Source organism: Sus scrofa, chromosome 17, assembly GCF_000003025.6.
Source record: "Sus scrofa isolate TJ Tabasco breed Duroc chromosome 17, Sscrofa11.1, whole genome shotgun sequence".
Lineage (NCBI taxonomy): Eukaryota > Metazoa > Chordata > Mammalia > Artiodactyla > Suidae > Sus > Sus scrofa.
Window position 1 is genome coordinate 9,027,268 of NC_010459.5, and position 61,167 is coordinate 9,088,434.

The following is a 61,167-nucleotide window of genomic DNA, read 5'->3' on the forward strand; positions in this document are numbered from 1 at the left end:
CTAGAATCAAAATAAAACCTATTGAGAAACATGAAACGTCTGGAGGATGAGCTGGTTGTGGAGGAAATATTATGATTTCTATTTAGAAATACTTTTTAATCTCAAAAAAATATCCAGAACTCCTTCTGCTAAAATAATGTTGAGTATTATTAATGACACAATGTTATAGTTGTATTAAAATATAATTGCCGCTGTGCTTTTCGTATAGACTGATAAAAGCGGATAAGGATTTTGAGACACACTTCCATTTTTGACTTAATTTCACTCTCCATACCAGCAGATCAATGTAAGGTAAAATGCAAGTTTGCATTGAGTGCTACACTGGTACTTATTAGAATTCTAGAATTCTATTGATACAGAAATAGTAGTAAAAGAATAATTTTTGGTACTCCAGTATTTTTGGAGTAGAGGATAAAATTATGTTGAAAAGTAAATTGTAAGCATCCTTGCTGAAGTCAGTGTGGGTTTTTTTTTTTTTTTTTTCTTTGCATGTCCTAATATATAAAATGCTCACATAGGAAGTATGCCAGGACCTGAGAGGACAGGGAGGAGACAGAAGCTCAGAAAGGAGCCTGGGAGACACAGCCTAGCACAATGACTGCCCCCAACTCTAGCAGCCAAGTCATTCATTGTATAAAAGGTCAGCTTAGCCCCAGTTCCAGCCGTTTCTGAGATCTAAGGGTGTCCAACTGTTAAGCAAGGCAGCAGTAGAGCAGAAAGTTTTTGTGTCATCTCATACTAAAAAGAACAAGCGAGCAAAGGTGTCCTTTTGGATTATTTATTCCATGGCAGAAATAGAGCCAGTGGGAGGAGGGAGGAGGTGAGGGTATTGGTGGGAAGGCTATAAAGGAGGCAGAGTTAGGTAGGGAAGCTTAAGGCAGATGAAGAGAGATTTTGGTCAGGGTTCAAGTCAAAGTTGGCAGGAGAGGTACTGAAATCTTAGCGGAGGAAATTGCAGACTAAGGTCCCTGAGATGAACTGGCCCAAGTGATCCTCTTGTTGTTAACAATAACCATAGAAATAATATCTGCTGTCGCCTAGTGGACACTTGGTATGTTATGGGCACGTTATGTGTATCGTCTCTTTCTTTTTTTAAAAAAAATTATTATAGTTAATATGTAATGCTCTGTCAATTTCTGCTGTACAACAAAGTGACCCAGTTATAATATCTTCCATCGTGTTCCATCACAAGTGATTGGATATAGTTCCCTGTGTGATACAGAAGGACCTCATTGCGTGTCCACTCCAAATGCAATAGTTTGCATCTACTAACCCCAAACTCCCAGTCCATCCCACTCCTCCCCCTTGGCAACCACAAGTCTGTTCTCTATATCTACGAGTTTGTTTCTGCTCTGTAGATAGGTTCATTTGTGCCGTGTTTTAGATTCCAGATATAAGCAATATCATATGGTATTTGTCTTTCTCTTTCTGACTTACTTCACTTAGTATGAGACTCTCTAGTTCCATCCATGTTTCAAAGGGATTTTTTTTTTATGGCTAAGTAGCATTCCTTTGTGTATATGTACCACATCTTCTTAATCCATTCATCTGTCAGATGGACACTTAGGCCATTTCCATGTTTTGGCTGTTGTGAGTAGTGCTGCAATGAACCTAGGGCATGCATCTTTTTAAATGAAAGCTCAGTTTTTACAACCACCCAGTGAGGTTGGTGTCACCACTTTTAGAGATGAAGAATGTGAAATATCGGGAGATTTGATAAGTTGAACAAAGTCACACAGTAATAAGCAGGGGTGGGATTTGAACACAAGCCTTCTGATTCCCATGATCTTGGCCACCGCCAAACACCACCAGATGTTAAATCCTCTGAAAACTCTCTGTGCTGCTTAGAATTTGATGAGAATTGGATGGCCTGAATCCACTGCTAGAGTTGCTGCAGATTTTATCAGAGGACTGCAAGACATTCTCTCTTTTTTTCCACACCACCACCTGCAGTGCATGACATTCAGTCAGTGAATATTCATTGTTTACTTGAATTGGTTGAAATCCACTTCAGGGAGATTAAGGATAAACAACAACAAAACTTTCTCCTCTGCTACCCCAGGATGAAAGTTTATGCTTCTTGAGAGGAAGGAATTTTCTTCTCCATAGGAAACAAGATTCAATACATATCCTCTCACAAATCATGAATCTTCAAGATCCCCCTGTACTCACCATTGATACAATTTTGAGCAATTGGCCAATTTTGTCAATTGACTCAACTTAATAAAAGTACACATCCCTTGAATTAGATGTCCATTGGTTAGCCAAATAAAGCAATTCCATTGGTCTACTCCTGGTGTCTCTACGCCCACATGGGTCTGGCATAGAGTAGGCACTCAGGAAAAGTTGGCTGCTCTTATCTGTGCTATTCCTATTATCACAAAGTTATCGATGTTACAGCTGCGAAGATTTTAGATGGAGAACACCCTACTAAAAGACTTCGGTGTTTCTGGTGGCCATTAACCAGGACATCATTAGAGACTTTGGAAGAGATTAGCTAATGAGTGGCTCGATTCATTAATGAGACAACTCAGCTGTGCTTTTTCTTCCTTTAATGGCAGATTCTCTTACTCTCTAAGGCACCATTTAAGCTATTAAAATAACTAATGAGATCATTACTGTTGTCAGAAAAGTTCTAGCCTGAACAGCTCTCTTCACTAGTAAATGTAAAGTGTTTTTGCCGCAGAACTTCTTACATGCTTAGTAACGCCAAAGAAACAGTGGGGAACGGCAGAGCAGAACCAGCTCCAGGACTTCTGGGTCCCAGCAACTGTAAGCGTATGTTAACCTAACATTACATTTTTTTTTTCCAGTCAATATGCAATGAAAGTCATTGCTTTGTGTAAAGACAATTTTAGGTTGAATTTTCTCTATAATTTTTCAAATGAACACAAAGGCCTTATTTGTCAATCAGACACACACACACACACACAAAAGACATTTCATAGCCGGCACAGTGTTATTGATGGTTATAAAATCTATGATAAAAGTAATAGCATGTGCAACATTAATATTAGGAATGTCCAGACCCATTATGCAGAGCTTGCTGAGGCCCCCAATCTGCCAGGGCAAGGTTTGGTTTCTGAAAGAGAAGTCTATGGGGGCTGCCACTGAGTTGAAGGGGTCTTGACGCTTATTTATCTTCCATATCATGTAGCTTTTTCTGGTTCCAATGTTTATTCTTCATCACAGCTGCAGCCCATACATTGCAGGTTTATTGACAAGAGATAGCCTATTCTAGACACATAAGGAATATCTTGCTAAAGGCATTTTTAGATGAGTAATTTTATACAACAACACTGAGAGACCCCGATTTAAAAGTCCATGTTTGCAGGGTGTACTGCTCGTGGCCAAGTTTGCTTCTGATGTAAATAAGGAGGGAAAAATGGTTACATGTTAATAACCCTTTCCTTCCTAAGAATAAAAAGAAGTCAACTGGAATGGCAAAAACATTTGAAAGCAGTCAACTGTTATTATCAGGCCATCAAGTGCTACCAAGGGTCAACCACTTAAGTTCCCACTTGTTTTAACCTAAGATCAGCAGCCTGTTAAAGTCACCATTGCTTGATACCATAGTGAATCAAAATTAAAGTACATTTAAATGTGGGGGAAGGAGAAAACTCCCTTTTACCCTGCTGTTTAGATCTTTTAAGAATCAGATTAAAAAGCCAAGGCAATAATATCCTTTATATGTGGAATCTAACTTATGGCACAAATGAACTTATCCACAGAACAGAAACAGACTCATAGACATGGAGAGCAGACTTGTGGTTGCCAAGGGGCAGGGGGAGGGAGTGGGATGGACTGGGAATTTGGGGTTGGTAGATGCAAACTATTACATTTAGAATGGATAAGCAATGAGGTCCTGCTGTACAGCCCAGGGAACTAGATCCAGTCATGTGTGATAGAACATGATAGAAGATAATATGAGAAGAATGTGTATGTGTGTATATACGTGTGTATACCCAAAATTGGGTCATTTTGCTGTATAGCAGAAGTTCCCAGAACATTTTATATCAACTGTAAGAATTTTCTTTTTAAAGCCATGGCAAATAAGCAATGAGAGAGGTCTCTGAACACTTTGGACTTCATTGGAAATATTAAAAACAATCACTGACCTGTGATTCATTTCTTTTTTATTTTTGTTTATTTTTTTGTCTTTTTAGGGCCTCGCCCAGGGCACATGGAGGTTCCCAAGCTAGGGGTCGAATCAGAGGGAAGCCGTATCTGTGACCTACACCACAGCTCATGGCAACGCTGGATCCTTAACCCACTGATCGAGGCCAGGGATTGAACCATCATCCCCATGAATGCTAGTCGGGTTTGTTAGCCGCTGAGCCACGACAGGAACTCCCTGTGATTCATTTCTTGACATTGATTTATCCTGACTTATTTTCGAATGAAAGCTCCCACTTTTGTGCTTATTTTTAATGAGCCAATTTGCTGGGCTAAGCACGTTTAAATTTATCCCAATCAAATCTACGACAGCATTGTGTGATAAGTAATTATGCCTAATTTGCAAAGAAGAAATTATTCTTCCGGAGGAAAGTGATTGTCAACCAAAACCCAAGGAGTGGTAGGCCAGAATGTGCTCTCATGCTTTTCTCATTCACATCTGCTGTGCTCACAGCTTCTACACCACAGTGTTCCCCCTGCTTGAAATGTTCCTGTTGTGCTCGTCCTGGAAAACTCCTACTCTTTTTTTTTTTTTGCCACCTGACTCAAATATAATTTCTTTGGTTGAGTTTTTCTTGAGTCTCAGGCAGAATTCATTCCTCTCTGTTATTGTCTGAGTGTTTTGTATATACCTCTTTCAAAGTACTTTTTAACACTCCTACAGCTGTCTGTCTGTCTCTTCCCAAAGACTCTGCGATTCTCTAAGGCGAGGACTCTGTCTCTTTCATGTTATTGGATTTCTAGTATCTCACAGAGTGTGCATGGAGTAAAAATCACATTAAATATTTGTTATTTCAAAGAATAAATGGTGGAAACTATTCCACAAGTTAGATAAGATAGAATCTGGGTTGTATATGCATGAAGTCAAAAATCAGAGAGAACCCAGGCAGGAGGGCTAATTAGGCTGCATTGGGCAAGTGGAGCTTTTCTCCAATGAGGCTGATAAATTATTCCAGATATGTTTTTGGCATTTAGAATGAGCTGCAGTTCACCTACTTTCCAAGTTTATATATTCCTGTGGGTGATGTTCCCAAAGATATTTGGGCCTCAACACGTGTGTTGTATTCGATAAAAGGTCGTATATAAACCAAGTTACATATGCGTAGATTGGATCATGTTCTTTCTGGTTTTAAGCAGTATACATAACCAAGGAGATGTGGGAAGAGCATTACCAAAATCTCAGCTGCTTCTGTACAAGGATGCCCAATAGAAACACGGAGACAGAGTTTGAGGAAACAGAAAAGGTGGCTTTAATTGCCAGGCAAAGAAGGGAACACAGCAGGCTAGTGCCTCAAGGACTGTGCCCTACTTGGAGGGGGTCGTGAGGAGTCTTCTATGTTTGAGGAGCAGGGTGTGATCAGCTCCTAATTGGTGGGCGGTGAGGTCATTGGGAGTCAGTGTCATCACCCTTCTGGTTCCAAAGGGTCTGGCATCTACGTGCTTGTGGGCAGCATGCAGTTGACATTACCACTGAGTTGCAAGGGGAACTCCGTGTTTTTCTTTTTAAAGAATTGTTTATTAGATGCTTTTAAATCAAATTGCTACTGCATTGGAAAAGTGATCATGGAAAAAAAACCTAGAACTTTATAGTCCTTCGTTACACTGTATAGGACACTGTTAAACTTACAGGGTGTGTGTGTGTGTGTGTGTGCTTGTGGGCAGCACGCAGTTGACTTCTTCAGCCCACTGGGGGCTTCAGCACCTGCAAAAACAGCTCCAAGGACATGGCTCAGAATAGTAGCTATAGTCTTTGAAGAAGAACTAACTAAAAGTCCTTGACTTTGCTGAATGGCTAAACTATCATTATTCCGTCTTGCTTGACTGTTTTCTCTGTTTTTGCTCACTTCTCTGATTAAGTTGATTCTTTGACAAAAATTTTTCTATAGATAAAAAAGGCAGGTGGAGGACATGAATGGGGGGGCCACTCTGGGAAGGCCTCCCAGGGTCCTGCTTGGTTATGCGGGGATGAATTGAACTCTTTGCTCCCCCAGTCTTCGATGAGTTCAATGCACCAAACATTTGCCAGCCTAAGAGGTTGCCATAGAGATGAATAAGGCACAGTTCTTCATGTCAAGGGTTGTGGGTGGCAGGAACTCTCAGGAAAAAACATTTGAGAGTTTTTTGCTCAAGGGCAGGTCCACATAAGCAAATGAGAGCAGAGGAAGGCTTGGAGCATAATCATAAATAACAGCATCGCTGCTCATTGCAAAGTCATGACTGCCACATGCAGACCTCCCTGGAGCTCAATAACCATTTGCAAGTTTATTCTTTCAGCAAAAGTAGGGATATAAACAAGACAAACTAGAAGTCACGTGAGCATTCATGCCATAAGCATTCCCCGGAGCATTGCTCTCCAGCTGAAATATCCCTATTTCACCACTCCTCAATTGTTAGATGTGTGGAAAACCAGAGGGGGCAGTGGCAGTGTCAAGGGATGGTTTAATCAGGGAGTTTCCATTGTGGTGCAGTGGTAAAGCACACAACTAGTATCCACGAGGACGCTGGCTCGATCCCTGGCCTTCCTCAGTGGGTTAAGGATCTGATATTGCTATGAGCTGTGGTGTGGGTCACAGATGCAGCTCAGATCTGGCATTGCTGTGGCTGTGGTGTAGGCTGGCAGCTATAGCTCTGATTCAACCCCTAACCCTGGGAATTTCTATATGCCATGGATGCAGCCCTAAAAACAAACAAACAAACAAACAAACAAACAAACAAAAACAGGTGGCTCAGTCACTGCCTACCTTAACTAAACATACCCTCCAAATAAAAAAGAGTGACTTTCAGCCACCTTATTGATCAGGATCGACATTCCTAAATTATTTTTTTGTAGAAATTGGGAGCCACGAATGATGCTAAGTGGCTTCCTAAGAGTTAACCTGGAGACACTTGTTTTTGGCAGAATGTCAGACTAGATATTCACTGGGAAACACCCATGCCCTGCATAAACATCTTTCAGAGCTACCAGTACTAAGTACTAGTCACATGATAGTCAAGTTCCTCTGAAGCCCAGGTGCCAGCACAGCAACCCAGAGCCAGGTGAGTGGGACCCTGGAGCTACAACTCCCTCAAAACAAAGCTGAAGTGGGTCTGGTCAGAAGCATTTTCTGGCTCCTGGTAGAAAAAAAAAATTTCATTTCCTCTCTAGGGAAGAATATTTCAACCATGCAGGCTCTTCAAATATTAAATTAAACCAAATATTTTTGCATTAAAATGATTGAATCTATGATCAAAATTCTTTGCACAGAAAAAAGAACAAGCCCAGATGGCTTGACAAGTAAAACTGACCACGAAAGCCAGGTGCTCGAAGTACATCTAGAGAAAGATATTTAAAAATAGTATAGAGAACACTTTAAAAAGCTGTGCTGAAAGACAATAGTAAAGACAGAAGCAACGAAGAGATTTGATATTCCAGGGTAGGAAAATGCAATAGTGTTCACTCTCCAGGTTAATCTAGATTCAACCCAATTCCAGTCAAACTCCTACAGTTTCTTTTTCTTTTCTTACTTTTTTTTTTTTTTTTTTTGTCTTTTCAGGGCTGCACCTGTGGCACATGGAGGTTCCCAGGCTAGGGGTCTGATCAGAGCTGTAGTGGCCATCCCACAGCCACTGCAATGTGGGATCCGAGCTGCATCTGCAACCTACACCACAGCTCACAGCAACGCCGGATCCTTAACCCACTGAGTGAGGCCAGGGATCGAACCCGCCACCTCATGGTTCTTAGTCAGATTAATTTCCACTGCTCCATGATGGGAACACCCCTTACAGTTTCTTTTCTTTCTTTTTTTCCTTTTTTCTTTCTTTCTTTCTTTCTTTCTTTCTTTCTTTCTTTCTTTCTTTCTTTCTTTCTTTCTTTCTTTCTTTCTTTCTTTTTCTTTCTTTCTTTCTTCCTTCCTTCCTTCCTTCCTTTCTGAAACTTGACACTATGATTACAAAATTAATATTGAGTAGCATATACATAAGAATAGACAAGATGCTGAAGAAGGAGAATTTGAGAAATCATTTCCTACCCAAGAGGAAGACATGCTGTAAAGCAATGATCGGTGAAGAAAATGTGGCCATGATATCAAAATCAACAAACTGAGAAGAGAAACACAATAAAGAGCCAGACCTAGACCAACACATCCATGAAAAACTGAAATAAGGAAGTGGTGGTGGCATTGCAGACAACTGAAGAAAGGATCAAGTTTTCAAAATGACGCCGGGACAACTGGTTATCCATGTGGGGAAACTGGATCCCTTCCACCATATCTCTAAATAAGCTCCCGATGGATGGAACACTTAAAATGTGACGCAAAAAAACACAGCTCTTTTAGAAGAAAATTACAACATCATTTTATAAACTTAATAGTGAAGAAGGTTTTTCAATAAGACCTAAAACTACGAATCATGAAAGAGTGGTAACTGGAATTTTTGTTTATTTGTTTTTTCTTGTGGCATATGAAAGTTCCAAGGCTAGGGGTTAAATCAGAGCTGCAGCTGCCAGCCTACGCCACAGCCACAGCAATGCCAGATTGGAGCTGGGTCTGCGACATACACCAAAGCTCATTGCAATGCCGGATTCTCAACCCACTGAACGAGGCCAGGGATCGAACCTGCATCCTCATGGATGCTATTTCGATTTTTAACCTGCTGAGCCACAACAGGAACTCTGACTGGTAACTAGAATTATATTAAATTGTTTACTTAAAATGCATCAAAAGACTTTATAAAGAGCATAAAAAAGACAACCCATAAACTTGGAGAAGATACGTGACAACACAAATAACTGAGAAAAGACCTGTTTAAAACTGCTGCCTGTTGAAAAGAAAGAAAGAAAAAAAACTCAAACAAGGAGAATAACAGGCAAGAGATGTGAAGAGTTATTCTGAAGATAAGGAAGCCAAAGTCTAAATAAGCACAAAATATATGACTTCATTTACTTGTCAGGAAATATGTCTTAAGATCTCAATGAAGCACAATTTTGTAAACATTAGGTGGGAAAAAAGAAAGATCTGATTGTTTAAATTATTGTAACAACTTACATAATTAATTTTTATAACAATGCATGTGACAGTATCTCATAAATTTGAATGCCTGCCTAGCTGACAAGCACAAAAATGTCATGGCATCATTGTCAATAATCCAATATCCACTGATAGAAAATGAATAAATAAGTGTATTGAGATGTTTCACATGGTAGAACATACTTTGGCAGTAAACAGATTTAGCTCCTGTTAGTTGAACTTGAAACAACTTGAAAAAATCTTGGAAGTATAATATTGAAGGAAATGAACAATTTTGTGAAGATTGGATACAGCCTGGGAAAAATTTTTAGGTCACTTAAAAACAAGCAAAACAAATTTTTTTTTTTTTTGATTTTGTGACAAATTTTTTTAAAGTATTTTTTTTTTAATTTTTAAAATTTTTTAACGAGATAAATGCTAAATACTCTCTAAGGGGGGGAAAGAGAAAGCAATAAAATGAAGAAACCTCACCCAAGTAGATTAAAGGTATTTGGGGGAGGAGGGAAATTCACAGATGTTCATTTTTGTTATTATGCTTCATGATAGGTAACATATAGCATATCAATGTTCTTTTGTCTTCAGCAAATACTACATAATATCTTTACTATTAAACAAATACTCAGCTGAACAAATACTTCGAAGCAAATGTTTTTACTACGTATTTACTGTAACGTAGAAGAAACAGCGAATGAGAGCAATGTCTGCACAGAAAAAAAGGATGATTATGGAACTTTGCGGAGATGCTCCAAAAAGAAAGAACAATGTTCTCGTTGTACTAATGTAAGTGTGTGGTCTTTAGGATTGTGAAAATATTTCCATCACTGGCGATCACCATGGCTGCAAGTACGAGCCCCTTACTGAGGTTTACATGTGTAGTTTAAATGCGACTTTATGACTTTGCGATCATAGGGAAATCATTTAATCTCTTGAGCCTCATATTCTGCATCTGTAAAGTGTAGCTGAATTTATGAGCCCTGATGTTTTCTCCAACTCTAATCTCTTAGCAACTTTCAAGTATAGACTATAGCATTCTTTTTTTTTTTTTTTTTTTTTTTTGCTTTTTAGGCCCACTCCTGCAGCATATGGAAGTTTCCAGAATAAGGGTTGAATCAGAGCTGCAGCTGCTGGCCTACACCACAGCTACAGCAACAGAGAATCCAAGCCATGTTTGTGATCTACATCACAGCTCACGGTAAAGCCAGATCCCTGGCTCACTGACCAAGGCCAGGGATTGAACACATATCCTTGTGGATACGAATCAGATTGATTTCTGTTGTGCCACAAAGGAAACTCTGACTACAGCATTCTTAACAGCAGTCACCAGGCTGTCCACTGGGTCCCCAGAACTTCTACTGCCTACAACTAGAAGTTTATAAACTTAGACCAACACCTCCCCACTTCCCCCAGCCCCTGGAAACCACCATTCTGCTCTCTGTTTCTATCAGTGTGGCTTTTTTGGGATTCCATATATAATGAGATCATTCGGTAATTGTCTTTCCCTGTCTGATTTATTTCACTTAGCATAATGCCTTCAAGGTTCATCCATGTTGTCACAAATTACATGATTTTTTCTTTTTGATGACTAAGTAATATTCCACCTTATATATAATATCTGTAGATTATATATGGAATATATATATCTATATACAATGGAAAATGTAGATCTATTCCACAGATGAATGACATGGTAGGTTGACTCCCTGCAGTGCATTGGGTATAGCAGAGGGACCACCAGGCCCTGCTGTTCTTTAACCCTGGGATCTTTCTGGGTTTTTTTTCTTACATGTATTGAATATTCTTTGTTTGAAATCAGTTTCCAAAGTGTCCTGGGAGTTTCTTAGCCTTTGTTCCGGGGACACATGGTGCTGGAGCTTCTGTTCCTGCCTCTCAGTTCTGTATCCATTTCAGTTTTATGACAGGCTTCCATGTAACATTGTTCTAAAAGAAAGTTTTTGCAGATTAAAAAAATCCATTTGAGAGAACAGAGATGGTTTTGAGAGTTTTGAGATTCTGGGAGACGATAAATGGACCTTTATATTATCCTCTCTAGAAATCACTTACATTTTTAATCAGCCACCTTGCATTCCATAACCCCCATGCAAGGAGGCATTTTCAGAGGGGAGTGTTTCTGGATCCCTCAGATCTCACTGCACAGCTTTCTGCTCTGCCCTGAGCTCTCTCAGTGCCAGCTTAGCCAGTGAGCACTGGCGCAGTAGGAGCAACTTTCTTTCTGCGTGTGTGTGTGTGTATGTGTGTGTGTGTGTCTCTCTTTAGGGCCGCTCCCATGCCATATGGAAGTTTCCAGGCTAGGGGTCAAATTAAGGTGCATCTTCAACCTACACCACAGCTACAGCAACATCGGGTCATTTGACCCACTGATAGAGCCCATGGATCAACCTGACTCCTCATGGATACTAGTTGGGTACATTACCACCAAGTCACAAGGGGAACTCCGTGTTTTTCTTTTTAAAGAATTGTTTATTAGATGACTTTAAATCAAATTGCTACTGCATTGGAATAGTGATCATGAAAAAAAACTAGAACTTTATAGCACTGTTACACTTTATAGGACACTGTTAAACTTACAGGGTGTGTGCGTGTGTGTGTGTGTGTGTGTGTATGTATTGCTGTGGGCTGAATTGTGAGCCGGTGCTTGGAGATGGAGCCTTTGGGAGATAATCAGGTTTAGATGAGGTCATGAGAGTAAGGTCCCCCTGAGAGGATGAGTGCCATTATAAAAAGGGAGCAAGACCAGACTTGCTCTCTCTCCAACATGGGAGGCTGAAGTAAGAAACGGGCCATCTGCAGACTTGGAAGAGGGCTCTCATCATGACCCGACCATGCTGACACCTTGATCTTGGCCTTCTCAACCTCAGGAACTATGAGGGGTAAATTTCTTTTGTTTGAGACACCCAGTCTAGGATATTTTATTATGGTAGCAGGTGCTGACTTTCATATGCATACATTTACATACAATTATACACATATAATAGAATGCTTATTATAGTTCTGGCTATAATAAACACATTTAGGCACATGCTAACTCCAGGTCAAAATAGTTTTAATTTGCAAGACAGGTCTTGGAGTTCAATGGAGTTTCCTGGTGGCCTAACGGTTAAGGATTTGTCATTGTTGCTTCTGTGGCTCGAGTTGGATCCCTGGCCTGGGCATTTCCTCCTGCCACAGGCATGGGCAAAAAAGGAAAAAAGAAAAGACCCGGTTCATTGCACTGCAAACATGTGCAGTCCAGGGAGGCTAGCACACATGGAGAGGACAGCCTAATACTCATTAATCTCTAGAGCTGTGCTGTTCAGTTCGTACCCTCTGGACACAAAAGGTTATTTCAACTTCAATTTTAGTTTAACTTAATTAAAACTCAGGTCTTCTGTTGTATTAGTCACATTTCACATGTTCAACAGCCTTGGGAGGCCAGCGATTGCTGCCCCGGAAATATTTCCATCTCTGCCAAAGTTTCTAGTGAGCAATGCCACTCTGGAGGGAATTAAAGCAATATTGGCTGAGATAAAATAAAGGGCCTAAAGCTGGTGCTGATGTCTAACCTATGGAGTGCCTCATAAATTTCTAGAAGCCATGAAATCAAAGGCCATCGAAGTTTACCAAAAAAAAAAAAGGTGATTTTATCTTACCAGGCTGCCTTGCTGATGTTTAGCTTCCTATGGGCCAGCTGAGGGTTCTTCTAATTCTCTCTGCCCATTAATTCCTGGGACATGTATATGCCTACCTTAATACACAAAACGGAGGGAGTTAATCGAAATTCAAGGGACATTGTTTTCCCTTGTTCTCAAAGCGGTGGGAAGACGGAAGCTAAAATGAGACTAAGAAAAACTTATTATACATCCATCCATCACTGGACACTTCAAAATAATCAAGCTCTTATTGTTTTAGTTGCACTAATATCTCCGTGCAAATTTTTTTTGTTGCCGTTGACCTTTTTAGGGCCGCACCTGAGGCATATGGAGGTTCCCAGGCTAAGGAATCAAATAAGAGCTATAGCCGCCAGCCTAGGCCACAGCCATAGCAATGCCGGATCCGAGCAGCATCTGCAACCTACACCACAGCTCACAGGAAAGCTGGATCCTTAACCCACTGGGCGAGGCCAGGGATCTAACTAACCCACATCCTCATGGATAGTAGTCGGGTTCATTACCACCGAGCCCCTTCTGGTTTTTAGAATTCGCAGATCTTTTTTCTTGCATGCAAGCTTGTATGCAATACCAGACAAACCTATTAAGTGTTTACTGGGAGCCAAACACTGTGAGCTTGTCTGTTTGCTTGTTTGTTTTTTATTTATTTATTTATATTAATGTATAGTTGATTTACAATGTCGTGCCCAATTCCTGCTATACAGCAAAGTGACTCAGTCATGCATTTATATACATTTAAAAAAAATTATTCATTTCCATCATGGTCTATCCCAGGGGATTGGACATAGCTCCCTGTGCTATGCAGTAGGATCTTGTTGTTCATCCATTCTGAATATAATAGTTTGCATCTACTAACCCCAAACTCCCAGTCTAACCAAGCACTGTTTGAAGCAGCACTGGGTGGAAGAGGGCACAATCCCTGTGCATAAGGAGCCCAGGAGTAGTGGGCACAAGCCTCTGCTTACAATGCAATTCAGTAAGTTCTAGATAGAGGTCTGCGCCAGGCAGGAACGCCAGGCAGCCTGCAGTACAAAGTAGGAGATGATCCTGAGAAAGCGCCTTTTTCGCTAAGGAGTCATACTGATCGGGTAAAAGCGTTTGGCTTTCCTTCCTTATTGTTTTCCCTTCAGCTCAGCACTTTGTAATATTAGGTCTAAAACATGAGTAAAAATGCATTGCAAAGGAAAAGACAGGCTAAGAGGGTAATTAAATAAATTCGGAGCTGCTTTCTTTTTACTTCTGCCTTGGACCAGGGATTGAGAGGAGGGCATAGGTCCAGGTCAAGGGGAGGGGGGCCTGGAGGAGACTCCAAGAGGGGAAACCAAGGCAAAGGTAGCACCTGTCTGCCTTCAGGGGAGAATTTTAGCAGCAACAGATTTTTTTCTCCGCCCCCTACCCACCCCCACCCCATCCCCCAAACAAAGGTTCTTGTATTTGCATGTTCATTGGCCTTATGCAAAAAAGCCTTGCTCGCCTTCTGGAGGAAAGTTCTTCAAATCATTTGAATTAGTTTCCTAATTGCTGCTCTAAGCAGATCACCGGAAACTTAGTGCCTGGAAACAACACCAGTTTATCATCTCACTTTTCTGGAGGTCTGCAGTCTCCATCAGTCTCACTGGACTGAAGTCAGCATGTTTGGCAAAATTTGGCTTAATACTTACTTTCTCTGTCACAAATCATCTTATAGGGGGCGAGTGGGAACAGCAGATGTATTATAATAACTTTCCTCTAATTATGGGGACTATTTACCAAAAGAACCTGATATTTACATCTGACAAGATGGTTTCTCTCACTTTTTATCCAAATCTGGATTCTTTTTTTTTGGTCTTTTTGTCTTTTTTGTCTTTTTTTTTTTTTTTAGGGCCCCACCGGTGACATAAGGATCCAATCTGAGCTGTAGCCGTTGGCCTGTACCACAACCACAGCAGCGGGGATCTGAGCTGCATCTCCGACCTACACCACAGCTCCAGGCAATGCCAGATCCTTAACCCACTGAGCAGAGGCCAGGGATCAAACCCACAACCTCACGGTTCCTAGTCAGATTCATTTCTGCCACGCCATGATGGGAACTCCAAAATCTGGATTCTTTGTGCTTGCGTTTCATGTTGGATTTTTTTCCATCCATTTTTAAAATATGACATTACTCCCTTTTAAGCTATGTTTGGGTTCTGAAAATATAAAGATGACAGGAAAAAATTGTCAGAATGTGGGCTGTGCATAGGAATCTTGGAGGTGATTCTTAGTATATCTCTGCATTTTGATGTATTTTACAAGTTTCTTCAAGCAGCATATCTTGTATTTACACTCAGAAAATACCATTGAAATTCCTAAATATTTAAAAGACTGTTTAAACGGTTATGCTTGATCATTTGAACATGAACATAGGCCCAAAGTTTCCATTAGATAGGAACAGAAAGCTTTTCAGCATTTAAACACATAAAATATTTTAAAATCCTTTTATATAATTTGATCCATTGACAGCAAGATAACCATAGTTTTAGATGTACATCAACCCCCAATTTTTTTTGAAGCTGACATTATTTAAAAATTTATGAATTAGTTATATTTGGATTCACCCATGACTTTTTAAAGAAAAAATTAAAATATCTGAAATATAATGGCACTTTAATAAGTTCTCCTAATGAAGCATCATTCAACATGTCTCATTTATATAATTAACAATTGTGTTTTAAAAGTTTCTTTCCCATCTCCTAGTCTCAGTAATAAAATATGACAGTTACAGGCCTCAAAATCAATTGTAATGATTATTCTTGTATGAACTGGATAATTGGCAACAGTGCATTTTGTTAGTCTCTAGGAGTCTTTTGGGTATTTTGGTAGTTACAACTTTGAGTCCTCTGCTTTTTAGCGATTATTGCTTGGGGGTAACCTTAGGAGGGACCTCTAGAGCAGAAATTCACTCTGAAATAATAATTGCATGTAAAATTTGCTCGGTTTTCTAACAGAGAATATAATTTCTTCCTTAGATAAACAACTTAAAGGCTTATGTTTGATTAAAATCTGACTTTAGAAGGCCTCAGTTCCCTCTAATGGGACCTCTCAAATAAATATCTGCCCAACGGGCCTCTCCTCCCAAGGCGCCGTCTTCCAGCCTCACTTTCTGAAGGGATCTATTATTTTTCTTCCACAGATGGTGATTTTAGTTGGATGGTGTAACGGTCAACAGGCAGAGGCGCTTTCAGCCCATTCCTGCAATGTCCAGGCATAGCTGGGGGGGGGGGGGGCAGAAGTTTCTAAAGAGCTTCGTGGGGGTCCTGAAACTTTTCAGGGACTGTGCACAGCAGGAACTCGGACAAGTTAGAGAACTTGGAGAACTCAGCTATCTCTGGCTGGTAAGGGTTGCAATTTTGTTACAGGATGCACAAGCTAAGACGGGACGCAGTAATTTTTGATATCTTGAGGCCTACAAATTGAAGACAGGCTAAGGTAGGACTGAGAAGGGAATGATATTTTAAAACGTCAAGAAACTTCTCCACTATAGATTCTGTTATCGTCTATTATAGTCGAGAATTAGCCTTCTGTTTACAGAATGACTGCACCCTCTGGTGGGCATACATGGAAACGCTGATGATTTCACAGTGTGCCCTTTCCGACTTATGCCCACTTCCCACTTCCCTGAACTTCCTTCCCACTAGTTTTTATATTTTTTCCAAGTCCCTAGCCGGCTGGCCAACTTATTAAACACCATCCACGAGTCATGGAATATTCATACCTGAGGATTTCTCTCTGTTCACATGTAGTGGACAAACCTCTATTCTGATGGATATTCTACCCCAAGAGGATTTCTTTGCCAAAGTCACTAAATAGCCTAAGCTTCAGCCCCAAGCCCACTAGTGTCTGTGAGCTGTGGGGCCAAGCAAACACACAGCCCATAGGAGCGACCCCCCCTCCCCTGGAGGAACTTGACTCATGGGATCTTGGACTAATTGTATGTTTATCCACTTCCAGATGTAGGATGTGTGTGTGTGTGTTTTGAGGGGAGGTCTATTTTTTCTATCATCAAGCTTTCAGAATTCAAAAGTTTTTGCTCTCTGCTTGTTTTAAATATTGCAACGTGATCTTTGCGACACTCAAGAGAGGAGGGCGTCTGTTCATACAGGGAGAAACATAGGCGTGGAGGAGAAGCAGGAGTGCCTAGATGGGGAAAAAGGTGGGAAGGGCTTCCACAGCTTAAAGGAAACCATAGCGAGATGGCTGAGCCATGCAACTCAGCCAGATGGCAAGTGACAACGGGGTTGGCTGGTGGAAGACAGGTAAGCTCTGCCTCTGTGGTCCTGCAGGTCTTAGGGAGCACACCTTGGTAACCAGGACCCAGGGTCACCCACTGCTGGGGCCTCCCATAGTCAGTCACTAAGGGAAAGTGAAGTCCCTAGAGCTGGGGAACTCCGGAGCATGTGGTTTAAAGGAGAAGCTACTGCCTGGGGACTAAATATTTACAACGATTATATTTGCAAAGTCAAGTGAATTTGAATTGAAATGGCTGATTTGATTTAATGTTTCCAGATATTATATACACATAGAATTTGTTTACATATATTATAAATTAAGTGCATTCTGTCCAGACGCTATGGTTTAAAGTGTGGGGAAAGGAGGTATCAAGGTGCCATCTAGAGGGCAAGTGGGGAACCGAGTGGAAAATACTTTCACGATGTTTTGTCTTTTTCCCCTGTAAAAGTGGTAACACGACATTATGTTATAATGGGAAGAATCATACATTATCTTGCACGGAGGTAACAAAGAGTATGAGGTATTAAAAGGAGTAAAGCACACAGCAGGTGCTCCCCAGGAGGTGCATAGTGTGATATTCTTACTTGCACTCTTTTTTTATTCTGCTTCATCAGATTGATAGTCCCATTATTATGAGCATTACTAATCACTAATAGGTGGGCCCCCTGAATTTTAAGTCTAGGACTATTCAGCCCATAACAAACTGTTCGCTTAACATGAGAATGTCCATTTTAAGTCATTTTGGATAGAACGAAATGATAATGATATACATGATATCCTTATGGTCACATGGGATTGTTTAAAAGGCCATTCAAGAAGCGCCTTCGACCTGTGCTATTCCCTGACATTGTACCAGAAGCTGCTGGAGTTTAGAGGAACGGGGGCAGGGGGAGGTGGGGTAGAACACACAGGTCCTGACTCTGAGGACAGTAGCTACGTTCAAGGTCAGGGCTCTGAGTGACACTCAACAGCAACCGAAGGTAAAAATGCTTGTTAAGTACTCAGGGTGGCATCTTAGAGAACATGCTTCTTCCAAATACGAACGTAGCAGCAAAGAAATACACACCCTGAAGGAGGGGCTGCTTATTCATCCACCCTACATTCCAACCTGCCTTCCCACTAAGCAGGCACCAGGAGAAGTAGGATGGTGGTTAGAAGCCCTGGACTTTCTAGGCTCAGCTCCCTCTCTAACTCGTGGGGTGAGCTGGGAGAGGTCCCCTTGCAGCCCCGCTTCCTTCCTGTGGCTATGACCACTGAAGCTTCTGTCCTCCTAACAGTTGTGGGTCCCCAAAATTCACATGCCAAACATCACTTCCATCTGGTCTCATGCAAGTGGAATGGCGCTTTGGTGAAGACAAAGAATCAAAAGGAACTGACTGAATAGATATTAGAGCAACTCCAACCTTGACATCCTGATCCTCCAGGGGGGCTGAGATGACTCTTTGCATGAGGTTGCTTGTGGCCGCCTCTGGGGCGTGTGGAAGTTCCAGGGTCAGGAATTGAACCCCTGCTGCAGCAGCGACCTGAGCCCCTGCAGTGACAATGCCAGACCCTTAACCTGCTGTGCCACAAGGAAACTCATACATGAGTTTAAATAAAGGGTGTGAACGGCTGCACATCATATCTCAGATTTCTCATTTTAGTTCTCATTTATTGAGTAGAATCTGAAGGAAGAGAAATTAACTTTCAAAGTCAGAAAAATCGTCCTATCTCCCTGCTGCCATCTGACAAACACATTGAATTACATGTGATGCAAAAATATCACTCGCAAACATCTTTATTAACCTTTCCCTTAACCAACGGATGCGATGATCTGAGAAATACATTGAGATTCATAAGTCACATATCGATTTTTTCCATGATGTAGATATTTCCAAGGAAAGAAAATTTTTGTCTTCATTTCTCTTTCCTGCTTCATCATCCTTATAATGAGGATAATAATAACAATAATACACCACAGCCACAGCAACACCTGATCTGAGCCACATCTGTGACCTACGCCACAGCTCACAGCAACACCGAATCCATAACCCACAGAGCAAGGCCAGGGATCGAATCCACATCCTCATGGATACAAGTCAGGTTCATAACCCACTGAGCCACAGTGGAAACTCCAGATAATGGTGTTAAATCGTGGCAGCCCGAACTTATTGGAAAAACTCTGTCTTTGTGTTTGATACTATTTTCTATGTAATGACAAGGGGTTTGTATTCTTTTTGAAGCTGCCTCCCAATCAAGGGCATGGGTGTTGCTTGCCTATTCTGATGATGTCCGAGCATGGATATAGCCACAGATCCTCCCAGCATAGAGACATTTCTGCCTGGACACCGCACAGTGACTGAAAGTCTCTTGTCTTTCTTGTCTCTTGTGGTTACAAAGTGTGCACACGTTCCCTGGGGTGTAGGGTGCAGTGGGGAAGCTGCCTCAGTCGATAAAAGATAAATGTTTTTTCGAGAGCAAACACAGACACCACAGTCAAAATTGCCATGTGGGAATCCCACCACATCACCACTACACCTGCCATAAAACTGTCTGATACCCGAGGTCAAAAAGGGAAGGCTGGAGTTCCCATCGTGGCGCAGTGGTTAACACATCCAACTAGGAACTATGAGGTTGCGGGTTTGGTCTCTGGCCTTGCTCAGTGGATTAAGGATCTGGCATTGCCATGAGCTATGTTGTAGGTTTTAGATGTGGCTCGGATCCCGCGTTGCTGTGGCTCTGGTGTAGGCAGGTGGTTACAGCTCGGATTCGACCCCTAGCCTGGGAACCTCCATGTGCCGTGGGAGCGGCCCAAGAAATGGCAAAAAGACAAAAAAAAAAAAAAGGGGGGGGGAGAGGCACTATCTCTAGAATATCAGTTTTGTGCCTATTGCTGTTGGGGGCACTTTGGATGTAATCTCCTCTTGGAAAGTTTGAATTAAATGGATAAGGACAATAATTTATATACTATGTGCAGTGCCTATTTTTATACAGTTCGGTGGGCACTTGATCCAATATGACGGCTGTCCTTCTATGAAGAGGGGGCCACAGGCAGGAAGACCGAGTGAAGACTGAGGCAGAAATCAGAGCAATGCTGTATAAACCAAGGAAGTCCTGAGGCCACCAGAGCTGAAAGAGGCAAGGAAGGACCCTCTCCTGGGGGCCTTGGAAGGAGCATGGCCCTGCTGACACCTGGATATCTGGCTTCGAACCTCCAGAGTGTGAGAAATACCACCTCTGTTGTTTGAACACTCTTGAGTTTGTGTCAATTTGTTGTAGAAGCCCTAGGAAATTAAAACTGCAGCTGGAGGTGAAGGATCATTAAGACCCAGGGAGGCAGTGAAGCTGAGAATGTTAAGTGTTGGGGTTATGAGAAATAATCCTTTTCATTCTTTTTCTCTCTTTCTCACGTACATGCACATTCTTAAATGAAAAATTGCTCTGGGAATTCCCACTGTGGTTTAGCTGGTTAAGAACCCGACTAGTATCCCTTAGGATGTGGTTCAAGCCCTGGCCTCACTCAGTGGGTTAAGGATTCGATATGGCTGTGGTTGTGGTGTAAGCCAGCAGCTGCAGCTCTGATTCGAGCTGGGAACTTCCACATGCAGCAGGTGAGGCTCTAAAAATCAAAAATAAAAAAAAAAAGGAAAATTGTCCTGAAGAGTTCTTTTCAGTCTGTGGATGGCCTTGGGAAAGACAGAAGGAGAGAAGCTGGCCCCACTCTAGTGAATGAGAATGTGCACCATCTATGAACCATGTGAAGGAAATGGGTTGGAAGTTGGGAGCTCATGGACCATGGGAAGCAGGCTGTTAGGGTGCCACCTCCTGGGGGCACCCAGAGTATCCCTCCTGGGGAAGCAGGTGGCTTCAGGACACCTTTAGAAAGGCCACTGAGAGAGGAAACAACTGCCACAGCAGGGGACCACAGCAAAGGACCACAGCATAGGACCACCAGTCACTGCTACTGGAGCCTCAGGGCAGTAGGCAAATTCTCTAAATGTTAATTTTGGGGACATTAACCAGAAGTTGTAAAATTCTCCACACAAAAGCAGGAAAAGTCCCATTCTGACCCAGATTGATATAGGAACTGGGGAAAGCACATAACAGGAGTATTAGAGGATGAGGCGGATGCAGAGGATGCAGGAGGTCTGAACAGCACCAGTTGGGGACGGGGCTCTTCAGCAAAGTGGATCAAAGTTTCCCTGAGTCTTTACTGAGACAGGACAGTAGCTGAGACCTTAATGCCATACCAGTCTTTTTGTTTTGAGGCTTTTGTTTGTTCGTTTTTGCTTTGATTATGTCTTTCTCAGACGCAATTCCTTTTTATCCCAATCTTGGAACTTGCCTCCAGCCCTCTCCTTCCTTTCCTTCTCCTAGAACCCTCTGCCTCCGTCTCATTTCCATTTAAATGACATACTTAATTATAAGTATACTTAATTATTTTATTTTTATGGCCATGCTAACTAGACTAGAAGCTTCGTGAAGGTAGGGGGATATTTATTGGCTCATCACTGTATCCCCCCAGCTCCCTGTCAACAAATACTATGAAGATTGCACCGAATATGGACACAAGTTGTTGGCATGGATTGAAAACTGGTGAAGACACTGCACATTCTAGATTGTTAAACTATATCAGAAACAACCAGGTAAATACATGTACTTCAGGGAGCTGCTTTGTAGATGCTGAGGGCTCTACTGTCACCATCTGTTTGTCCCCAAGTCATTTTTCCCTGTAGTATGGATGGACTTTACATTGATTTCCACTCAATACATTTATTATCTATAAACAGATATGTAAATCCACACTCACAGGGGCAGCTCGTCTTAGGAAGTCTTTAGCTTACTCCCCTCATCTTCATCAGCCTCTTCCATCCCAAACTATGCCTAATAAATATGAAATCTACACACAAATAGTTTTCTAGGCAAGTATGGCTTTAAGATTCGTCCCCTAAGGTACCAGTGCCAGGCAAATTACTACTCTTAATCCTTTGCATCCAAGCCAGGTCTGTGACCTACACCACAGCTCACCGCAACGCCGGATCCTTAACCCACTGAGCAAGGCCAGGGATCGAACCCACATCCTCATGAATCCTAGTCGGGTTCATTAACCACTGAGCCATGAAGGGGACTCCAAGAATTCTTGACTTTTCTGAAAACCTGCTGCCTAATTCAGTCAAAAGGAGATGCATTCAGGAGCGTGGAGCATGGAATCTTGGCATTTGATGCTGACATCCTTGCTGCCGTTTCCTCAGCTCCCATTTTTCAGTTAACAAATCTTTTGATGGTAGTTTCTTGGGGCAGCTCTGCCTGATCCCTTGGTGCCACGACTTGATTCTTTTCCGGTGAGTCTGGCTAGGTTTTCATCATCAAATATTTCAATCTCCATAGGGCTCCTTAGGTGCCGGAATGGTGTAACCAAAATGCAAGAGTCTGGATGCTGAGAACAGGCTCTGAAGGTCACAGGATGGGAGTTGAGAGAATGGCTGTTTATGTCCTCTAGGGGTGTTCTTACCAATGCCAAGCCCCTCTAGTCTGTTACTGTCTCCGATTCGTCACCTGTGGAGGAAGATGAAGGGGCAGCTCTCCAGGGAAATCCAAACCCTCTTCCAGGGAATAATCTGGGTGACCCTTCAGGGAGTCCAGTGACCTCTGGGGACACTCTCAGGCTTCTTGCGTTTTCTCCAAAATCCAGTCCACGTACTCAACCACTCTGGTGTAGACACCTGGCCGCTCCCTTTGAGCACAGCCTTCACCCCAACTTGTGATGCCCACCAGATGCCAGACCTCGTTGTGTTTACAGGACAGGGGGCCCCCTGAATCTCCCTGTGACAGAGGGGGAAAAGAAAAGGCACACTGATCAGCTCAGACACTTCTCATCTTAAATATATTTTCCTAAGAGGGATGTCGCCTAAAATTCTCTCTCGGTCCTTGAACAAACATTAGGGAACCAGATCACTTACTTTCCCCCCAGTCTTTCCACATCAGATGTCAGAGTAAGGAAAACCAATCCACTGTATCCCCAGATCACTGCTTTAAAAAAAATGCATTAAACAGGGAGCTCCCTGGTGGTCTAGCGAGTTAAGGACCTGGTGTTGTCACTGCGGTGGCGCCATTCCATCCCTGGCCTGGTAACTTCCACCTGCCACAGGTGTGGCCCAAAAAGGGCATTAAACACTCTAATTTGAATATATTCCATTGGTTAGGAACAGTGTTACCTTACAAGCATCCTTCCCTCCTTCTTTGTAGCCTGCACAGATCATCTTATTGGTTATCTTGTGGCTTCTGTATCCTGCCTGGCATTCTTCATTTGTCACCAAGGGTATCTTGGCTTTTTGAAGAGTATTTTGTATTTTGTCTGAAAAAAAAATGGGGGTTTGTTAATGGGATAACCATATAAATATAGATATATGTATTTTGAATCAAAACCATACCTACCTAAAAATCTAGGAAGGAAAAAGTGTTAGGTTTGCCTCATAGACCTTCTATAATTAGAGTTAGAGACGATGTTCTTCTCACTTCTGATGGGTACCCTTTTGTGAACGTTAATTAAGTTCAAAATTCATTAGGGCTCTAACTGGAATTACCTCTCAGAGAAAATAACTGGCTAACAGGAGAGGGCTATTACTGAAACGTGCCAGGTTTCCTATTAAATGTCATTAAAAATAATGAGTATTTTAAAAGAGTGTCATATTTATGTATTTATTTATTTATTTTGCTTTGAGGGCAAATATGCAAGTTCCTGGGCTAGCGGTCAAATATGTACATGTATGTTCCCAGGCTAGGGGTCGAATCAGAGCTGCAGCTGCTGGCCTACACCACAGCCACAGCAATGCAGATCCAAGCCATGTCTGTGGCCTGCACCGCAGCTCACGGTAACACGGGATCCTTAACCCCCTGAGCGAGGCCAGGGATCGAACCCACATCCTCATGGATACAAGTTGGATGGTTTCCCCTGCACCACAGCAGGAACTCTGAGATTGTTGTATTTAAAGCTTCCAATCAAACAGATGTGGTTTCATCTTCACCTGAGTGCTTTGGTCCCTGCCTCTTTATTAAGAAGCTTCCTGCCTTTGAGAAATGTTATAGCTTCACTCTCCGGTTAGCCGCAGGACTTGGGACCGCAGAAAAGGTCCTGATTATGCTGTGTTCTGGATCTTTCGGTGGAGCACAGAGAGAAACATCATTGCTTACCTCTTAATTTTGTGTACCCCCATCCGGTCACCCAGCAATCTGTGTACATCACGTTTCTATCTCCTTTGGAAGGTAGGCATATGGGTCGCTGAGAATCTAAATTAAAAAAAATCACAATTTAGTGATCAGAAACCAAGCACATTTTCTTTCCCAAGACAGACTCTCTTCTTGCACTTCCTAATATTTAATGTGTTCTCTTTCTTATCTTTGGCTTTTGCCTCCTTGTTATACATCGCCATTGCTCACGTTCGGCATCATCTGTCACATGTTCCAGGAGGAGGGGAGGAGGAAGAGACCAGCCATGCCTTCTTCACTATCGCCACCCCTCTCATGAGGTCTGTGACCCTGTGGAGATAGCTTCGTTGTTGTGACCTGAAGTCCTGGCTTTCTGAAGCCGGAGGCTATCAGTCATCTTTCACATTCCAGTGGATTGTAAAAGTAGGCCATTCTGTGCATCTGAAGAAGCCTGAAGAAAACTTACCATTTCACCCACATCCCAAAATAAGATCCAGTCCCCAGGAAAGCCTGTCAGGTTTTTTTTTTTTTTTTAGGGCCACACCAGCGGCATTTGTAAGTTCCCAGGCTAGGGGTTAAATTGATGCTATAGCTACTGACCTATGCCACAGCCATAGGAATGCAGGATCCGAGCCTTGTCTGCAATCTACACCACAGCTCACGGCAATGCTGGATCCTTAACCCAGTGAGCGAGGCCAGGGATGGAACCCGCATCCTCATGGATACTAGTTGGATTGGTTTCCACTGCGCCCCTGCATGTCAGTCTTAAGACTAGCTTTGCAGCCCATTTGCCTTTCATGATAATGACACCTGGGGAGATCGCCACGGTTGAGCCATGAACCATGGTGGTGTGAGACATCCTCTCCACGTCATCACTGTAGGTGACTTTCCATTTCAAATCTTCCATACCTGTGTAATTAATGGTTGTTTCCAGTTTCAGCAAGGCAATATCATATCCAGTTTCTGCTGCTTCAAACTGATCATGAATGATTACTTCTTGAACCCCAAAGAAAAATGTATCCTCTTTTATTTCTGATTGATTTAAAATGCCACTATACACACGCAAAATTCTAGGTGACTCTACCCTAAGGAGGAAAGAATCGAGGAAAAGAAAATTTCTTTACCAAATAATTTGCAGGCATTTGAGGGACATTGCTAGTTAACTGACTAACTATCTAATATTTTCTGCCATGGTGGGCTTTTAGGTGGAAAGGAGTGATTTCATGCTGATTTTTCAGTTACATATTCCTCTTATATGGAAGGTCCTGGGCTGGCATTTACTTTATATAAAACACATGAAAACGAATACATTTTCTTCCCTCCAAGACAGACAGACAGACACACACACACACACACACACACCCCACCCATGAAGAGTTCTGGGTTTTAGCTGAACTCTATTGTTGATGGGCTATGACTGAACTGAACTTGAACTTTCTGTACTCCATTTTCCCATGTGTCAAAGGTAAAGGAGCCTACTGACCTCAAATGTACCTTTGAGTTCTAATATATGAGTAAGATGCATACTGATGAATTGAACTTACAAACACACACAATTATGTCTGGGAACAACTCAGAAGACAATGAGAGAGAGAGAGAAGGGAGGAGGGGGAGGCAAAGGTGAGGCAAGCAAGAGGGAAGGAGAGGGAGAATAAGTGGGAAATCAGATCCCAGGAATGGGGAATTCTCTTGGAGTTCCATTCGGGGCCCATTCTCAAGACAATGCAGAGAAGATGGGATGCCCTTAATAGGAAATAAGAAGACCTCCCTGGGAGGGGGGTGTGTGTGTGGAAATGGAAACGTGGAAGAGTGTGCCGTCAAACAGCCACCTGTTCTGATGCCGATGGACAAGAGTGGCTCTTTCTTTTTGCTTTTTTTCCCCCACTAAAGACAGAAAACTCATTTGGCAAATAGGACAATTTACATCTTTAAAGATGTACAAAAACACTAGGGATCGATTTACTGTATGTGGGAGCATGCGAATGAATAAAACAGTAATCGTACTGACTCGTTGAAACAATGAGCAGCTGTCAATATCCACTGGTTTCCAATGATGGAGCCTCCACACAGGTGTCTCTGGGTGGGTGATGTGATGTGCACAGTTATCTGCCACGGCCACTCCCCAAGAACAGACTTGGTTCCTCCAACAATTCTGGGCTTGATTTTGGTTGTACATGCTACAATAGAAGGACTTCCATGAGTAACTTCCTAGCTCTTCATTGGTCATCAGTAGTTATGTTCCCTCAAGCACACGGGGAAGAAAAGCTTCCCTGGATTCAATCATCTACCATGCCCTTGACATGGAGACAGTTTAGAATCAAGTTGGCAAAGCACAACATGCAGATAAAAACTGAATGAGGGAGTCACCTTGTAGTTGCACACCCCCAAATGCCTCATCTGGAACTGAGACAGTCTTACCCTCCCCATGATGATAATGCCAATGGTTCTTCTAAAGCAGTGGTGCCAAGGGTGCCTCCCAGACCAACAGCATCACCTGGGAATTTGTGAGAAATGCAAATTCTGGAGCCTAGTGAATTAGAAGCTCTATTAATGGACCCCAGCCATCTGAGTGGTTTTTGTTTGTTTGTTTGTTTGTTTTTTTAGGGCCGCACCTGAGGCATATGGAAGTTCCCAGACTATGGATCAAATTGGAGGTACAGCTGCCAGCCTACGCCACAGCTCATGGCAATGCCAGATCCTTAACCCACTGAGGGAAGCTAGGGATTGAATCCGCATTCTCATGAATCCTAGTCAGGTTCCTTAACTGCTGAGCCGTGAAGGGAACTCCAGTCATTTGAGTTTTAATCAGCCCTGCCAACATTGGAGAACTACAGTTACAAAGAAAAGGTCAGCACCTCCCACTAAGTTTGGAGCCTTTGTCTAATTCCTCTCCATCCCCTTCTGCTCAGGCTGCCCTTTGGTCCCAGTCGCTCCTGTTCCACCCACATCCAAGCCTGGCTGCTCTTCTGTTTGTGAACTGCTTCTGCCCTTTGATCTTGTTGACAGATTGGGGTTTTTCTGCTCAACTCTTGATATTTCCAAGGACTCTGATTCAAATTCATCCCCTCTGTTTCTGTCTTGTTTTAAAAAATTAATAGGTCATCAGCCACTAAAATATGTTATGAACAACTCATCAAGGACCTCACTGGGAGTTCCCATGTGGGATACCCGACTAGTATCCATGAGGACTTGGGTTCCAAACCTGGCCTCACTTAGTGGGTTAAAGATCTGGTGTTGCCACAAGCTGTGGTGTAGGTCACATATGTGGCTCAGATCTGGCATTGCTGTGGCTGTGGTGTAGGCTAGTGGCTGCAGCTCCAATTTGACCCCTGGCCTGGGAACTTCCATATGCCTTGGACCCTAAAAAGACCAAAAAAAGAAAAAAAAAGACCTTATTGAGATGAATTATAGGTCTTGCTGTTCATTCTATTTGGTTTCTCAGGTCAAACAAAATCCTGAAAATACATGTGTTTCTCAATTCAAACAAAATGCTGAAAATAGCCTTAGGTTTTGTGTTAGGAGATGTTTCTTTGGATGGCAATTGTTCTGTGCCTTCAGAAATTACAGCATAGACCGATGACAGTACAAGAGAGGATAAGTATCTCAGGCAGATATTCCCTCTCATATTACAGTGTTATTTTGTCTAATGTAGTGCAGCAAAACCCAATTATCTGGTTTCACATATTTCAGAAGTTTCACTAAAAAGACACAAGATTTTATTTTCTTATATCTTATATTTTCTGCTTTAGCTATCCATCTAAGCTATATATTCTATAACCTCTAGAGACCAGAGTCCATAGATTCGTTAGAAAAGAACAAAATAAGGAAGGAAAGTAGAGAATGGATTCTATAATTTAAGGGATAAGCACTGGTTCTCATTTTTTAAGCTACATCAACATCACTAACAAGAGAATTTGCTGCATCCTTTCTACTGCATAGTAGTGCCAAGACAATAGAATTATTGTAAATGCTCCTTCTTGTCTTGGGTAAATTTATTGTAAGAAAAATGCATGGCATACAGCTTGACTGTCTTTTTAAAGAAGCTTGGACCCTCCCCCAAGGTTCCCATCAGAGCCCCTCTAAACTCTAGAAAGGCATAATTTCCTAGCCAGGACGGTAATAGTGAACACAATATAATATGGTATGCTCTACAAAACAGGTTCTCAGAAGTTAAGGATTTATTCACCTCGCCCATATTTCTGACACCAAAGATTTTCATACTTAGAAAACTATTACAAAGCATAATTACCACTTCCATTGCACTCATTAAATCTCAGTGGCAACTAAGTTTATACTGCATGATAATGTTGGGCAGCGAGCAATGAAACTCTAAAACCATGCAACCTATATAAATCAATGAGTATTAAAGTTGTAATAGGTTATTACAATAATTTATGGAAGAGTGTGTGTTAGGCTCTTTCCTGCTTCACCCCTTTGACAATGTTGCTTGGCTACCAACCGTCTTCTCTACCAGGCTCAAAAATTAGCTACTGGAATGGAAGCAGAGCTAAGCTGATGTGTACTATCATTTTTATGTTATTATAGGTCCTGTTTGATAACAGACAATCTTTTTATTTCTACCCTACCATACTCATTGCTACAAATTAATAAGGTTTTACTGTAACTTTGGCTAATAATAAGCATGCAGAAAGAACACTTATTTGCAGGAAATCTAAAGCCCTGGAGAAGGAGCTACTTGACTGTTTCTTCAATAGATAATGGAAATTTCCACACACGTGATGATTATTTATATTTCGATGAAAGATCAAGTAACAGCCAATGTAAAAAAATGAGTCATCTGATTAATCAAGATGCTGGTTGATATTTTAATCATAAAGGATAATCAGAAAGATCGTTGACCCTGATAACAAGAATCAGACATAAAAATGGTGCCTGTGCCTGAGTCCCCGCAGGATATACTGGTTGTGTCGATGAAGTCAGATGACAAATAAAACATTCAATCAATACTCGGGAATGCAAAGGTTAGTCAGGGTCCAATATTTATTTATTTATTTTTTGTCTTTTGTCTTTTTTTTTAGGGCTACACCTGCGGCACATGTAGGTTCCCAGGCTAGGGGTCAAATAGGAGCTGTAGCTGCTGGCCTATACCAGAGCCACAGCAATGCCAGATCCGAGCTGCGCCTGTGACCTACACCACAGCTTATGGCAACGCCAGATCCTTAACCCACTGATCGAGGCCAGGGATCGAACCCGAAGCCTCATGGTTCCTAGTCATCTCTGCTGCCTTCCAACAGGAACGCCCAATATTTATCTTTAAAACAGGTCAGCCGGGGTGATAGTAGTGAAAATAACAGAAAATTGCACTTAAATTCCTTATTTTACTGGTTTTCTTCCTTCTGTGGCTATTATTTTTTTATTCATATCTAAGCTTTATGTAAAACAAGAACATCTATGTATAGAACTAGTACATCTTAAAATTGGAAAACACACTTAAACCAGAAAACAAAAGTTTGATTTCATATCAAATATAATTAAAAATTTCTCCTTGAGTTACAACATATGTCTTAGTCAAAGATTGAACTTTGCTGTGGCTGTTATTGACTCTCTAAATCATGACATATTTGGTATAAAATAACTCCTTCAGGTGTATTTTTTCACCTGACATCAAACTCACCATTATCCATTTTACACAACCTTAAGGTATATCCAGAGATGCTTCCTCTCCCATGAAGTATTTTAGTTGGCGATCCATTTGAAGAAAGTTTTAAGTAGCATTTACCCCTGCAGGTTGGAAACAAAATGGTATAAACATAAGGCACCTCTTAAAATACCTCTCAAAGAGATGGGGCAGGAGCATCTATGGAACTCGTTATATGTCTTACTTCCCTCCGTTGCAAGATTCTTGAGATGGAGAATAGGTGAAAAATTGGCAGCGGATGGTGTTAGTACATGTTTTTTGGCAGGCTTCATGCCCGTTCTCACCAACAATGTCCAGTTCTTCTCCCAGGAATTCAGTGTCATGGTAGAATGAAGAATGGCAGAACACTAGGCAGCAAAGCACACATCTGAGGTGAGATGCACAAACTTAGCCCCCCCCTTTTTTTCCTATTTTTCTTTTTTTGGCTACACCTGTGGCATACAGAAATTCCTGCAGCATACGGGCTAGGAATAGAATTGGAGCTGCAGCCTTTGCTACAGCCACGGCAAAGCAGAATCCTTAACCCACTGATCGAGGACAGGGATCAAACCTGCAACCTCATTGACACTAAGTCAGGTTCTTAACCCAATGAGCTACAGAGAGCTCCCAGCCCCCATTTGTTGACCTCAAGCAGGACAAAGCGTTTTCACTGTTTACCTGGGATGCTGTGCCGGCAGTTTTGTAGGCTAAAACCAGAAAAAGCTTTGTTCTTCCTAATGCGTGTGCTTGGCAATCCACTATTAGATGTTTTAAGCAGACAAAGATTTCTAACAGTAAAAAAGGGAAATACAGATAGATCATATACAACATATCAAAGAAGAAATTTTTATAGCACATTTAGATGTCAGCTCCTGTTGGCATTTACTAAGGAAGATTTTCCCATTTTGAGAGGACTCTTCTTAAACCACTGTCAGACTCCATGATCCATAGGTTGTAGACACATTTTCAAAACTAAACCACCTGCCTCCACACAAATTTTCTGAGCTTGCTCTAATCAACATCACTGTTCCTGGCACCTTCCTTTTTTATTTTTTTCTTGCAACTCTCCCAGTAAATGTCAAACATTCAAAAATTTTCATGCTACCTAGAGTTGCTATTGGCTTAGACAGGGATAAGCAAAATCCAGCACAGGCTCCATACCAGGCGGTATCTTTCTGGGAGGAAGTAACTTTTCTAATTAGCACAAAAATCATAGTCTAGAGCAGAGCTTTCCAGTAGAATTTTCTGCAATGGCAGAAATATTCCATGTCTATGGCAGCTAATACACTAGCCACTAGGCAGCCATACACTGGCTAATACAGCTGAGGAAATGAAAGTTTAGTTTTATTTAATACTTATTCATTTAAATTTAAGAAGCCGAGCCTTGGCTTGCAGTACCCATATTCCTCTCTCACCCTGTAATGAGGATCAGATGTATTGCTCCTTTTATAGGTATTGATTGGCAGTTTCATAAAAACAAGAAGGAAAAATAAAAAGTAGTGATTAAGACAAAATAACCATTACAAAGGCATCTTTCTAAGTTCTTAAATTTATAATGCTTCAAGGCTCCATCTTTGACCTCCTTTCATCTCTGACTGTGTTCCATTCTTTGATGGTCTCACCAGTTTCAGTGGCATTACTCAGCAGTTGTATCCTGGTGACACCCAAGCACAGATCTAGAGCATAAACCTCTCATAATTCCGGACTTCTCTTTCTAACCCTCAAGTTAGCATTTCTCTCTGCTCTCAGCTCCTTAGGAAATCTTTCCTCATCTCTTCTTTGCCATTTCTATCTTTCCAATTTTCTTGGGCCAAAAATCTTGGAGCTAGCACTGATTCTTTGCTTCATAGCCAGCAATAAATCCATCGGCAAATCTTACTGGCATTACATTGACAACATATCCCCGTCTGATCACTCTCTTTTCCTTCCACTCTAGTCCAAGGAGGGCAGGGTTTCTATCTGTTTAGTTTGTTAATGGTATCCCCTTATGTAGACCCATGCTGGGAAAATGAAAGTAACATAGAGCGCCGTGTGACAAAACTAGTACTTCTTGAATTATACCCTCACTCAATTAAAAAAAAATCAGTCTTGCTTGATGGACAGGAACTCAAGGGCCTACCTCTGGGGACCCTCTCCCCAACAATAAATAGCCATATCAAGCAAATGCAGAGAGCTCTGACAATTCAGATTCAGACAACACATAGAATCAAAATATTTAAGCCAACAATCTTAAGATTTCTTTTTTTTTTAGTGAATTTGGTGAATGGGGGGAAGCAACCCCAGCAAATATCCCTTTGATGATCACAGCAATTTCCTGTGCTTTATTATGGTTTCCTGTGTTAATACCCATTCATAGGGAAACAGGGTCTAAATTCTCAGACCTCCCTCCACCCTTCCACCCAATTCTGTTGATGAAGGCTGTCATCTCCAGCCCTCTGCACTTTGGATTTGCCACATCACTGATATTCTGAGCTCTTTCTATTCCATGCTCAAGACTCTTCAACCAAGCATTGGATTAAGATGCCTCTGAATGACCATTCTTATTTTCTTCATCCCATTCAGAACTAGCTGAAGGCAGAGACCTCCCTAAGCTAAAGAAACGCAAGAGTCCCAGGTAACACTGGCTCTGCTATCAGTAGGTGGAGAATGGAAAGAAAGAGGGATTAGTTACTCTTTTTTTGAAACTTTCATCTACCCTATGCAGGCATCTAGATGAAATTTGTAGTTGCTCAGAATTTTTAGTGATGGGTTTTGATCAGCTATTTTTTTGGGGGGCGGTTTGGTTGAGTGTTTCGGTTTTTTTCATTATTTATAGAATTTTTTATGACTCGGTTATATTTATAGTTGTACAATTGTTTAGTTTTTGTTTGTCTGTTTGTTTGTCTTTTTAGGGCCACACTTGCTGCATATGGAAGTTCCCAGGCTAGGGGTTAAATTGGAGCCACAGCTGCAGGCCTACGCCACAGCCACAGCAACACCAGAGCTGAGCTCCTTCTTCGACCTACATCGCAGTTTGCGACAACACCAGATCCTTAATCCACTGAGTGAGGCCAGGGATTGAACCTGCATCCTCATGAATACTGGTTGGGTTCTTAACCTGCTGAGCCACAACAGGAACTCCTGATCAGCGGTTTTAAAAGACAACACACGACACTTAAGCTTAGCTCCTTACCTTTCAGATTCTGTTGGCCACTCTTGAGAAAAGAAGGTAAAAAACAAACAGTTGGGATGGTGAGTACAAATGCTACGGCAGACAAAGGCATCCGGAGCCATAACACTGTCAATGTTACTGTCTGCAAACACTGTTGTAGGGAAAATGTCCCTGATACAAGCTGTACCACAGAAGAAAGCATGTTAAGGAAATCGATTCACCAGTAGCCTCAGTAAAATCCCATCTTTTGTCAATTCCAGGTGAAAAGTTTGTTGGGGATGAGCAAAGGGTGAATAGGCAGAACGCAGGGATTTTAGGGTTCTGGAAACACTCGGAATGATATGCTAGCAACGGAAACATGCCATCATATATTTGTCCAAACCCACAGAATGTACAACCCCCAGAGGGAATCATAATGTACACTGTGGACTTTGGGTGATTATGATGTGTCAGCTTAGGTTCATCAGCTGTAACAAATGTACCATCTGGTGGGAGGTGCTGACAATGGGGGAGGCTGTGTGTGTGTCTAAACAGGGGAATATGGGAAACCTTTACAATGTCCCCTAAATTTTGCTGTGAACCTAAAATTGCATTAAAGAAGTAAGATCTTTTTTCTTTTTTTTTTGTCTTTTTTTTTGTCTTTTCTAGGGCTGTACCTGCGGCATATGGAGGTTCCCAGGCTAGGGGTCTAATCGGAACTGCAGCTGCAGGCCTACACCGCAGCCACAGCAACGCGGGATAGGAGCCGTATCTGCAACCTACACCACAGCTCAGGGCAACGCTGGATCCTTAACCCACTGAGGAAGGCCAGGGATCAAACCCACATTCTCATGGCTCCTAGTCAGGTTCGTTGCCACTGAGTCACAATGGGAACTCCTAAAATATAAGCTTTAATCTTATAGAATATAATAAAATATTTCACATGAGGAAGGTGAAAGATCATTGGGCCCATTTCATCAGTGAACACAAACTGGTATCTGCAGGTAGGTCTGGCGTACACATCAGCACTTACTATTTAGTGGCCAAAGTACCTTGTTAAGAAAATAATAGTTACCCAGATTAGAAAGTGCACAGGACTTCAGTGAAAATCCAGACACCACGTCAGTGAGCTTCTTTATACTGGTTGGTATCCCTGTTTGGGTGTACTTCAATAGGCAAACGTTGCTAAATAAAGACAAAAGTGGAAAAACACTTTTATCCCTCCTAATGCAAGTAGGGAAAAACATAAGATAATGAGAAATTCCCATGTACAGATGGCCTGGATATGATAGCTAAAGAATTGTTCTGAATAGCCTTGATGTGAGAGACTGGACAGCTGACCTTGGGTCCCCGCTCTGCTAGGATCTGGTAATCCTATGAATTTGGTCAACTTTATTTTTTCATCAGTAAAATGACAGCTTTAGATGGATGCCGATATGAAGAATAGGAGAGTGAGAACGAATGACTTCTCCAGCTCTTCTCAATTTCAGCATTTTAATTTTTTTTTTTTTTTTTGCCACACCCACATCACACAGAGGTTCCCAAGGCCAGGGACTGAACCAGCACCGCAGCAGTGACAACACCGGATCCAGTGACAACCACCAGGCCACCAGGGAACTCCAGTGTTTTAACTTTTTTTATAATGCCTAGCAACTCCCAATTTCCTGCCTTGCTGTGCACGTTGTGTTGAGTCCTAGATGTAAAGCATGTAAAAGGATGTAGCTTGAGCTGAGCTAAAGACAAGCCATGACAGCTTCATTATTATTTTGAGGATTTCGTTTTGTGTTATCATTGGTATTCTTTAAATAAATCTTTGATGCTTTATTTCTATTCATCTCCTTTTTATGAATGTATATAGCAGAATGGTAAAATCCAAATACTAGTCATTTGAACCTGTCTGTCCTCATTAGATTTCGGATAAGTGTAGTTTCCTATACAAATCCAGAACATCTCAAATATTTCCTTTTTTTTTTCTTTTTATGGCTACACTGGCAAAATATGGAAGTTCCCAGGCTAGGGGTTGAATTGGAGCTGCAGCTGCCAGCCTACACCACAGCCATAGCAAAGTGGCATTCTAGCCACGTCTGTGACCTACACCACAGCTCACGGCAACACCAGATCCTTAACCTACTAAGCGAGGCCAGGGATTGAACCAGCATTCTCATGGATACTAGTCAGGTTCTAAACCTGCTAAGCCACAATGGGAACTCCTCAAATATTTCCAAGTGAAAAGGTTAATGATATTTTTCCCTAAAAATATTTTTTAGAGAAAACAGATTGATCAATTACAGATCAGTCTTTTCATATTCTTAGACAACGGATTTATCCCTGGAATATTTCAAAATCCAGGAGGGGGCAGATTTCAAAATATTTCGCATGGATTTCAGTTTCTTTGTCTCAGGTGGGGAACTGCTATTTGGAAGCATATTTGAGTAGATTTTTTTTTTTTTTTTTTTGGTTCTGTATGTTCGTACTATAGCATCCTTTTGGCTGGGAATGGAACTTTCAGACCAGTTGTAAGTGTTTCAAAATTGCCAACTTAAAAATGTAGTACCCTTTAAATTAGCTCAGAGATGGATTAAACATTTTTATAAGCATGATTAAAACACAGATTCCGTGCTGTAAAATGAAATGCATCCAAGTTGGACTTCAAATGCATTTTCCATCAAGGAAACTGTAAGTACTTATTATAGAACATCTCGTAGGGGTTAGAAGTAAATGTTGGCATGAAGCTGATGGAAAAAGTTTAATAAATCCCATTTTGTTTTCCACTGGATAAACTAAGGTCCTTGGGCTCAGCCTGCAGCTCACTCACCGATGCTTGACGCTTGGAAAGTGCCTGGTTGCATATGTAAAAAAGTGGCAGTGCATGTCATTGGTGCATCTTTCTTGACATTCCTGAGCACTCTTGCTAACAGAGCTGTTATAGTTCACGCCCTTCATGTCTAGGTCTACATAAACATTTGTGTTGCAAGCTGGAAATAAAATCAGAGAATACGGTTATCTTCCAGACGTGTGCAAGTCTGATAGTTCTTATCTTATCAACTCTCCTTCCAGACTTATTCTTTCAACTCTTTCACCACTCTTCCTCAGAAGTCTTTTAGGCTTTGTTTTTGTTTTGGCTGTGCCCATGGCCTTCGGAAGTTCCTCGGCCAGGGATCCAGCCTGCACCTCAGCAGCGACCGGAGCCACAAGAGGGATAATGGCAGATCCTTAACCTGAGGAAACTCCAGAGGTTCTTTCGATTAATTAATTGATTTTGCTCTTTAGGCCCAAGGCATATGGAAGTTCTTGGGCTAGGGGTCGAATTGGAGCTGCAGCTGCCAGTCTATACCACAGCCACAGTAACATCAGATCCAAGCCATGTCTGAGAACTACACCACAGCTCATGGCAACACCAGATGCTTAACCCACTGAGTGAGGCCAGGGATCAAACTTGCATCCTCGTTCATACCAGTCAGGTTCTTAACCCACTGAGCCACAAAGGGAACCCCCTTAAGTTTTCTTTTAATCCACTTAATTCCTACTCTCACATGGAAACAGTAAGAGAATGCCAATGTTCTTCTCCTGCTGTGGTGATATTAGATTTAAAAATTTCTGTTTCAATTATATGAACTGGCCTCTCTTGTCTCCTTAACTTCACTGATTGATTGATTCACTAATTAACCTATTCTAATATCTTTTCCACAATTAAGACGTGTCATCTTAACCTTTATAGCTGCTTCCTTAGAAGTGGATTAAATGTGTAATAAGGACTTCCATATAAAACTTTAAGCCAGGAGGGAGAAAGAAAATAAACGAATAATGGCCTATGTCATTAGATATGTCCTTTGAGAGAAATTTTAATGAATACTATATAGGGCATATGCTAGTTTTTTGCTCTATCTGGAAAGAACTTCATTAGGAGATTTTACTGCCCCATATTGGTTTTTGTTTTTTTTCACAACCATAAAACCATACCCGATGTAACTGCATGTACACATCAGAAAAACTCATACATATGTATCAATTCTAGCAAGACATCTTACCACTTATTTGGTGTGAGCATTGCTTGAAAGAATATCCAGAAATTGCTCCCGCCATATTCAGCATTGGCAGTGTTTCCGTAACACTGTCTTTCAGGGTGCAAGTAAACCTGTTTTTTCAGAAATAACTTCATTGGGTAAAAATGTATATTTTACAATGATGGGTCTTTAGGTCAGCCCACAGAGAATCAGAAAAGGAAACAAACACCTCTATCTCAAGCCAAAACAAATATTTTCTCAGCAAGACTGTGAGTTTGTTTTCATTCCAACATCCCAACATTCAGAAGATCACATGTGAAATTGACAGAACTCTGTAAACCAACTATAATGGGGAAAAAAAAAAAAAGGTAACATACACATATGGACATGTAGATAGATAAAACCAGAGACCTCTTTGTTTTCATTTTAAAACTTTAGTCATGAATTAGGTACAATATGAAACTCACTGTATTAGGATAAATTAGATTATTTGCTCAGATTAAAAAAAGATAAATAAAAGATCACATAAGATTCTCCTTCTTAACAGGAAACAGGAGTTTGTGGAACTGTGACCTGTTGGTCAAATGCAGCTCTCTGCCTGTTTCTGTACAGTTCATGAGCTAAGAATGGTGTGTGTGTGTGTGTGTGTATAATTATTATTTTTTTTGTCTTTTTTGTCCTTTTATGGCCACACTCGTGGTATATGGAGGTTCCCAGGCTAGGAGTCTAATCAGAGCTGTAGCTGCCGGCCTGTGCCAGAGCCACAGCAACGCCAGATCAGTGGCATGTCTGCGACCTACACCACAGCTCTCGGCAACGCCAGATCCTTAACTCACTGAGCGAGGCCAGGGATTGAACCCGAAACCTCATGGCTCCTAGTCAGATTCATTTCTGCTGTGCCACAACAGGAACTCTCGGTTTGTATATTTTTACATTTTATATGATTATATAAGTATTTATGCAATATCTTTATTAATTGCTATGAATTCTATTTGGGGGACAATTACATTGATATAAAGGGATTCTTGTGAAATTTGTAACGTTTTTGGTGTAGGATAATGTATGTTGAGATATTTAGGAGTGAAGTGTTGGGATGGTTTCAAATTATTCCAAATGGTTAGACATCTATATGTACACAGATATGGAAAAGCAAAAATGGCCAAAAGCCTTGGTGGTGACAGGGAATCACTGCACTATCCTTTCAAATTATCTTTATAAATAATGAATTTTTTTCTATTAAAACAATTGAGGGAAAAGCACCCTTTTAAATAATGTCAACTATCAATAAGCAGTTGAAAAGCAAAGAACCAAAATGACTAAGGGGCATAAAGGTAGAGAAAAACAAGACGGTATCATTAATATCAAGACCACAAAAGAGGTTGGGAAGTCCACAGTGAGGGGCCTGTCTGTTCCTGCTGATCTGCCTAAACACTATCCTTTTTTTTTTCGGATACATTTAATATTTCAACTGAAGGAAATGTATTTTCCAATTGCTACATTAAATTTTATAAAAAGGAAGACAGCAATGTATTGTAGGCAATTGTTGTATAAAGTCTGTTTCCTCTATGTAGAAAAGCAAACATTTACCACTTGGTAGGATCTTCAGATTCAGCCATAAAAGTGAAGAGCAAGCACCGCGGATGGTGGGTGCAGACCACCTGGCAGTGCTTGGCACTGGGCGTGAAAACAACAGCAATGTCTCCTCCATGAAAGTAGGTATCTTGGAACAGCTTGGTCATACATTCTGGGATGTAATACATGACACATGTTATTTAGATTTTAGTGGGCACATAGCTAATCAGGTAATAATCTCACAAGGGCAAGCTTAACAGGAAATATGTCCGAACTTGGAAATCAGGGCAACCAACACTTTCAGTTTATCGGATAAGAAGCCTCAGAAAGAAAAGAAAATCGCTAAATGGCACATGTGCCTCAACGGGATAGTGCTTAGGAATGATTGCCATGGGGACTTGGGTGCTTTGTGGGTAACGGATTCGTTTCTCAGATCTTAACTGGCAAAACTGCTTTCTGGGACCCCCATCCAGATCTAGAATGACCTCTGCTTTTCCCTTTCCCCGTTGCTCCTCCGTGTCCAACCTCCATGTTTATATGAAACAAAGGCTCCACAGTGACCATCTTCAGGTGGCCTGACGGCCCTGGATGTGATAGGGTACCACATCACGCCACTATTTTAAATGGACCAGTTCAATTGACCTAGAACACTACGTAAATTCCTCGTCCACGATGCAGTGATTGGATATTTCTGTACAATCCAAAATGATCATCAGGACAAGTCTAGTTACCATCTGTCACCATACAAAGATATTACTTAATTATTGACTACTTTCCCCCCACTGTACATTTCACAATCATGACTTATTTATTTTGCAACTGCAAGTCTGTACCCCAATCTCCCTCACCTATTTCTCTGCCCCCCTTACCAGCCTCCCCTCCAGCAACCACCCATGTGTTCTGTGTTTCTATGACTCTGTTTCCGTTTCATTATGTTTGTCCATTTGTTTTGTTTTTTCTTTAGGACAACCTAATATAGTGTGGTAGGCCAATTATAGTTCAAAAACAAACAAATTCATAAAAAAAGAGATCAGATTTGTGGTTACCAGAGGCAGGCATTGGAAGAAAGGGGAATTGGATAAAGATAGGTGAAAGGTACAAACTCCAAGTTATAAGATAAATTAAATTCTAAAGACATAATGTCACAACATGATAAATAAAATTAACACTGAGTATGTTATATATGAAAGTTGTTAAGAGAGTAAATACCAGGAGTTCACATCATAAGGAAAACATTAATTTTTTCTATTTCTTTAATGTTGTATCTAAATGAGATGATGGATGCTCACTAATTTTTTTGTGGTGGTCTTTTCAGGATGTATGTTAGTCAAAGCATTATGCTGTTCGCCTTAAACTTATACAGTGTTATATGTCCACTATATCATAATAAAACTGGAGGAAAAACAAAAACCAGATAAATAAATGGGCCATTTTAGTAAGAGGAACTTTAGACTCTTGGAAAAATGAAGCCCCTTCCACTGAAACCCCTTCCACTGAAACCAGTTAAAAATACAAACATGTCTTCAGAGTTCCCGTCGTGGCGCAGTGGTTAACGAATCCGACTAGGAACCATGAGGTGGCGGGTTCAATCCCTGCCCTTGCTCAGTGGGTTAAGGACCTGGCGTTGCCATGAGCTGTGGTGTAGGTTGCAGACGCGGCTCGGATCCCGTTGCTGTGGCTCTGGTGTAGGCCGGTGGCTACAGCTCCAATTCGACCCCTAGCCTGGGAACCTCCATATGCCGCAGGAGCGGCCCAAGAAATAGCAAGAAGACCAAAAAAAAAAAAAAAAAACAAACAAAGCTAAGTTGCATACAATTGAAATTTTCTTCTTTTTCTAGAAAGAGATATCAAATATTCCAGATTGTGGATTTTTAGGTCATTGTTATTTAGTCACTGAATATAAGTGTTATAGTTTTTAATCTTGTTATCTTTTCACTGACAAATACTACAATCTAGCCCTTGGTGTTTTTAATATAAAAATAAATATATTTGGACAGAATAAAATACAACAAATTTATTTTAGCAACAACAAAATTGATAAAATTAAAAATAAGTAATTTTTATTGTAGTAACAATCAACACATATGTGGAAAAATATGCAAGTAAAAAACAACTGAAATTATCACTAGAGGCCTATAAGATGTAGAAGTCCATGGACTTGGATGGTAGGAAATTTCATCTTCATTTTCACTAACTTCTATCTGAAATATGACATATCTTTCCGTTATTAATGTAAGAACAAACTGCAATAGCGTTCACAGTATGTGTGCCTTTGTCATAATAAAAATCACAAATTGAAAAAGAAAACACTACAGTTTTGCAGATATCTCAAAACACCACTTCTACTCATTACTAGTTTGATGGTAATTGCTCTGCGGTTTTAGACCCACCACAAAATTCTGTTACCTAATGTGTTAATAAGAAGCAAAAAGAACACCTATTTCTACATCAATTTTTTTTTACATTTTAATTAACTATATTTCAATATAATTTATTTCTTTGGTAATCCTGTGAATTTGTACCTTACTTCTTTGAAAATGTTATTCTGAGGGTGGAGTCCAGTTTGCTAGTCTGCCAAAGGGATCCAGGAAGAAGAGTCAAGGACCCTGCCACAGACTCTCCTTAAAAATCCACCTTCTTGGGGGTAAAACTTTCTCCTCTCCCCAAGCTCTGTGTTGCTTCCAAAGGACCTGGAGGGCAACCTCGAATCAATGGAGGGTCTGCTGCACCTCGAAGTAGTCCCACTGATCAGGAAACCCCACCTCTTGGAGCAAAGAAACACGCTATCTTAAAATGTTACTTTTTGAGTTCCCCTTGTGGCTTGAATCCGACTGGTATCCATGAGAAACACGCTATCTTAAAATGTTACTTTTTGAGTTCCCCTTGTGGCTTGGAATCCGACTGGTATCCATGAGGAGGAGGGTTCCATCCCTGGCCTCGCTCAGTGGGTTGGGGATCCAGCATGGCTGTGAGCTGTGGTGTAGGTTGCAGACGCTGCTCAGATCCCATGTTGCTGTGGCTGTCAGTATAGGCCAGCAGCTACAGCTCCAATTCCACCCCTAGCCTGGGAACTTCCATGTGCCATGGGTGTGGCCCTAAAAAAGCAAAATAAATAAGTAAATAAAATGTTACTTTTAAGAAGTTTGGTAAATTAAACAGAGTTTATATATTTAATATAGGTGTGGAATTTCTGAAAACATGCCCCCTACCAATGGGATCATTTATTTTTGCAAGGCTGAAAGATTTTCAAAAGCCAAATACAGCTTCTTAGTGCCAGTAAAAAGTGGTTTACCTGTTTTTTTGGATGAATTAGAAAGTGCTTTTTTTGTATAATATTGATTTTATTCCAGACTTCTTACTCATAGAATTTATCAACTCAACTAATTTATGCGCTAGTTTTTTGGATTTTTCTAGAAACATAATCATATCATCCATAAACAATGAGAGTTTTATTTCTTTCTAGTCCTTTACTTTTTATTCCTTTTCTTTTCTTACTGCAGTGACAAGGACCTCAAGTGTCAAGTTTAAGGTAAGTAATGCTGAGCAATCTTGTCTTATCCTCAATTTCTAGGGAAAATTTTCAATATTTCACTATTAAGTATTAGATTTCTTAAAAATTTTTTGTTTTAGATTTTAGTCTGTTTGTTTTAATACATCCTTTAACAGACAAGGAAGTTCCCTTCTATCTCCGGTTTGCTAAGAATTTTTACCACAAAAAAATTTTATCATATGCTTTCTTGCACATATTTTTAAAATTATTATTTTTATTGTAACAATATACACATCTCCAGAACTTTTTCATCTTCCCCAGCTGAACGTCTGTACCCATGAAATGCTTACTCTCCACCCTTCCTGTGCCCAAGCCCTGGCAAACATCGTTCTACTTTATATCTCTATGAGATTGACTATTTTACATAACTTACAAAGTGGAATCATATAGTGTCTGTTGTTTTGTGACTGGCTCATTTCACTTAGCACATCCTCAAATTTCGTCCATTTTGTGGCATATGTCAGAACTTCCTTCCTTTTTAAACTGGATAATGTTTCATTACTAGTGTGTGCACAGACCACATTTTGTTTATCCGTTAATTCGTTGATGGATACTTGGGTTGTTTCTACCCTTTGGTTATTGTGAATAATGCTGTTATCAATATATCTTTTTTAATTTCTGCTTTCATTTTTGGGGGTGTAAGCCTAAAAGTGGTTCATCCATTGATTTTTGAACACTAATTATTCATTCCTGGAATAAACCCAAATTTGTGACAATGCAATCATCATTTTGTTTTTATTTTAATGCACTGCTGGGTTAAGTTTGGTAATTTTTGTTTTTAATAATTGCATCTATGCTCATGAAGAAAAATGGCCTATGATTTATCAAAATGTCATAATATCCCTGTCTTAATATCCTCACCAGGTTTTGGTATCAAGATTACATTGACCTTATAAAATGTTTTAGAGACTCGTAAGTTAATCTTCCCCTAACATGTTTGCTTTTCATTTAGTTAATTTCTATTTTGTTTATTTTTTCTTCCTAGCTTTTTTACATTTAATTTGCTATTCTCCTTCTATCTTCTTAAGGTGGATTCTTCTTCTTCTTCTTCTTCTTTTTTTTTTTTTAATGTCTTTTTGCCTTTTCTAGGGCCGCTCCCATGGCATATGGAGGTTCCCAGGATAGGGGTCTAATCAGAGCTACAGTTGCCAGCCTACGCCAGAGCCACAGCAATGCAAGATCCAAGCTTCGCCTGTGACCCCCACCACAGCTTACAGCAACGCTGGATCCTTAACCCACCGAGCGAGTCCAGGGATCGAACCCATAACCTCATGGTTTCTAGTCGGATTTGTTAACCACTGAGCCATGACTGGAACTGCTTAAGGTGGATTCTTATGTCATTAATTTTTACCATTTTCCTATTCTAATATATAACTCTAAGTGTACATACTTGATTTTAGCACTGATTCAGCTACATCCCAAAGTTTTGATAAGCCATGTTTTCATTATCATTCAATTCAATATATTTTCTCATTTCCATTGTGATTTCTTCTTTGACCTATATTTATTTAAAAGGTCATTATTTAATTTTTCAAAAATTTGGGATTTTCCAGTTGTCTTTTCATTAGCTCAATTCCATTGTAATTGGATAGCTTGCTCTGTATAATTTTAATCCTGTAAAATTTGTTGAGACTTGCTTTAGGGCCTTTTATGTGGTCAATTTTTGTAAATGTTCTATATGTATATGTTCCAAAATGTTCAAAATATGTCCACTGAGTTAGCACTGACCTATCAATTAAATTACAATACTATTTCATAATGATGATAATGAAGGAATATAATAACCTGAACAAGAAACTCGTCACAAAGAAAAATGAAATTGTGAAATGTAGTGAAATTTATTTTATTTTAAATCTCTTTACTAGACTTACCATTTTTCACATACACCAGAATAAAAGTTTACTGTGCATTAAATGCTAGCAACAATAGCAGAAATTAAATGTAATATATGTAAGTTATTTTTTAAAGGAATGCTTAAGCTTTCATTTTAAATAAAGAATAAACATGGGGCTAAAAATACTTGTACTGATATATCCTTCTCAATATTGATTAAGTAATTTGTAAACAAATTTAGTGGACCTGATGTAAAGTGGCGAACTCACAGCAGTGGTTAAATTATTGAACTACATAAACTATGTAGGAATATTTGCATATTATTTTTCAGTTCAAAATTGCTTGTGTGTGTATGTGCTGCATTGAACTGACTTTCTTTTGGAAAATAATCAATGAGACAAATCAAGATGGCTGCTTTTAAATGTTGCTCTTAAATATCATTAAAACGTGTGATGAAGATTTAGATATAAATATAGTACAGATGTGGATATAGATAGAGACATAGATTCTTACTTACAATTCCTTCACCTCAGTTTCCTTCCTGCTTTGGAAAACCTTGAAGGCTTAAGAAAAAAATAAAAGGATTGTATTTCCTTCCCTAGAGTGATTGCATGGAATCCTCCCACATCCATGGAGATAATAGTGTGATTTCCCTCTATGGGCTTATGCTCTCCTGTAACATAATCCATAAGTCAAGGAATCAAATTATTTCCAGTCAATACTAAAGATAAAGCTCTACTTACCACCAGAAACTGAGGCAAATAAAATGAAATGTACCATTTGATATAATAAAATCATCCTACAAAAAGAAAAATACACATTGATTTAGAACATAAAACATGAATTTATAATTTACTGACATCAGATTTACAAGAAATATGGAGGGAAAGGAATAGTTGACTCAATAGTGTTCACAGAGTCCCTATCATAATGCTGACTTTTATTTCACCCCAGTCCTAGAATTTTCCTCAGCATGGTTGTATGTGCAGTGGTCAGCATGTTTGTGACTGGGAAGAGCCAAGGACTGAGAGGGAAGGGACCCCTCACTCCCACCCCACATCCATCCCCTCCCCGACCCCTCTCCGCTGCCTCCAGCTCACCTGTCAATCAGAAATTTCTCATGGCCACCATCTGCATCTGACCCTCTCTCTACCCCAATTTTTCCATTCTTATCTTCTCTTCCAATTTATTTTCTTTCTTTCCATCTTTGAAGTTTTTCTTTTCTGTAGCTATCAAAAAAGCTATAACTGATTTTCTACCTACAAAATTTTCTATTTAAAAAATTATCTTACAATATATTCTTAGGTTGTCTTGTTCTCCTATCAGTGTTTTATTCCCACAAAGCACTGAACTAACAGCTCTAAGAAAAACCTGAGACCAATCAAGTCTTCTGACTTTTTCCTATTGCTTTTTTTTCTTTTTTTTTTTTTTTGTCTTTTGTCCTTTTAGGGCTGCGTCCATGGCATGTGGAGGTTCCCAGGCTAGGGATCTAATCAGAGCTATTGCTGCTGGCCTACGCCAGAGCCACAGCAGCGCCAGATCTACACCACAGCTCACGGCAACGTCGGATCCTTAACCCACTGAGAGAGGCGAGGGATCGAACCCCCAACCTCATGGTTCCTAGTTGGATTCGTTTCCACTGTGCCACGACGGGAACTCCTCATATTGCTTTTGAATACCTTTTTAATTTGTAAAACACTTGCTATTGAGTTCAAGCTATTAGTCCTCTTCCACTATGCACCTCCTCTCAAATTTCTCATGGATATTAACTAAAAACCTCCAAAATGTTAAATCAGACACATTTTAAAAATCATTTTCTATTGAAAATTAAAAAATACCCCTCCCTCAAAATACCAAAGCTCATGGTAGAAAAAGGCATTTCAAGCAATAAATGCTTAGGAGAAACCTTAAACAATAACTTTTGAGATCATACCTGAAACACCTTGTTTGCTGCAATTCTTAATGTTTTTCTTCTTCCAAAATGGTCTTCATCCTTCTCTAAATGAGCTTTTACAGGTACTGTTCACTTAACTTTAATATTTACTTTTACTGCTTCCTCATGTGATGTAACATGGTCTCTTTGTACAGCATGCCTGTGAAAGTCCTTAAAATCTTTGCATATCAAACACATACCTTGGTAAAGGCGCTTGCTTTTTCAATACATCTTTTTTTTCCTCTTATTTTACTTTGTTTTCCAACAAGTGACACACAGAGAGAAGCCTGGAGAACTTGAGTTTGCCTGTCTGTCTTAGCAGTTGGGCAAATTTACAATTAGTATACCTGCTGGCCAAAGCTGCACTTAACCACAGTTTCAAATATCAACTGTTAATCATTAATTCCAGCCTAACTTGAGTCTCCCCACCCCCAGCCCCCAACCCGCCCCATCTAAAAAGGAAACAAGGGCAGTCAGATGGATTTGCCAACGCGCAGTACAGCAGAGAAACGAAACTCAGCTGTTGGGGGTTTGTGGGGCATGTAGAAAGTAAAAGGCTCTGCTCCTCTGCTATCCCAGTTTCCCTTAACAGACTGTTACTTCCACAGAGAACTATCAGGGTAGGCAGGATTCATTCTAATAAGCCCATTCCACTTGCGAACACCTAAAAGTCTAATTTAAAGGTTGTTTTTTGTTTTGTTTTGTTTTGTTTGAAAAACAGAAAAATATGGGACTTTCATAGCTTTCTTTATTTTTTATTTTTTTTTTGGCTTTTTAGGGCCACACCCGTGTCACATGGAGGTTCCCAGGCTAGGGGTCAAATCAGAGCTACGGCCACCGGCCTATACCACAGCCACAGCAATGCAGGATCCAAGCCACATCTGCAACCTACACCACAGCTCACAGCAATGCCAGATCCTTAACCCACTGAGCAAGGCCAGGGATCAAACCTGCAACCTCATGGTTCCTAGTCAGATTCGTTTCTGCTGCACCAGGACAGGAACTCCTCATTGCTTTTTTTAGACCTCAGTGCCCTGAGACACAAATGGAGACTAGGAAGTAACTATCTGGCTGTTGAGTGACAAACAATAAAAACAAAAACAAAACAAAAACAAAAAACCAAAAAAACAAAACAAAACAAAACCCTGAACAAAAAACAAACAAAAAACCTGGTCTGTTCTCTTTGTCCCAGAGCGTGCCACCTAGTGGTACGATTTGTTGCAGTTACAGAGAGGAAAGCCTGTGAAAGACTTATCTGGGTTTCATCTCATTATGTTTATATTCAGAGCCTTCCCGTGAAAACAGCTAAAAGCTATGGATGTCAAGATTGGTATCTCCGTTACCCAGATCTATTTATTTGTTTATTAGTCACGTAACTCAAGCAGCAATCAGACTCCTGCACTATACCAGCTACTTGTGCTTCCCTGGCCAAGCTGGGCATTCTCTCCCCAAATTTAAGATCCTCTTGTAGAACATTAAACTCTAACTAGCTTTGAGGATTTCTATGTAGTCCTCTGGAAACCTAGAGGAAATAAAAATTTTAAAAGCCTTTTGAATATGTCCTATTTAAAGAAATCTTAGAGAAAGATGGTGTGGTTCAAAGAAGAAAAGAAATTCCAAAAACAAAAAGAAAAAAAAAAGAAAGAAAAAATTTTAAATAAATAAAACAATTTTCCATAGAAAAGCAAAATGAGATTTTAGGTTTATGAATGGAGTCATACTTTTTAAAAATATTCTGAAGACAAAGAAAAGAATAAAATGACAAATTTGCCCCCATTTGACAACCCACTGAAGTGACATGTACCAAAGGAAATATCGTACTCTGTTCAGGGACAATATTGCTGATATGACTGTGACCTTCCAAATCTAGAAAACGTTGCCAGCTTACTTGGAATATTTCAATATTGGGAGACAGAAAGAATCTTATTTTACATCTATATGATAATGCTGCCATTATCTAAATGATTTCTGAAGGTGTAGAAACTCAGTTCCTGGTTGCCAAATGCCTATGTAGAATGATGACTCAGGATTAGGAGCACTGGACAGTCCTTTCAAAGCCCTTACAGAAAGGAACTTATGGGGAAAAAGAGAACAGACTGTGGGAGAGAGAGGAAAGGTAAATTTGAAGCTTAGCCCCATATAAACTAGTTGGACACTTTTTGAGAATACAAGAGAAGCCGCATTTTTGTTCCACAGGGCAGAAATGTTAAGGGGAGTTTGAACTGGGAAGAAGTCTGTGCAAAATGCTAAGGAACTATTGTGACATTTTATCTGGAGGGCAGTTATTCAGATGTTTTCATTTGATCTGCTACCAATGTTTTCTGACCATCTTGGCATAAAAAGTCCTTGTAGCTTTCTTGAGTTTCCCTTTTAGAAGTATATTCCAGCTGCGCAAAACTCACATATTTATGATGCAGGGCTCTTTATGACATTCAAACATAGAATAGCAAATTTATGCCAAGAAAGTTTTTCTTGGAAAACTGATATGTGAAATTATGTAAGGTCCTTATATCCTGTATTATTTACTCCATGAAATCCCATCTCTATCCTAAAGCTTCAATACAAAGATTATAATGATAACTCTCCAACTCTATTGAAAGAAACAGAAAGATGCTAATGAGTGATATCCTTCATTGGGAAGCCAATATTTTCCTGAATTTGGTCTAGCTACTTAGTGAAATCTCTAAAGCCTTTGAAATAATATAAGGATTCCAAAATATTTTTGTCTATTTAAATAAAAGTAGACTAAGAGCCTTAACCACATAGAAACACTTAGAGATTAAATGGACTTTATTCTTCACACTGACACCAAATATTCTAAAAATTCTTTTCAACCAAGGCATTGCAGTTTAGAATTCTGATGTTGAATAATTTTTTTTCCTTTTTCTTTTTCTTTTTTCTTTTTTTTTTTTTCTTTTGCCACAGCCATGGCATGTGGAAGTTCCCATGCTAGGGGTCAAACCCACAGCACAGCAGTGACCCAAGCCACTGCAGTGACAACGCTGGATCCTTAACCCACTGAGCTTCATGAGAATTCCCTAAGTTGTTGACCGCTTTTATCTTAAAGGGTTTTTTTCCCCCCAGTGAAATAAAGTGCTTTGGAAGATTAATTAAAATGGGGAATTACTAGACAAAAATTTCAGGATGAATCCAGAACTTAGTCTACGGAAACCCAAGTAAAGTCAGAAGTTGGGACCACTGGTGACCTAAAATCCCATCTGGGACAAGGAAAGCCACACAGGCACTCTGGTGGTGGACAGCCACTTTCTTGGTCACAGCCACAGTAAACTTTCTCTTGGAGCTCCTTCTATCTTATCAGGACTTGCTTTGAAAAAAAGGCATGGATTCTTATGTCCTACAACCTCTTTCTTGTTGTTCCCGAAATATCTGCTTTTCATGATAAGGGTTTTTTCTTTGTCGTTTTGTTTTCTTTTGTTCTCTGACTGTGCTCACTGCATGATGAAGTTCCTGAGCCAGGGAGAGAACCTGAGCCCTAGCAGTAAAAATGCCAAGTCTTTAACTGCTAGGCCACCAGGGATCTCCCGTGATAAGGTTTTAATGCTGACTTTCCATCAGGGTTTCAACCCTGGCATTATTGATCTATGGACCAGATAATTCTTTGTTGTGAGGGGTGGTTCTGCACATTGTAGGATGTTTAGCAACATCCCTGGCTATTATCCACTAGCACTCCCATCGCCTAGGTGTGACCACCAGAAATGTCTCTAGATTTTGCTAGATGTCCCCTGGGTAGGGGTTTCTCTTATTGAAAACCCCTGCTTTAGATGATAATGAAAGTAATGAAGGAAGGTTATAAATGCTCCTGTCATTTTTCACCTTCTCATAGTATGAGACACCATGATACAGACCTAGAAGACATAGCCTAGCTTAGCCCTGGCTCTGTCCTTGCCAGTGACCTTGAACTAATCTCTCTACTTCTTTGAGCTGCCATTGCTTCTTTTTGAGACTAAAGATGTACTCATTGATTTTATTCATACACAATATGAATAAAAGTGGTTCATGGTTTGGTGAGCAGATAAGCAATGATTACAATAAAAGCTTTATGTGTAAACTGGAGGTTTCCCACACCTTAGTGAGGAGCGAGATAGATGTCAGAGCCCTTGGCTAATCCCCTATCAGATGTGTCCATGTGTTGCATGTTCTACAGATACACAATTTGCTGTCTGTCACAGGGCAAGAGCAGTGCTGGCTTCCGGGCTGGGTGCAGCCACCATTCCCTCTGAGACAGTGCTGCCAGGCACCCACACCACCCAGTCCACTCTCCCTCATGAGGGTGAGGTTATCCCGACCTCTCACCTTCTCAGCCTCTTGTACACCCTCAGTCCCTGTCCCAGGAGGTTCCTACTTGGTGAGGTGCTCTTCTGTTCCCCTCTATACTGAACACACAGTGGGGTATGATCATCATACCCCAGAGAACATCCACATTTCAAAGTTCTCCTCAGTTTTACCCAAAGGAGGTCATTCCCTGACCAACAAAACCCAAAGGTTATTCTGAAAGCACTTCAAAGTCCTAAGTAAAACACCTTTTAGAATACTAAAAGCCAAGATGAAAGATTTTCACTGCAAGCTATTTTTTTCCTTTTAAATATAAAATACCACCCACACAGAACAAAACCAAGTATCATTATTGCCTGCAAAAGTGAAAGTTGAAGTTGTGGATTTCTTTCTAAAAATTATTTCATGAAATCCAGCCAGATAGCACAAGTGAGTTTACTTGTGGAGTAAACACTTTATTCTTCAGTTTCCTGCTGTTTGGTTTGTGAATTATCCAGACCTTGTGGTTTTCCTCAGGCCGCTCCATTTTTAGTCTTTTCTAACACTTGGTGTGTCTTTGAGCATGAAAGGACAAACTCAATCTCTTTAGGGACTTTGCTTTTCTACTTTTCTATTTAATTTATACAATATGTTATAAATGGTCAATTCTGGATAGGTGTCAAGGCAGCTTAACGGAACTGAATCCAGCTATCTGGTATTGGTGGGAGACTGTGGAGCATGGTGGCTGCAGATACCCTCCGCCTCAGCGTCCTCAGTTGGCCTCAGCTCCTGGCCCATCTGACCTGCCGGTGGGACACCTTTGCACTGTTAAAAGTTACTGGGGGGAGATGGGATTAAGATGGTGGAATAGCAGGACTGGAGCTCAACTTCTCTCCTAAAAACAACAAAATTCACAACTAAAGGCTGAGCATTCTTCACCCAAATGGACCAGAAACTTTAAAAAAGATATCCTACTCCAGAAGAAAAAGAGGAGGACACATCAAGAGGAGGAGGGGCGATTTCGTGATATAAACAACTCCATACCTCCTGGGTGGGAAGCCCCACAGACTGGAAACTAACTGGCTCACAGAGACTCACATACAGGAGTGAGAGTTGAGCCCCACATCAAACTCTCACATGTGGGGATCCGGCACTGGGAGAAAGAGCCCCTGGAGCATCTGGCATTGAAGGCCAGTGGGGCTTGTATGCAGGAACTCCATGGGACTGAGGAAACAGAGACCTCATTCTTAAAAGGTGCACACAGGCTTTCACCTGTACTAGGTCCCAGGGCAAAGCAAAGTCTCCATAGGAATCTGGGTCAAACCTGACTGCAGTTCTTGGAGGACATCCTGGGAAAACAGGAATGAATGTGGCTTGTTGTGAGGGAAGGATATTGAAAGCAAAGTTCTCAGAAATATTCAGCAGCCATACCTTTCTCTGGAGGTGGCCATTTTGGGAAAATCTGGCCCCACCCATCAGTCAGACAGCACTGAAAAACCCCAGGGCAAACAACAATCCAGGTGGGATCACAGCCCCTCAGCAAACAGGCTACCTAAAGACCCCTCAGTCACACAGCTGATTCTAATCGCATCCAGAGAAAAAGTCCCACCCACCAGAGGGATTAGAATCAGCTCCACCAACCAGTGGGCAGGCATCAGCCCCTCCCATCAGGAAGCCTACAGCAAGTCCCCCATACCGACCTCAGCCACAAGAGGGGCAGACACCAGAGGTAAGAGAGGCTACAACTTTATTATCTGTAAGAAGGTCGCCACACCAAAAACCTATAAAAATGAAAAGACAGAGAACTATAACTCAGAGGAGGGAGAAAGGAAAAATCCCAGAAAATCAGCTAAGCAATGAGGAGATTCTCAGCCTCCAGGAAAAAGATTTTAGACTGTTGATGCTGAAGATGATGCAAGACACTGGAAATAAACTGGAGGCAAAGATGGATAACTTACAGGAAACACTGAGCAAAGAGATACAAGATATGAAACTTCAACAAGAAGAGATGCAAAATACAATAACTGAAATAAAAAATTCACTAGAAGCAGCTAACAGCAGAATACAGGAGGCAGAAGAATGAATAAGCAAGGTGGAGGACAGATTAGTAGAAATTATGAATGCGGAACAGAAAAGAGAAAAAAAGATTGAAAACAAATGAAGAGAGTCTCAGAGAACTCTGGGACAACGTTAAATGCACCAACATCCATATTATAGGGGTGCCAGAAGGAGAAGAGAGAGAGAAGGAGACAGAAAAAATATTCCAAGAGATAATAGCCAAAAACTTCCCTCACATGGGAAAGGAACCACTCACTCAAATCCAGGAAGCACAACGAGTACCATATAAAATAAACCCAAGGAGGAACACCCCGAGACACATACTAATTGAACTGACCAAAATTAAAGACAAAGAGAAAATCTTGAAAGCAGCTAGGGAAAAGAAACAAATAACATACAATGGACCCCAACAAGGTTTTAGGCAGATTTTTCAGCAGAAACTCTGCAAGCCAGAAGGGAGTGGCATGATATACTTAACGTGATGAAAGGAAAAAACCTCCAACCAAGATTACTTTATCCAGCAAGGCTCTCATTCAGATTTGAAGGAGAAATCAAAACCTTCGCAGATAAGCAAAAGCTAAGAGAATTCAGCAACACTAAACCAGCCTTACAAAAAATATTAAAGGAACTTCTCTAGGCAGAAAAGACAAGACAGCAACAGGAAACAAAAATTCCACAAATGACAAGGCTCACCAGTAAAGGTATATATACAGTAAAGATACAAAATAATCCATGCACAATTATGCCACCAAAATCAGAAACCATGAGAAGAGTTGGGTACAAATGCAGGGCACTGGAGATGAACTTTGAATTAAGAGAACAACTTAAAACAATCTCATATACATATAGACTCATATCAAAACTTCAATATATCTGCAAACCAAAAATCTACAATTGATATACAAACAAATAAGAAAAATCAATGGAAATACAACACTAAGGATAGTCATCAAACCAGAAGAGGAGAGAACAAGAGAAGAAGGAAAGAAAAAAGAGCAACAAAAACAAATCCAAAGCAATTAATAAAATGGCAATAAGAACATACATATCAATAATTACCTTAAATGTTAATGGACTAAATGCCCAACCTAAAGACACAGACTGGCTGAATGGATACAAAAACAAGACCCATATATATGCTGTCTTCAAGAGACCCACTTCACTTCTAGGGACACATACAAATTGAAAGTGAGAGGATGGAAGAAAATATTTCATGCAAACGGGGATCAAAAGAAAGCTGGAGTAGCAATACTCATATCAGACAAAATAGACCTTAAAATGAAGAATATTTCAAGGGACGAAGAAGGTCATCACATAATGATCAAAGGATCAATCCAAGAAGATGATATAACAATTTTAAATATCTATGCACCCAACACAGGTTCATCACAATATATAAGGCAACTTCTAACAACCTTAAAAGGACAAATCAACAATAACACAATCATAGTGGGGGTCTTTAACACCCCACTTACAGCAATGGACAGATCAACCAGACAGAAAATCAGTAAGGAAACACAGGCCCTGAATGACGCATTAAACCAGATGGACTTAATAGATATTTAGAGGACATTCCATCCAAAAGCAACAGAACACACATTCTTCTCAAGTGCACATGGAACATTCTCTAAGATGGGTCATATCCTGGACCACAAATCCAACCTCGGGAATGTTAAGAAAATTGAAATCATATCAAGCATCTTTTCTGACCACAACGCTATATGACTGGAAATCAACAACTAGAAAAAAACTGCAAAAAACACAAACACGTGGAGACTCAACAACATGCTACTAAACAACCAATGGATCACTGAAGAAATCAAAGAGGAAATTAAAAAATACCTAGAAGCAAATGACAACGAAGATACGACACTCCAAAACCTATGGGATGCAGCAAAAACCGTTCTAAGAGGAAAGTTTATAGCAATACAAGTCCACCTCAGGAAACAAGAAAAAGGTCAAATAAACAAGCTAACTTTACATCTAAAGCAGCTCAAGAGAGAAGAACAGACAAGACCTAAAGTTAGTAGAAGGAAAGAAATCATAAAGATCAGAGCAGAAATCAAGGAAAAACAAAGAAAACCATAGAAAAGATCAATGAAACGAAAAGCTGGTTCTTTGAAAAGATCAACAAAATGGATAAACCCTTAGCCAGACTTATCCAGCTATCTGGTATCACTTGTGGTGGTTACCGGCAAGTTTGGAATTTGTGTTTTGTAGGAACTTCCATCATTCATTCCAGGGCTACTTCCTACTACTATGAATTGATCTAATACTGCTTTGGGGTTACTGTGGCAGAACCCAATATCCCCAAGCTACCAGCAAAGCAGATCCCTTACCTTCCATGGAGGCCATGTGATGAGCCTATCGAAGGAGCTGTGCCCAGGCAGTCACGTCCCCACAGGTGTGCCCTGCACAGCCAGCCTGGAGCCCTGTGTCAAGGCCCAGGGAACCAAGGTAGGAGGCACAATGAAAAGTTGCACCATTATCAGGTGTAAAAAACCCTTCCTGGAAAAGTGCGTGTTACATGGGCTTCTTTGCTTCCACTTGGCAGGACAAAATCCAACCTTCTTGGCTCTTCACCCCAGAAGAGGCAGGTGCTAGCAGGTATGGACGATCTTGAAGGTAAGGCTGAGAATCTCTGAGACAGACTGAGTTCCAGAGGAGGTGGTAAGATTAGAATGAGCCTAGGTGCTGAGCTAGAATCTGGAGTCACTTACCTTCCATTCTGCTTAACAATGACAAGAAAACATTTTTTTTACTGGCCTGTCCTATGACATGTGGACATTCCCTGGGCCCTGGGAATCAAACCTGTGCCATAGTGGCAAACTGAACCACAGCGGTGACAATGCCAGATCCGTAACCTGCTAAGCCACCAGGGAACTCCAGAAGAAAACACTTTTTAATGACACTCTTTGATCTAGACTCTGACCTCTCATTCAAACTGATGTGAAAATTTAAACCAACACAATTCAACTGTATGTTTCTCCTCAAATATGCTCTGTACCAGTATAATTCAAAGGAGTCTCAAGTTTTAGAAAGGCAATATCATGACCACCTTCCGAAATTTTATAATTTGGGTGAATAATAATCTCTTCTACTTGTGAGAAAGGTGTTTCTTTTGTTATCTTTGATAGGTTTAAAATGCCAGTGCCAAATATCTGACACGGGAAGCCTAGGAGGGAAAAATAAATACCAATTTGAAATAGGAGGACTGGTCTTTGATACTGGTCCTTGTTCCTTTCAGTTGATCTTTGAAAAAGAACTAGGAAAAAAATACCACATATGAGATATATTTATGTACCTAATTTCTCTACCTGGCAATTTATAACCAATAGTAGCAGGGCTGAATCTGCAAAGATTTAGTTTAAAACATTGGAAAATGTACATTTATGCAGTTATGTCATGTCTAAGCAAAAATACAAGAACGTGACTATCCCTTTCTGAGAGAAACTGTTCAGGAGATGTCTACATTTTTTTTTTTTTTTGTCATGGAAAATCACAGGCAGTTCACCAGCCTGAAAGCCATGCTTCCATGAAATTCAGAACTGACAAGAAAGAATGACTTTATACAAGTCCCTCTGTAACCATAAGGAGTAGTGGGGTATCCCAGAGAAAGAGAACCAGGCACGGCTTTCTTGACCAAACAGAAGCCATTTTCAACATAATTCATATGGTAATCTAAGACTGGCCACAATGATTGGCCTTGTACAATTATCAGTAATTAATGATCTTAAAGGGAAAAGAATGTAGAGACCACAGTAGACAAAAACATGAGCATCTGCCCTCTGCTGGTTCCCTAAGACTAAGATCACATCCTTTAAATACTACAGTGCTGACAAGGGCAGATAAGCCAGATTTGCCTCTCTGGTGCAGTTCCTGGTCACTTCATCCATGTTACGGTTTTCTGATTATGTTTCACTTTCCTGTGGTGGAGAGAGAGGAAAATAGAAATATAAATGGCTTTTACAAGAAATTGGCTAAATTGTTTGCTGCTGTCTTAAAAATCCCGTTTGTCAAACCTTTGCAAAAAAGGAAAAACCAAGGTACTGAACTTGATGCTTGAGAAGGCAAGAAAAAAGCACTCTTCTTCAAGCGTGTGCCTACTCTTACAATGTGAGGTTATAACCTGTTGAGGAAAGGAAAAAGAAACTTTAAAATGGAAGCTAAGTATATTTTTGTTAACAGCTGCTGCTAGAATTATAGAAAGGAAGCTGTTGAACTGAGAAGGCCAGCAAGACAAACTGAGAGAGGAACAGAGAAACTGCTGCAGAAAAAAGAACATGAAATTGTCTTTGACACTTCTGACAAATATCTGAGGCTGCACGTGGTCAAAATCTAACTTAACTTCTGCCTGCCACCCACCCAAACCTTCCTTTATCCCAGGACACTCTACAGCAAAGGGCATATTGTATCAGTGGTTGCAAAAGTGAACTCTAGCCAGGACCTGCTGATTCTGGGAAATTGGGACACTGATGCTGAGAAATTATTAAATAAGGCAGGGCATTGATTATAATGACCCCAAATAAGTGAGTGGCAATGAGGAGGAGGGGAAGTTATGGTAGAATCGTGATTTTCTTAATCACATAATTCACTCACTTAAGGCATATGACTGAATCACTGTAGGATGCTTAGGATATTCACTGATATGTGAAACCACGACCAGAGACAATTTGAGTTCCCTCATCTCCAAAGGAAGTCCTCTACCCTTTAGCTACTCCCACCCCCCAACCCCTGCTCTCACCAGTAAACAACCACTAATCTTCATCTCTCCAGGTGTCCCTGTTCTAGATGTTTCACACAAATGCAGAAGACGTGCTTATTGTGACTGACTTTACCCACTTAGCAACATGGTTCAAGGTCCATCCAAGCTGTGCCAGTATCAGTGCTTCATCCTTTTTACGGCTGAGTAATATTTCACTGGAAGGACAGACCACATGTGTTCAGCCTTTCAGCAGTCGCTGAGCAATGGAAGGGGAAACTCTTGTGGCCTTTGTGATGAGCTTCTCCTACCCCTGCCCAGGAGCACCTTTGTTTATACTCATGGAAACCGCGTAGGTCCTAATTAGACTCCAGGTAGGCTGGTGGGTCCCTAATCCATACATACTGCTATGAGGTATGCAAAAGCGCATGGGGGGTCTCAGTAAGTGCGGGGTGAGGAGTGGGGGGCACTGAAGCAAGAAAATGTCACCCAGGCTCAGCTTCAGCCAAGAAGGAGTAGCTGGTCTGGGTTCCTTCAAAGGACAAAGATATATTTTGGATCACAATGTCCACTGGGCCAGGAAGTCTCACTTGGAGACAGGGCTCCGGTCTATGACCAGGAGCTCAGCTGGAGCAATTCCTGGAGGATAGAATGGATGCTAGTGACTGTCTGAGGGCCCCGGGGCAGGCCTTGCCTAGCAACCCTTCCTGTCAATATCCCAGTGCTTGGGATGGATGGGGCAGGAGAATCAGGTGCTACTGGAGAAGGGCGGACTGTCAGCATCCTCTCTTGAGATGGGAGCAGTCAGCAGGGCCATCCGAGGCCAGCTGGCAGCAGGAGTGGACCCTGGGGTGTTTTCGTTTGGGATGTGACAGCATCCCGGGTTCAAAAGAGCCCAACCCGCTTAGTTCCTCCGAGAGGATCACGGCCGAAGAAGCATGAAGAGACCCAGGCTTTCTGCACGTTCACTCACAGGATTTATTTGGGCTTGTGAAATTGAAAGCTGCCATGACAAAAGGAGAGAAAAGCAGATAGGATTCATTCTTGAATCAGCCCAGTTAAGGGCGAGTTTCTCGGTCGTATCTTTTCTCTAGGCTATGGCTTTTGACAGTCTTCTTCAGTCACTGTGGTAAAAGAAATAACAGGAAGATAGAAATGCTCCATTTTAATTGTTCATAAAAGCTGTCTAATTTTACCACACAACTACAGGTATACCAATCCATTAGTATAATAAGCCAGTTTATGCTGTCACCATCTGTGCCTGTGCTCCGCAGAATTGTAAACCCAGGGTTTTGTTCGTTTTGATTTTGTTTTTCCTGAATCACTTGGAGGAAAAACCACATGACAAGGAAAGGCTCCACACTGGTGTTTATATAGGTCTTGTTTGCCCAGACTCTACGTTTGCCGTGGGTCAAGGAAAATCACAAAGAAGGACAAAGAAGGAAAGAGCCATGGGATAGGTGAAGAGGTAAATGGCTACCATGATTTTCTCCATTTTTGTCTGCACGGCAAGAGTCCTTCCAACAGTCCCCTGTGCATTTCCAAGAGGAGTCCCACAGACACATGTTCAAAGCCCACTCCTTCTGCCCTCTTCTCCAGTCATCACCTCAACACCAAACCGGCCCTCACCTGCCACAGGATGCCTATTGGTAAAGGGTGTCGTTACCCACTGTGTCAGAAGGGTTTGAGTCTCTGTGGTTCTCTTGTGTTCTAACCCACGTACATCATCCAGTCGCCACTTCCATCAAGCCTCCCTCTCTCACGTCTCTAAAATCTTTGATGGTCTCCCGTCTTCTCCAATCCTGCCCACGTCACACCTTCCCCGTGTGTTCCATTTCTGACTGACTCTGACTGAATGTTCTCCTGATTCATCCCTGTGAAACTTGTAGAGAGTGAACCATATCATGAAAAATCCCTTGCTTCCCACTTAAAACATATTTTGTGTTCCTATTCATATACAGAAAATTTGAATCCCTTCCTGTGGCATATTAGAAACTTGTCTTACTTAGCTCATGATGACCCGTGCAGAGTTTCTCTTTCAACATCCACACATTTTTTTTTTCTTTTTTTGTCTTTTTGTGCTTTTAGGGCTGCACCCACGGCATATGGAGGTTCCCAGGCTAGGGGTCTAAACCGAGATGTTGCTGCCAGCCTACGCCAGGGCACAGCAACATGAGATCCGAGCCATGTCTGCAACCTACACCACAGCTCTCGGCAACGCCGGATCCTTAACTCACTGAGAGAGGCCTGGGATTGAACCTGAAACCTCATGGTTCCTAGTCAGATTTGTTTCTGCTGCACCATGATGCAAACTCTATCTATCATCCATATGTTTTTAGATGACTTTTTAAAAAATATGTTAAGAGCACAGCTTGAGCAACAGGGAGGGCTGGGTTTACGCTGCAGCCTCAATATGCTCCTGCTTTATAGCAATGAACGTCATTTAAGCAGGCTTTCTCACACTGCGTCCAAACTGTCAATTCCTTCTGGTGGTTCACCTTCACAACTTATTCCTAAGGCCATCTTTACTCCCCCTGGTCTGAGGTAACGTCCTTTCCCTCCTGGGTTATTGGGGTGGATCTCCACTAACTGCTTTCTCCACGCCTCCCCCTGCCATGCAAAAGATGACTTTCAGCAAACCAGCCTTTTGAAGTTTAAGTCATGGGCTTGGAGTCTGAATCCTTGAACGATTCCTCTTTTCCCTCAGAGTAAAGCACAGACCGTCCCCACGGCTTCCCAGGCCCGATGGGAGTTTGACTTCTCTGACCACAGCCTTCTTTCTGACTCGGCTCCAGATAACCCACATCACTGCTACTCATCAAACACTCCTGACTCTTTTCTTCACTGTATCATGTGCCTGAAAAGCTCCTGCTCAGACACGTGCCTGGACAGCTCTGCCAGCTCGATGCCTATGTCAGGGAGAGTCAATTTACAGCTGGGATGGAAACGCTCCCTTGCTATCTGTGGGGAGCCTGAATGTCTGGGTTCCCTTTTTGCCGAGATAAGGGCAGTGGGATCTAGACGGGCTGTCTAAAATTTAAGATAAGGCACCTTGAGTCCTTGTGCATGACCCCCAGTGCTTGCCTATATTCTCTCTTGATGGGCTGGATCCTTCCCCATAAATAAAAGCCTTCCTTGAGTTGAGTTGGCTCTGGGATGGCAGGTGGCTCCTTTCAAATATCTAAACTGGGGAATGATTTGCACCTCCTCCAATTCTTTGTTCTCACACCCCTGCTCAGCCAGCCACCTTTAAAACTCCTCTCCAGTTCCCAAGTACCCCTACTTCGCTCAGCTTTTCCACATGCCTAATCACCTTTCCCTGCACTGTGTACAAAATGCTTGTCACTCATGGAATGGATGCCTCAGCCACTGTGTCAAATTCCTGAGACAAGACCTTGCTCCAACCATGAAGGGCTGCTGGCAGGAGAAGACTGTGAAAGACATAACAAAAAAAAAAAAATGTAAACGAAAGCAAGATATAGAATTCATGGCTTAGAGTTGGAAAGAAATCCAGGAATTGGTGTGTTTGGCCCATTGCTCTATGAGAAGATGACTGATGTTGGGTGGAGGTGAGGAACTGGAGTGTAGGCAGCGTGATGATGAAACTGTGATTGAAGGACCTGAGAAGACAGCCAGCAGCCAGAATCTTCACCTAAGATGTGAGCCTTTAATAAAGTGATCAGAGAAGAGGCGGAGCTTGGTCCAGGAAGAAACAGGACTACTTTACATTGAGGGTAGGAGGGATCATGTTGTCCTTGGTGACAGTTAAGGGAACAGAGATGCACTGACTTTATTCTTGATCAGATCAGATCTGGCGGGGAAATAGATGAACTCTCCACCTCACTCTTAGGTGAGCTTTTCCTTGTTTTCCCTTTACGCTCAGTGATGTTTAGAAAGTCAAACATCCCAATTTCTTTGCACATACGGGCTAGAAATTTGAACAACATATGCAGAAGCCTACTTTATCCCATCTCAGGGTAACGGATTGTTCTTCTGCCTTGGAGGGTGAGTGTATTTAGCATCTTGCCTGGCATCTGCTAGGGCCTCGATAAATGTAAATTCCATTGCCCATCCCAGCTTATATCAGAAAAGACGTGTCCACATGGTGGAGTTCTTCAGCCTTTCAACCCTGGAGTCTGCTTGTCCTAAACTTGAACTCAAGAGCTTTCTAAAATGCTATACACATGGGGAATTATTT

At 41.1% G+C, this 61,167-nt stretch overlaps 1 protein-coding gene across 1 annotated transcript; it reads right to left on the reverse strand.

Moving 5' to 3' along the window:
• F11 (coagulation factor XI) lies at positions 18,723-46,285 on the reverse strand. The gene is made up of 15 exons (XM_021077780.1): positions 45,938-46,285; positions 44,748-44,803; positions 38,637-38,793; positions 37,074-37,180; positions 35,861-36,020; positions 34,121-34,230; positions 33,088-33,247; positions 30,594-30,703; positions 30,121-30,283; positions 29,913-30,019; positions 26,286-26,454; positions 25,187-25,362; positions 24,263-24,358; positions 23,287-23,426; positions 18,723-22,894 (listed from the first exon to the last, which is right to left on the reverse strand). Exons 2-15 carry the CDS (start codon positions 44,800-44,802, stop codon positions 22,733-22,735), a joined length of 1,872 nt encoding a protein of 623 aa, XP_020933439.1. The 5' UTR covers position 44,803; positions 45,938-46,285; the 3' UTR covers positions 18,723-22,732.

Coding starts and splice junctions, on each gene's coding strand:
- F11 (XM_021077780.1), bottom strand. CDS start 44,802: ATGATTTTATTATATCAAATGGTACATTTCATTTTATTTGCCTCAGTT. Junction 34,231..35,860: donor TTTCCAAGCGTCAAGCATCG/GTGAGTGAGCTG, acceptor GTCTTTATTTAG/CAACGTTTGCCTATTGAAGT. Junction 26,455..29,912: donor GTTGTGTAAAATGGATAATG/GTGAGTTTGATG, acceptor CTTCTATTGTAG/CATGTACAACCAAAATCAAG.